This window comes from Pseudophryne corroboree, chromosome 7 (genome assembly GCF_028390025.1).
Source record: "Pseudophryne corroboree isolate aPseCor3 chromosome 7, aPseCor3.hap2, whole genome shotgun sequence".
Lineage (NCBI taxonomy): Eukaryota > Metazoa > Chordata > Amphibia > Anura > Myobatrachidae > Pseudophryne > Pseudophryne corroboree.
In genome coordinates this window covers 342074153-342146241 of record NC_086450.1, presented here as the reverse complement: position 1 = coordinate 342146241, position 72089 = coordinate 342074153, and the positions used below count along the sequence as shown (strand labels likewise).

General features: G+C 45.2%; 1 long non-coding RNA gene across 1 annotated transcript; it reads left to right on the top strand.

The window, feature by feature from the left end:
• The first annotated feature begins 12417 nt into the window (after window positions 1–12417).
• LOC134943654 (uncharacterized) lies at window positions 12418–60271 on the top strand. The gene is made up of 2 exons (XR_010181665.1): window positions 12418–12693; window positions 59768–60271. It is a non-coding gene; the product is annotated as an uncharacterized LOC134943654 (long non-coding RNA).
• The last annotated feature ends 11818 nt before the right edge of the window (window positions 60272–72089 follow it).

The following is a 72089-nucleotide window of genomic DNA, read 5'->3' as shown; positions in this document are numbered from 1 at the left end:
CGCCAACTCTTTCCTAGGCAGGCTACGCTTTGTATCACCGCTTTCCAGAATACGCACACAGCTGAAAACCTCTTACGGCAACTGAGGAAGATCATCGCGGAATGGCTTACCCCAATTGGACTCTCCTGTGGATTTGTGGCATCGGACAACGCCAGCAATATTGTGTGTGCATTAAATATGGGCAAATTCCAGCACGTCCCATGTTTTGCACATACCTTGAATTTGGTGGTGCAGAATTTTTTAAAAAACGACAGGGGCGTGCAAGAGATGCTGTCGGTGGCCAGAAAAATTGCGGGACACTTTCGGCGTACAGGCACCACGTACAGAAGACTGGAGCACCACCAAAAACTACTGAACCTGCCCTGCCATCATCTGAAGCAAGAAGTGGTAACGAGGTGGAATTCAACCCTCTATATGCTTCAGAGGTTGGAGGAGCAGCAAAAGGCCATTCAAGCCTATACAATTGAGCACGATATAGGAGATGGAATGCACCTGTCTCAAGTGCAGTGGAGAATGATTTCAACGTTGTGCAAGGTTCTGATGCCCTTTGAACTTGCCACACGTGAAGTCAGTTCAGACACTGCCAGCCTGAGTCAGGTCATTCCCCTCATCAGGCTTTTGCAGAAGAAGCTGGAGGCATTGAAGAAGGAGCTAAAAGGGAGCGATTCCGCTAGGCATGTGGGACTTGTGGATGCAGCCCTTAATTCGCTTAACAAGGATTCACGGGTGGTCAATCTGTTGAAATCAGAGCACTACATTTTGGCCACCGTGCTCGATCCTAGATTTAAAGCCTACCTTGGATCTCTCTTTCCGGCAGACACAGGTCTGCTGGGGTTGAAAGACCTGCTGGTGACAAAATTGTCAAGTCAAGCGGAACGCGACCTGTCAACATCTCCTCCTTCACATTCTCCCGCAACTGGGGGTGCGAGGAAAAGGCTCAGAATTCCGAGCCCACCCGCTGGCGGTGATGCAGGGCAGTCTGGAGCGACTGCTGATGCTGACATCTGGTCCGGACTGAAGGACCTGACAACGATTACGGACATGTCGTCTACTGTCACTGCATATGATTCTCTCAACATTGATAGAATGGTGGAGGATTATATGAGTGACCGCATCCAAGTAGGCACGTCACACAGTCCGTACTTATACTGGCAGGAAAAAGAGGCAATTTGGAGGCCCTTGCACAAACTGGCTTTATTCTACCTAAGTTGCCCTCCCACAAGTGTGTACTCCGAAAGAGTGTTTAGTGCCGCCGCTCACCTTGTCAGCAATCGGCGTACGAGGTTACATCCAGAAAATGTGGAGAAGATGATGTTCATTAAAATGAATTATAATCAATTCCTCCGCGGAGACATTGACCAGCAGCAATTGCCTCCACAAAGTACACAGGGAGCTGAGATGGTGGATTCCAGTGGGGACGAATTGATAATCTGTGAGGAGGGGGATGTACACGGTGATATATCGGAGGGTGAAGATGAGGTGGACATCTTGCCTCTGTAGAGCCAGTTTGTGCAAGGAGAGATTAATTGCTTCTTTTTTGGGGGGGGTCCAAACCAACCCGTCATATCAGTCACAGTCGTGTGGCAGACCCTGTCACTGAAATGATGGGTTGGTTAAAGTGTGCATGTCCTGTTTTGTTTATACAACATAAGGGTGGGTGGGAGGGCCCAAGGACAATTCCATCTTGCACCTCTTTTTTCTTTTCTTTTTCTTTGCATCATGTGCTGATTGGGGAGGGTTTTTTTGGAAGGGACATCCTGCGTGACACTGCAGTGCCACTCCTAGATGGGCCCGGTGTTTGTGTCGGCCACTAGGGTCGCTAATCTTACTCACACAGTCAGCTACCTCATTGCGCCTCTTTTTTTCTTTGCGTCATGTGCTGTTTGGGGAGGGTTTTTTGGAAGGGACATCCTGCATGACACTGCAGTGCCACTCCTAGATGGGCCCGGTGTTTGTGTCGGCCACTAGGGTCGCTAATCTTACTCACACAGCTACCTCATTGCGCCTCTTTTTTTCTTTGCGTCATGTGCTGTTTGGGGAGGGTTTTTTGGAAGGGACATCCTGCGTGACACTGCAGTGCCACTCCTAGATGGGCCCGGTGTTTGTGTCGGCCACTAGGGTCGCTAATCTTACTCACACAGCTACCTCATTGCGCCTCTTTTTTTCTTTGCGTCATGTGCTGTTTGGGGAGGGTTTTTTGGAAGGGACATCCTGCGTGACACTGCAGTGCCACTCCTAGATGGGCCCGGTGTTTGTGTCGGCCACTAGGGTCGCTAATCTTACTCACACAGCTACCTCATTGCGCCTCTTTTTTTCTTTGCGTCATGTGCTGTTTGGGGAGGGTTTTTTGGAAGGGACATCCTGCGTGACACTGCAGTGCCACTCCTAGATGGGCCCGGTGTTTGTGTCGGCCACTAGGGTCGCTAATCTTACTCACACAGCTACCTCATTGCGCCTCTTTTTTTCTTTGCGTCATGTGCTGTTTGGGGAGGGTTTTTTGGAAGGGCCATCCTGCGTGACACTGCAGTGCCACTCCTAGATGGGCCCGGTGTTTGTGTCGGCCACTAGGGTCGCTAATCTTACTCACACAGCTACCTCATTGCGCCTCTTTTTTTCTTTGCGTCATGTGCTGTTTGGGGAGGGTTTTTTGGAAGGGACATCCTGCGTGACACTGCAGTGCCACTCCTAGATGGGCCCGGTGTTTGTGTCGGCCACTAGGGTCGCTTATCTTACTCACACAGCGACCTCGGTGCAAATTTTAGGACTAAAAATAATATTGTGAGGTGTGAGGTATTCAGAATAGACTGAAAATGAGTGTAAATTATGGTTTTTGAGGTTAATAATACTTTGGGATCAAAATGACCCCCAAATTCTATGATTTAAGCTGTTTTTTAGTGTTTTTTGAAAAAAACACCCGAATCCAAAACACACCCGAATCCGACAAAAAAAATTCGGTGAGGTTTTGCCAAAACGCGTTCGAACCCAAAACACGGCCGCGGAACCGAACCCAAAACCAAAACACAAAACCCGAAAAATTTCAGGCGCTCATCTCTAGTGTCAACTCTTAGTGTAGTGTAGAACACACTGAACCTGAAAAAAGGAACAGCGCTAATCTTTGCTGGATAAAAAGTAAAATTATATTATATTATTGGTTAATAACAAATCATTAAACTATATCCCAAAAAAACCTGCTTACCATATTAAAATATACAATGTATTTTACTTACACATAATTCAATATATAATCACAAATATTAAAAAATAAATCAGCATATAGAGGAACACTGTTATGATAGATAATGTAGGACTAAACATAGCTTATAAAGAAATTAATAAGTTCTTTGGAAAGGCAAGGTTGTTTACATAAATAAAGTTAAGATAAAATATGGCAATGTCAGTTGAAATATGAATATATTGATGTATTATGATAGGTGCACTATTTATTAGAATATGAGCAACCTGTATATGAATATTCTTCCAGCCAAAGTTTAGATATAGATAGTTTAGATAGAAATTATTGCCAGTCCTTGGCAAAGTGGCATCCCATAAGCAAAGAGTTCCTCCATGCTCTCATATTTAATTGAATCCTGTCTGGAAGTGATCCTAATTTAGCTAGTATAATTAATACAGTAGGTAGGTGGTGCAGTTAAAGTCTCGTTTCTACTGTCTTCTTTCTCCCCTAGGGGTCTATTCATGAAGCAGTGAAAAGTGTGGAGAAGTGGGCCAGTGGAGAAGTTGTCCATGGCAGCCAATCAGCATTGAAGTAACATTTATAATTTGCATACTATACAATTGTACAAAGCTTCTGATTGGTTGCCATGGGCAACTTCTCCACAGGCTCCCTTCTCCACTCTTTTCACTGCTTCATGAATAGACCACTTAATGTGTTTCCCTGTAATTCTTCTACCATTTTGTCAGCTGTATTACAGGAATCATGGAATCATGGGAGCTGGTAGGTCTGAGATGGTGACAGGGTGTTTTGAAAATTGCATAGTAGGTAAAGAATTAAGGGTCTATTTACTAAGCCTTGGATGGAGATAAAGTTGCTGGAGATAAAGTCCCAGTCAATCGGCTCCTAAATGTCATTTTTCAAACACAGCCTGTAACATGGTAGTTAGGAGCCGATTGGCTGGTGCTTAATCTCCAGCGACTTTATCTCCATCCAAAGCTTAGTAAATAGACCCCTAAGGAGCTTATAGATGTCAGGTAGGGTTATGCAGAGGGGTAGTGAAAAATGTAGGGGGGAGTATCAAAAAACATGAGTAAGACCCTAGGCAATACAGGGCAAGGTGCTAAGAAGTTTATTAGCATTTAGAGAATAAACAGTAGGAGGATGAAAGGTGGGCTAAAGCTAGGAGGTAATGGTTACATTCAAGGGTTGGTAGGCGGTTGAGGTTGGACAAGGAAATGATAAAAAATGACCATATTTGATTTTCACTTTCAGTGAGTTTTTGTTAGGGATATTCAGTATTAGGAGATTTTCCAAACCTTCTAAAGAGCACAAGTGGAGATGTTGCCCTAGCAACCAATCAGATTTTAGCTATCATTGCCTAGAATAAACTAGAAATGATAGCGATTGATTGATTGATTGATTGATTGATTGATTGGATTGATTGCTACAGACAGCATCTCCACTAATTATGTTTGAAAGTTTTGATAACTCTCTCATTAAATGTACAAAATTGCAAAATTTTAGGAACACTTGTTGTTCTACTGTTAAGAAATAAAGTTATAGGAAAAAGTTTTTGTTTTTTTAAAGTGTGTAGTAGAAGAAGGATATAATGAAGCATTACAAGAGGGAAAGGAAGTCCAACGTCCTCCCTCTGGTTACATTAAATCAGTGATGGGAAACCTGCGGCCCTCCAGCTGTTGTTGAACTACAGATCCCTGCAACAGTTTTATCATGGCCAAATAGCAATACTGTCACAGGGCATGCTGGTATGTGTAGTTAAACAACAGCTGGAGGGCCAAAGGTTCCCCACCCCTGCTTAAAATAGTTATACAATAGCAAGGACAAATACATTAGATATGTATGTCAACAAAGCTTTCCAAAACCAAATTTGCTTTTTAAATTATTTACTATATTTTTTGATATTTTTCCTTAAATTCAACCAATAGATACAGTATGTGCATTACAAAATTTCTTTTGATAGAGATATTATTTTCTACTTTACCCTACATACTATTACAAGCACAAGGCATACTTGTTCCTCTGAACAAAGCCATGAATTAGCATCACTTTTCACAATAATTGTTTGTAAAATAAGTAATATAATAACTACTTAGAACATTGTGTTAAAATTGGTTCAGAACTCATCTAATTTAGGGCAGAAATTCACTAGTTCAAAAGTTCGTCTTCATTGTTGCTTGGGTTCATTAATGTGTTCTGGTTGACTCATTTTCCCCTAATTATTCTCCTTGCGTATGCCAAAATAAAATCTGTCAGTTAACAAATAATTCATACAATAAATATCCAGTCGCATTGTTGCAGATGATTATTGTATTAGATTTACATGAGAATGGGGTCATTATTCTCTCATTGTTCTCCTTACCTTAGTTTAATTATCATTAATGGAGGCTGAGGCAGTCAGGTGTTGCAAGTGACACTGCACCCTGAATGGAGTATTTGAAGGATAACAAGGCAGCTGCCATTAAGTTGGTCTCTTGCTTCTATTCTGCTTCTAAAATAGCCAATGCAAACATATTCCAATGTCATTTGGATCTTTAAAATAAACTGTACATCATTAACGTTAAATTGATGCATGCAAAAGCCATGGGGTCAACATTCGCTAGCAGAGACAGCAATTACAGGTAGAAAACAGCACTGTTTTCTTAAACTGATTGTTTTATATTTCTTAAATGTATATTTTTATTTTTATCTTTAACAAGCTGTTTTACCTGTTCTTTGCATGGGAGTTTCTGATTATGACGGGTTGGTAAATCTATAGATGTAAATTTGAGACGTCTTCATGTCAGTAAATATTAATCCATGGTTCTTGGCGTTACCCGAGGAGTAGATACGGTAAAAAGTGACAGGACCATTTTTTGTAGTTTATAACATTCTACACACTGGAGGTGCAATCTAAATTTTAATCCGATCTTGTCCATTTGGCGTTATCGTTCATGCAACCCAAGCCACGCATCAGTAATGACATCATTATGTCAACCCCTTTTCATCCCTGTAGGGGAAATTTATTCAAATTCTAATTACGCAGTTTTCCTATTTTCCACCTGAAGAATACCAGTGTTACATTTCAGCTTCCTAACATATCGGAAAGTAAGAGAATTAGTGATGAGTCAGTGAGTGAGTGAGTGAGTGAGTGAGTGAGTGAGGGCTTTCACTTCACACACACACACACACACACACACACACACACACACACACACACACACACACATATATATTAGATTGCCCACGTGGAAATCTTAACACAATACGACTATTTTCATTGCGCCCATCTTCAAGTTTAAGTTCACTACCCAACCCCTAAAAGAATTAGCGTGAAGATCCATAGCCTATATGGTAACGGACAGTCTAAGGAAAATATACATTTTCAAAATGCAATCAGCTAAGCCACGCCAAAAATTATAGCTTCAACACTAATGTCGGTCATTTTGGACATTTTATATTTCACACCCCTGCCCCGCCCCCTCCCCATGCTGGTGGGGGCTGAACTTGGACTTATACGGCATCGGGAGTGTCACTATTCATCTCATTGAACACGAACACTATGGATTTTTACATGTCACCCCCTTCCCTAGGGGTGCTAGGGGTGTATTACCCCCACAGTATTTTTTCCAGATTGAAAGTCATATTTTACCAAGTTTGATGTGAATTGCTCCAGGCATTCCAGAGTTATTCTGGAACATACATACACACATACATACACACATAGATCCAGATAGATAGATAGATAGATAGATAGATAGATAGATAGATAGATAGATAGATATGGCACCATGTGGTCTGCAGTGCTGTACAAAAAGAGGGCAAAAAACAAGACCGTACATGGTATAACAGTACAATACAGTACACAAATAATTCTACAACTCTCAATACAGCAACTGATATCCTGGATGGGTAAAGGGGTGTAGGGATAGTGCAGGGATAGTATCCAGTGAAAGCTGAAACCTGTATCCATTAGCATAGGCACATCTGACAGGTTTAGAGCCACTGAAAGAAGTGGGAACAGTACTGTAAGTGTAATCAAGGGGCAGAGAGCCCAAGGAGAAGTTGCAGCCAGTGTAGTTTTTGAGCAATAGTTATAGTTAATGAAAACAGGAGGGGGTAGGGCCCTGCTCATTAGAGCTTACAATCTAAAGGGAAAAAATATAGAAATCTTGCATGAGTTTGATATTGTTTGCAGTGATGACATGAGGCAAAAAAAAGGGATGAGCCAGATGAACGGCAGATTTGAAGATACTAAAACATTAATTTGAATATTACAAGAAGTTTAGAGACAATTAGTATTCAACTAAAAAGTTGAATACTAATTGTAATTTGAGATATGCGCTGACCTCGTGTTTTGGTTTTTGCAAAATCACCACCAATGTTTTGAGCAAGTTCCCGTTCTGAGCAAGTTTCCGAGAACAAGGCAAAACGTCATCATCTCGCTGTCGGATACTTGCGGGTTTTGGATTCCTTATAAACAGCCGTGCATCGCTGCCATCACTCTGGACTTGGAGAGTGAGGGAAACAGATCTCTGTCTCTCTCTGTGTTATGAGCCACGGCTGTGGCTCATTCCTGTTTTGCATTTTGGCTATGTATTTTATGTTATACTTCTGTTTATGTTCCCCGTGGGTGTCATGGGGTGTTCGGAGCTCACCCTTAAAGAGAGGGTACTGTTATGAACCACAGGTAGTGGTTCATTCCTATTTTATGTTTATAGTTGTCTTGCAGGCCAGGATTTCCCATTGCTCTGGTTTAAGAATACTCTTGTTTGCTGCCGGTGGTGAGTCTGTGTAATTGCAGCTTGTTCCCATGTGTTCAGCCTCACCTGTCTGTTGATTGCACCTCTCAGTTGTGCAGCAGGGCAGCTGCACGACATAATTAATTAAGACTCTCTGTTATATTCTGGCTCAGTGCAATTCACAGAGGCTGGTGATATTTCCTGGGTTCCAGAGTTCTTGAGTTCTGAGCTAGTCCCTGCCAGTTCCTGAGCTCCTGTCTAGCAGTGTCTGTCTAGCTGCTTTGAGTGTCGGTTCCTGTGTCGATTCCTGTGTCAGTTCCTGTGTCTGATTCCGTGTCCTGCTGTGAAGCATTCCTGTCCAGAAGTCCTGTGGCTTAGTCTTTGCCTGGTCGAGTATCTAGCTTCTTGGTGTCCACCGGTCTGTCGTTTGGGATTCTGCCTGTCCTCCAGTTCCGAGAGTCTGTGTTGGCTACATTGGGGGTTCCTGTCCATTTGCCAGTATTTGTACCGGTTCCATGAGTAGCGGCTTTGCCGCGTCCGTCGGCCTAGGCCGCAGTATTCTTTTGTTATATTTAGTTCCTGGTGTTTTGCAGAGGGTTCTGCTTATGCTGTCACAGTTGGTACACAAAAGTATTGTGTCGGCGTGTGGACAGCATTTCCTTTGTTGTTCTTTTCCTTTGGCGGCGTGCCGCACATATATTTAGTTTTAGGGTAGTTAGTAGCCCCTAGCTTTCTGTTGTTTTAGTCAGAGGTCCCCTTGTTATTATCCTGTCTCGGTTCACGCCTTGTCTCACGCTAAGACCTGGGGGCATCGGAGTTGGGCAGACATAATCCGCACTTCAAACGCGGCTGCCGTGGGCCCAAGAAACCATAGTCACTCAGGCGTGAACTGACCACACGGGTAAAACAACGGAGGTAGGGTGCTAGGGGCTATTTCCACACCACACCTTGTTTCAGCGTCACGTTCTGGTGCTCAGGACTCACTACGCAACATCTCCCTTGTTCTGAGCACCAGGAATATAACATTCTGTGGGTGGTGGCAGTGTGTTCTCTCTAGGGGTGCTGTCCTGTCACTGTGCTGTTCTGTGCTGTTAGGGATGCTGTCCTGTCACTGTGATGTTAGGGGTGCTGTCCTGGCTGTCACTGGTGTTTCATGTGCTGTTAGCGGTGCTGCAGCTGTACATGGGTGTTGTTGCTGTCCTGGCTGTCACTGTGTTGTACCCCCTGTCCTCCTGTATGCAGTGAAAATACAGGGGTGCTGGCCCTGTCTTGTATGCTGTAAAAATTCAGAGGTGCTGTTGTTAAAATAAATGTACACTGGCCCTGTCTTGTATGCAGCAAAAATTCTGGGGTGTAGTAAAATAAATGTACACTGGCCCTGTCTTGTATGCTGTAATAATTCTAGGGTGAAGTAAAATAAATCTACACTGGCCCTGTCTTGTACGCTGCAAAAATTCTGGGGTGCAGTAAAATAAATGTACACTGGCCCTGTATTGTATTCTGTAATAATTCTAGGGTGCAGTAAAATAAATGCACACTGGCCCTGTCTTGTATGCTGTAATAATTCAGGGGTGCAGTAAAATAAATGTATACTGGCCCTGTCTTGTATGCTGTAATAATTCAGGGGTGCAGTAAAGTAAATGTACACTGGCCCTGTCTTGTATGCTGTAATAATTCAGGGGTGCAGTAAAATAAATGTACACTGGCCCTGTCTTGTATGCTGTAATAATTCAGGGGTGCAGTAAAATAAATGTACACTGGCCCTGTCTTGTATGCTGCAAAAATTCAGGGGTGAAGTAAAATCAATGTATACTGTCCCTGTCTTGTATGATGTAATAAATCAGGGGTGCAGTGAAAATCAATATACACTGGCCATATATGCTGTAAAATACAGGGGTGCAGTGAAAATAAATGTACACTGGCCCTGTCTTGTATGCTGTAATAATTCAGGGGTGCAGTAAAATAAATGTACACTGGCCCTGTCTTGTATGCTGTAATAATTCAGGGGTGCAGTAAAATAAATGTACACTGGCCCTGTCTTGTATGCTGTAATAATTCAGGGGTGCAGTAAAATAAATGTACACTGGCCCTGTCTTGTATGCTGCAAAAATTCAGGGGTGCAGTAAAATCAATGTATACTGGCCCTGTCCACGGTTGCGGTATCTAGGACAATTCCATCTTGCATGTCTTTTATTTGCCATATCATTCCAGGGGTGCTGCCCTATGTGGGGTGCTGGTCCTCTGCCCTTTCAGTCCAGGGGTGCTCACCCACTGCCATTTAAGTCAGGGGTGCTGTTGCCTGTCTGTTGTGCTGTGTAATTCTCCAGGGGTGCTACTTATGCTGTATAAGTCCAGGGGTGCTGCCATATAATTCCAGGGGTGCTGCTGTACTTGATCTTAGGTTTAAACGAAAGCCTGGAGCAGATATGAAACAAGCTTCAACATCACAAAAAGATTTGTGAAAACATAGCTGCAAAGGTGGAATTGACTCAGAGAGAATTAATCATAATCCATCGTAGTTGCCAGAGAGGTAAAAGTGATATTTTTTGCCAGAGCATTAGAGAGTGGTTCTTCTCAATAATTTCAGACTCACTCAAATGAATGGCTCCAATTAAAACATATCACCAAAATGTCCACAGGCGCCGATTGATCTATGTTTTGGAATTGTACTCCTGAGTAGTAGATGGAAACCTTCGATATCTGACTTCCTATATTGCTCCAATACATACAATAAAAGACAAAAATACAAGCATAAATGTTGTATTGTATTTTTTTTCTTTTATTGTGTGTAATGGAGCACAAACAAACACAAGGCAGATTAAAAGAATATAGCACATCAATGAAATATGCTTCATTAATGATTATACGATTAAGAACAGAGAAGTGGTTATAACTTTAGAGAAAATAAAAACAGATACCTGGGCCTGGTAGACATGTAGTGAAAAAGATACCAGGTAAAGCATGCCATTGATGGATTGATTTGATCTATTGATTAATGATAGTTGATTATATGATTAACAACAGAGAAGTTGCTATCACTATTGAGAAAAGAAATACAGAGACATGGGCCTGTCAAACATGTAGTGGAGAAGAAGCCAAGTAGAGATTAATGGAATAATGGATTGATTTGAAAGATTGATGTATTAACTGATTAAGATAATTGATTATACTATTAAGGACATAGAAGCAGTTATAACTATTTAAAAAAGAAAAACAGAGACCTGGGCCTGGCAAGCATGTAGTGTGGATGCCAGGTAAAGTATGCCATTGATGGATTGATTATACAAATAAGAACAGAGAGTTAAAGAATGGGATGAAGTGTCACCCCCAGTAGTACCAGCCCTAGTATGGAAGGATTCTTCTTGGGAATCCTGGATAGGGGAGGAATTGGTTAGTCTTTGCAATACAGGATGCAGCAGGACTACCTCTGCTCACTAATGAGAAGGTTGATGATGAGGATGTTGACAGCAGATATTGCATGTGCTGGTCCAAACTGCTGGTAGCTGATGCTGGACCGCTTGTTATTATGGTTCAGGATTTTTCATATTTTGATAAATAAGTTGCATGAACTCGCTGTAAATGGCGTAACAGGGACAAGGTACCTAGATGGTTAACGTCCCATATTTACTTAGGCTAGGGCCACACATAGCGGCCAAGCGGGTCCTGCTGAATCGGACCCACTAGGCCGGGAAGGGGGTTTTGTGTGCACACGGATCCTGTTCTGCAGGATCTTGCAGAACAGAATCCAGCCAGTGACACAGGATTTCAATAAAACACAGCCGCACTGTGTGAACATATTAATTGAAATGTATGTGTTCACATTGAAATCCCGCCGTCCTGTCATCCAGCTTAACCGTCGGAGGCGGGACTGCCGCATATGTGTGGGCGCCTGCATAGGCACCTATGTGCAGTCTCCTTCCTGCCAAGCAGGTCCCGCTGAAGGGACAGAATGCTCTGCTCCTGGACTTCCCTCTTAATGTATGATTGCCATCACCTGGGCTGAAATTCCTTTCTTATCCATCCACCTGTTCAACACAGGTGTCGGCAATCATACATTAAGAGAAAAGTCCAGAAGCAGAGCATTGTGTCCCTGGAGAGGGTCATGTTGGGCGGTATGCGCTTGGCCGCTATGTGTGGCCCTAGCCTAACTTTTGCCTGACAAAGGTACAGATGCCTCGACAAACGTCAGGATTTGGGTAAAAACTATGTCACACGAAAGAGGTGGATTTTTTTGATCTATGCCCAGGCATGACAATGGTATTATTATTATTATTATTATTGTAAACCCCCCCCCCCCCCCCCCCCTCCGCTGCCTACAGAGATAAATCAGCCGTTTTGGTGTTAAAGTTGAATGTAATATAACAGGATAAGTAATGGTATAGCCTTTGAACTTCATATTGAGGTATTACAACTATTCTATGTTTATACTGTGCATGGGGATGGCCAGGGGAGAAGGGTTGCTATAGCAACCTGCTGGCTTGAGACCAGGTGACCAGAAGAGAGCGCAGAAAAAGGGAAATGCAGGGGCTAGATCATGATGTGAGCAGTAAATGGAGGCAGCACAAAGACTGTGCTTATCTATAGCCCACTGCAGGCAGTTAGGAGGAAAAACAGAGGGGACCGACTAAAGGGAGAGTCGTGGTGGAGAATTACCAAGACAGTGAAGGATGATTTAAGGTATCTGTGAGGAAAAATAAGTGGCAATGTTCCCCCAGAGTACTGTAGTAAAAGAGCAGTGGCCACATTCATATTCTGACCAGGAAATTGAAGAAGAAACAGAAGGTAAATGGAGAGGGGAGATAAGTGAGATGTCATGTTAGCCAGTACAGTGAGTAACAGCTGTCATGTCAGTCAGAGAGGTCAGTCAGTATAAAGTGAGGAAGGAGAGAAAGTGGCAGAAACAGAGGAAAATAATTATAAGAGAGGATATCAGTATTTTCATATTTGCTAAAAAAAATTGAAAAACTTTCAAAACAAATGATATATACATGTATACAGGGTCAGACTGGCCCACAGAAGTACAGGGGAAACACCTAGTGGGCCCCATTGCCCAAAGGCCCACCTCCTCCTATGGGGATTAGGTTCTAGACTGTGCACCTGAATTATACATATGTTACATTATACTGCACAGCACTATAGTGTATTGTCTACAGTGCATTACTGTTATTAATCTGGTCCATTATTATGCATGGACTAGCATGCTTAGGGGTATGGTGGCTGGTGACACCCCTAAGCATGGGCTCCTATCACTGAATTCCCCCGATGGGCTCTTTGTACCACAGTCCGACACTGCATGTATATTAGTGATGTGCACCGGACATTTTTCGGGTTTTGTGTTTTGGTTTTGGATTCGGTTTCGCGGCCGTGTTTTGGATTCGGACGCGTTTTGGCAAAACCTCCCTGAAATTTTTTGGTTGGATTCGGGTGTGTTTTGGATCCGTTTTTTTTTTACAAAAAACCCTCAAAAACAGCTTAAATCATAGAATTTGGGGGTCATTTTGATCCCATAGTATTATTAACCTCAATAACCATAATTTCCACTCATTTTCAGTCTATTCTGAACACCTCACACCTCACAATATTATTTTTAGTCCTAAAATTTGCACCGAGGTCTCTGGATGGCTAAGCTAAGCGACCCAAGTGGCCGACACAAACACCTGGCCCATCTAGGAGTGGCACTGCAGTGTCAGGCAGGATGGCACTTCAAAAAAATTGTCCCCAAACAGCACATGATGCAAAGAAAAAAACAGGCGCACCAAGGTCGCTGTGTGACTAAGCTAAGCGACACAAGTGGCCGACACAACCACCAGGCCCATCTAGGAGTGGCACTGCAGTGTTAGGCAGGATGGCACTTCAAAAAAATTGTCCCCAAACAGCACATGACGCAAAGAAAAATGAAAGAAAAAAGAGGTGCAAGATGGAATTGTCCTTGGGCCCTCCCACCCACCCTTATGTTGTATAAACAGGACATGCACACTTTAACGAACCCATCATTTCAGCGACAGGGTCTGCCACACGACTGTGACTGAAATGACTGGTTGGTTTGGGCCCCCACCAAAAAAAGAAGCAATCAATCTCTCCTTGCACAAACTGGCTCTACAGAGGCAAGATGTCCACCTCATCATCATCCTCCGATTCCTCACCCCTTTCACTGTGTACATCCCCCTCCTCACAGATTATTAATTCGTCCCTACTGGAATCCACCATCTCAGGTCCCTGTGTACTTTCTGGAGGCAATTGCTGCTGGTGAATGTCTCCACGGAGGAATTAATTATAATTCATTTTTATGAACATCATCTTCTCCACATTTTCTGGAAGTAACCTCGTACGCCGATTGCTGACAAGGTGAGCGGCTGCACTAAACACTCTTTCGGAGTACACACTGGAGGGAGGGCAACTTAGGTAGAATAAAGCCAGTTTGTGCAAGGGCCTCCAAATTGCCTCTTTTTCCTGCCAGTATACGTACGGACTGTCTGACGTGCCTACTTGGATGCGGTCACTCATATAATCCTCCACCATTCTTTCAATGGTGAGAGAATCATATGCAGTGACAGTTGACGACATGTCAGTAATCTTGAAAAGGGGTTTGGTAGAATGAAAAAGGCGCTCCTGATAAATGGAAAAGTCCTGCTGCCTCCCCTTTACACCACTGGATTAATCCCAAGAATAATCCAAGGAAAAAAGAACTAAAGAGTGTGTGTGGGTGAAAGGAGTTGGCGCTGGAAAGGGAGTGGGGGAATGGAACTGATGATTCAGTTGGGAGGTTATGGATTGAAATGATGCGGACTGAGAGCATCACGTGAGGTCTGTCGCCCGGGCCGTGCGTGCACGTGCGCGCCTATATGTGCTCCTATTATATCAACAGCAGTAACTGATGTCATTACGGCAGAGCTGTTTTGTACATACCCCAGTTCAGAGGTCAGATGTCCCAAGAAGTCACGGTCACTGTACGTCTGGTTCGATCTTTTCAGCATCGTAACTTCCGCCCGGTTGTTTATCATGACGTCATCCTGGATCAGACTGTGCAGGAATTTTTAGAACATATTAAGAATGGATTTCATCAAAAATCCCACAGGTCTTATGATCCCACCACTTTCTGGAGGAAAAACGTCTCCTCTTTAAGAATCAGGATTTCATTAAAAAATCCCACAGATAAGTATTCATTTTTCCATCATTTCAATCCATAACCTCCCAACTGAATCATCAGTTCCATTCCCCCACTACCTTTCCAGCGCCAACTCCTTTCACCCACAGACATGTCAGTAATCGTTGGCAGGTCCTTCAGTCCGGACCAGATGTCAGCACTCGCTCCAGACTGCCCTGCATCACCGCCAGCGGGTGGGCTCAGAATTCTTAGCCTTTTCCTCGCACCCCCAGTTGCGGGAGAATGTGAAGGAGGAGATGTTGACGGGTCACGTAGCGCTTGACTTGACAATTTTCTCACCAGCAGGTCTTTGAACCTCTGCAGACTTGTGTCTGCCGGAAAGAGAGATACAACGTAGGTTTTAAATCTAGGATCGAGCACGGTGGCCAAAATGTAGTGCTCTGATTTCAACAGATTGACCACCCGTGAATCCTGGTTAAGCGAATTAAGGGCTCCATCCACAAGTCCCACATGCCTAGCGGAATCGCTCTGTTTTAGCTCCTCCTTCAATGTCTCCAGCTTCTTCTGCAAAAGCCTGATGAGGGGAATGACCTGACTCAGGCTGGCAGTGTCTGAACTGACTTCACGTGTGGCAAGTTCAAAGGGTTGCAGAACCTTGCACAACGTTGAAATCATTGTCCACTGCGCTTGAGTCAGGTGCATTCCCCCTCCTTTGCCTATATCGTGGGCAGATGTATAGGCTTGAATGGCCTTTTGCTGCTCCTCCATCCTCTGAAGCATATAGAGGGTTGAATTCCACCTCGTTACCACCTCTTGCTTCAGATGATGGCAGGGCAGGTTCAGGAATGTTTGGTGGTGCTCCAGTCTTCGGCACGCGGTGGCTGAATGCCGAAAGTGGCCCACAATTCTTTGGGCCACCAACAGCATCTCTTGCACGCCCCTGTCGTTTTTTAAATAATACTGCACCACCAAATTCAATGTATGTGCAAAACATGGGACGTGCTGGAATTTGCCCAGATGTAATGCACGCACAATATTGCTGGCGTTGTCCGATGTCACAAATCCCCAGGAGAGTCCAATTGGGGTAAGCCATTCTGCGATGATCTTCCTCAGTTTCCGTAAGAGGTTGTCAGCTGTGTGCCTCTTCTGGAAAGCGGTGATACAAAGCGTAGCCTGCCTAGGAACGAGTTGGCGTTTGCGAGATGCTGCTACTGGTGCCGCCGCTGCTGTTCTTGCTGCGGGAGGCAATACATCTACCCAGTGGGCTGTCACAGTCATATAGTCCTGAGTCTGCCCTGCTCCACTTGTCCACATGTCCGTGGTTAAGTGGACATTGCATACAACTGCATTTTTTAGGACACTGGTGACTCTTTTTCTGAGGTATGTGTACATTTTCAGTATCGCCTGCCTAGAGAAATGGAACCTAGATGTTATTTGGTACCGGGGACACAGTACCTCAATCAAGTCTCTAGTTGCCTCTGAATTAACGGTGGATTCCGGAACCACGTTTCTCACCGCCCAGGCTGCCAAGGCCTGAGTTATCTGCTTTGCAGCAGGATGACTGCTGTGATATTTCATCTTCCTCACAAAGGACTGTTGGACAGTCAATTGCTTACTGGAAGTAGTACAAGTGGTCTTCCGACTTCCCCTCTGGGATGATGATCGACTCCCAGCAGCAACAACAGCAGCGCCAGCAGCAGTAGGCGTTACACGCAAGGATGCATCGGAGGAATCCCAGGCAGGAGAGGACTCGTCAGACTTGACAGTGACATGGCCTGCAGGACTATTGGCTTTCCTGGGTAAGGAGGAAATTGACACTGAGGGAGTTGGTGGTGTGGTTTGCAGGAGCTTGGTTACAAGAGGAAGGGATTTAGTTGTCAGTGGACTCCTTCCGCTGTCACCCAAAGTTTTTGAACTTGTCACTGACTTCTGATGAATGCGGTCCAGGTGACGTATAAGGGAGGATGTTCCTAGGTGGTTAACGTCCTTACCCCTACTTATTACAGCTTGACAAAGGCAACACACGGCTTGACACCTGTTGTCCGCATTTGTGTTGAAATAATTCAACACCGAAGAGCTGATTTTTTTTGTATTTTGACCAGGCATGTCAATGGCCATATTCGTCCCACGGACAACAGGTGTCTCCCCGGGTGCCTGACTTAAACAAACCACCTCACCATCAGAATCCTCCTTGTCAATTTCCTCCCCAGCGCCAGCAACACCCATATCCTCATCCTGGTGTACTTCAACAGTGACATCTTCAATTTCACTATCAGGAACTGGACTGCGGGTGCTCCTTCCAGCACTTGCAGGGGGCGTGCAAATGGTGGAAGGCGCAAGCTCTTCCCGTCCAGTGTTGGGAAGGTCAGGCATCGCAACCGACACAATTGGACTCTCCTTGGGGATTTGTGATTTAGAAGAACGCACAGTTCTTTGCTGTGCTTTTGCCAGCTTAAGTCTTTTCATTTTTCTAGCGAGAGGATGAGTGCTTCCATCCTCATGTGAAGCTGAACCACTAGCCATGAACATAGGCCAGGGCCTCAGCCATTCCTTGCCACTCCGTGTCGTAAATGGCATATTGGCAAGTTTACGCTTCTCATCAGACACTTTCAATTTTGATTTTTGGGCCATTTTACTGAACTTTTGTTTTTTGGATTTTACATGCTCTCTACTATGACATTGGGCATCGGCCTTGGCAGACGACGTTGATGGCATTTCATCGTCTCGGCCATGACTAGTGGCAGCAGCTTCAGCACGTGGTGGAAGTGGATCTTGATCTTTCCCTATTTTAACTTCCACATTTTTGTTCTCCATTTTTTAATGTGTGGAATTATATGCCAGTATCAATAGCAATGGCCTACTACTATATATACTGCGCACAACTGAAATGCACCACAGGTATGGATGGATAGTATACTTGACGACACAGAGGTAGGTAGAGCAGTGGCCTACTGTACCGTACTGCTATATATTATATACTGGTGGTCAGCAAACTGTGCAAAAATGAAATGCACCACAGGTATGGATGGATAGTATACTTGACGACACAGAGGTAGGTACAGCAGTGGCCTACTGTACCGTACTGCTATATATATTATATACTGTTGGTCAGCAAACTGTGCAATACTGAAATGCACCACAGGTATGGATGGATAGTATACTTGACGACACAGAGGTAGGTACAGCAGTGGCCTACTGTACCGTACTGCTATATATATTATATACTGGTGGTCAGCAAACTGTGCAAAACTGAAATGCACCACAGGTATGGATGGATAGTATACTTGACGACACAGAGGTAGGTACAGCAGTGGCCTACTGTACCGTACTGCTATATATATTCTATACTGGTGGTCAGCAAACTGTGCAAAACTGAAATGCACCACAGGTATGGATGGATAGTATACTTGACGACACAGAGGTAGGTACAGCAGTGGCCTACTGTACCGTACTGCTATATATATTCTATACTGGTGGTCAGCAAACTGTGCAAAACTGAAATGCACCACAGGTATGGATGGATAGTATACTTGACGACACAGAGGTAGGTACAGCAGTGGCCTACTGTACCGTACTGCTATATATATTATATATTGGTGGTCAGCAAACTGTGCAAAACTCAAATGCACCACAGGTATGGATGGATAGTATACTTGACGACACAGAGGTAGGTACAGCAGTGGCCTACTGTACCGTACTGCTATATATATTATATACTGGTGGTCAGCAAACTGTGCAAAACTGAAATGCACCACAGGTATGGATGGATAGTATACTTGAAGACACAGAGGTAGGTACAGCAGTGGCCTTTTGTACCGTACTCCTATATATTATATACTGGTGGTCAGCAAAATTATGCACTGTACTCCTACTATATACTACAATGCAGCACAGACATGGAGTGTTTTTCAGGCAGACAACGTATACTGGTGGTCACTGGTCAGCAAAACTCTGCACTGTACTCCTCCTATATAATACAGCTGCTCCCCAGTCCCCACAATTAAGCAGTGTGAGCACAGATATATGCAGCACACTGAGCACAGATAAGGAGCGTTTTTTTCAGGCAGTCAATGTATACTGGTGGTCACTGTCAGCAAAATTCTGCACTGTACTCCTCCTATATAATACAGCTGCTCCCCAGTCCCCACAATTAAGCAGTGTGAGCACAGATATATGCAGCACACTGTGCACAGATAAGGAGCATTTTTTTCAGGCAGAGAACGGATAAAACTGGTGGTCACTGATCAGCAAAACTCTGCACTGTACTCCTCCTATATTATACAGCTGCTCCCCAGTCCTCCCCACAATTAAGCAATAAAGCACAATCAAGTTCAACAATAAACGGAGAGGACGCCAGCCACGTCCTCTCCCTAACATTTCACGAGTGCTGCTTATATAGAATCCGAATCTCGCGAGAATCCGACAGCGGGATGATGACGTTCGGGCGCGCTCGGGTTAACCGAGCCATACGGGAGAATCCGAGTATGCCTCGGACCCGTGTAAAATGGGTGAAGTTCGGGGGGGTTCGGTTTCCGAGGAACCGAACCCGCTCATCACTAATGTTTATGAGTTTTTATTTAATTAAGACAAAGAACAGGTACCTCATTTAACATAAATGTAATTCCCTCAAACTAGTAACAACTTGCTAACATTTGATTAAGCAAAATCTCTGAGAATAGGGGGCTCCATTTATAAATATATTCTTCTTCTCACATGTACTCACCTCAGCAAGACTTTGTCATTATATAATAAATGGTGTCATTATTACGTATCCAGAAAGACTGACTTTTCCATGTTGCTCGCTGCAATATACTTGGAGTTAGTGAGATTTTGATTGTAGTTGCAGTGCAGTGATATAAAACAAAAAACAAAGACACAGAAACAGCGGAGTATATAACTTTATAAGGACTAATCCAAAGAGACTTGTCATCTACAATTTTTAAGGAGATACAAATAAACTAGGTATTTAGGCTCATCAGCAAGAGGTTGAACGTCAAGAACCAGTCTAATGACACCATCAATGCAGGGTCACTACCCAGATGATACCGAGTTCTTCTATGTGCACTAACAAACGTATTTGGCCAGGTTGAACTAACTGACTTACATTTACATAAAAAAAGGTATCAGTTTATAGAAATAAATATTTACTGCTTTGAGTGAGGGATGGAGTTACGTGAATGTGTGTATTGGGTAACTACACTATCACCAATACTTTGTTTAAAGGTACCGTTTAATTGGTGTACCAGTTTCAATATAAAGTGCTATATCTATCCATCTATTCAAGTGGGAATTCAAATGAATTATAATATTTTGGTTGGTGTCTTATACATAAAACCTCTTGACATGCTTGAATAAAATACTCACATTCTGTTGGGTAAGGTCTTTCCAGTCACTATATTATTGATTAGTTGGGGGAGTCGGGACATAGTCTACCACACTATTACATTGAACCATAGGGGTTTCCTGAGTTGACACCTGGTGGATTTCTTTCTTTAATTAACAACTCGGGTGGAGGCATCATCAGAAATAGAGAAGAAGCTGATCTTAAAGATGTAGCCTGTCTACCAAACACCATCTACAGGTGAGCAGGTGTTACATTATCATCACTGGCAAGAGCAGCTCTTGTTTGACAAAAACAACACCCTGCACCAGTTATGGTAGGAGTGTCTAAGTACCCGCTTTGTGACAGTCTCGATGCACCAAACCAAGAAGTTTATTTATGAATAGTCGGGTTGTATAATACCCATCACTTTGGATTGGGTTCGCATTATTTAAAAGGAAATGTTTTTACTAACGATGTCTTGCTAGTAACAACATTGCCCTTAAATTTCAGGCAGAAACACAATCCGAAGCAATTGGTTTTACAACCTGACTCTTCATAAATAAACCCTACACCTTTAATTATGATTAGCAAATTATTATTAACCAGTGATTGTCTTTGTCATTATTTTGTCCTGTTAACAACAAACACATTTTCTGCTCGACGCAGTTTTTTCTATTTCAACGTTTTCTGATGATTAATTAACTTTCACCCATTAGTTAATTACCTTAATGATTTATGGATGAATGCATTGACATCACACAATTTCCAGCCAATAAAAATATAAAAGAATAGTGAAAATATTTAATTTTTGGTCTGAAGATCTTTATCATAATTATTTTTACAAGCCCTGAAGTTCATCATCATTATTTATTTGTAAGGAATCACAAGTTGCCAGTGCATAGGCTTTAGCTGATTAATAAAAAAATCATAATTATTTAGCCAACTATTATACAATGTTATCCACTCCTTACAGAGACTAATGGAATCACTGTGCATCTCCTCCTACATGTGCTGATTATGGTGAAGGTGGAGGCATCAAATAATAGCCCTTACAGATTCACAATAGCTGGGTCGCACTCGGGAATATGTACACGGGTGCTTCCCAGGTGCGAACCGGCTTGAGACCCCTTCAGACTTACAGCCCGACCCGGCATATTGCCGCTGACACTATCGGAGGCGGTGCTTGGAGATAATCATCTCCGAGCACTGCCTCCTATGCAGAGAACGGGTGCCGGGTCGCCTTAACCCGGCTTACCCGTTCACCCTGCATGCATCCCAGGTCAATTCCGGCTTTAACCCAGGTCAAGACCTGGGATGAAATGCCGGGATGCTCGAACCGGGATATTCTTTCAGGACCCTTTCACACTGAGCAAATTCCCGGGTTGATGCGCGTTCATGTGCAATAACCCGGGAAATATTTGTTAGTGTGTATAAGAGGACTCCTGTTTTCACAGGAATATTTACTTCTGTCCCCACCAGCACATGCCTCAGTGGTGTGTCAATAATGATGCAGGGTGTGTGGAGTACTGGTCCAGGGAAGCCCACACCACACGAGGGGTGTGCAATAAGTTTCCGGATTTACAAGTTAGCATTACATTTTTTCAAAGTATTTGCAGAGGAGTCTATGCAAAGTTGCATGTTGCAAGTTGCATGTGCTCAAACCACTTGGTGAAGCAGCTGGACCAGTCTAAAGCAGGTATGTCTTCTACATGCTGGATGAAGGTTTCCACTGCAGCTTCCAGTGATTCAAAACAAATTCCACACATCTTGCTCTTGATTTTTGGGAACATGAAGAAATCGCAGAGGGCCAGGTCTGGTCTGTACGGTGGATGACAGAGCTCCTGGATATGTTCATGGGCCAGAAAATCCATCACTTTCCTGGAGTTGTGTGAAGGTGCATTGTAATGATGGAGAAGGGCACTACGTGTACAATTTCTTGTATGGCATCTGAAAATGGCTTTCTGCACTTTCGGCAGGCATTGTTTGGTGTACCAGTCCCCAGTGACGGTACGCTGCTGCACAAGTGGTACCGTAGCTACTTCACCACTGATGATCTCCCAGACAGAGTTTGGGCGTCGCCATCAAACCTGGCCAGCATGTTGCGCCATCAAGTTGAGCCCCCTTCTCCCAAGTCAGGTGATTGGGCACCTAGCATGCAGAAATCTTGCTCAGGCCAAGTTTTTCATGGTGTATCATGCGGATGGATCCCAATGAGATGCCTGTCTCCTTCTCTAACTGGACCACGGTCACCCTGACGTCACCCTCAATTATGGCCCGCACAGCAGCAATGTTGTCCTCGGTGATGGTGGACAAAGGTCAGCCACAGTGCTTCTCATCTTGCAGAGACCATCTTCCACACTGAAGTTCTGCAAACCTCTCAAACACAGTGCTACGCGATAGTGCTTTTTCCCCAAAAGTAGCTTGCAGTTGGTCAAAACTCTCCTGTTGTCACAGACCACTCTTGCAGTAATAGAAGATCATGGCTCTCCAGTGGCCTCTGTTGAGCTCCATAACGAGTTTGGAAGTGAACAGGCTGACTTCTTTGGTGTGCAGTGCTGCCTATATGTGGTCCTGAGCCTTGACATTTCACAAGACTTTTAGGGGGCAATTCAGACCCGATCGCTAGTCTGCATTTTCTCGTAGCCTGCAATCAGATCTGAACTGCGCATGTGTATGCATCACAATGCGCAGGCACGTTGGACCTCAGCAAAGGGGATCACCAGGCAGCGACTGGGGCTTACGGTCATTTGGTCGACAAGACTTGGGTCGACAGTCATTAGGTCGACCACTGTTGGTTAACATGCATTAGGCTGACATGGTCAAAAGGTCGACATGGTCATTAGGTCGACATGGACAAAGTTGACAAGGAAAAAGGTTGCATGAAGTTTTCACAATTTTTTTTATTCTTTTAACTTTTATATACTTTATGATCCATGTGGACTACGATTGGAAATGGTAACCTGTGCCGAGCGCAGTGGTAGCAGAGCAAGGCACATTGCCTGAAGCATGGCGAGTGAACACTGTGCACTAATTGAGGTTCACCATCACTTTACGAAGAAAACGACACCAAAAAAGTAAAAAAAACTCATGTCGTCCTTTTTCCATGTCGACCTTGTTCATGTTGACCTAATGACCATGTCGACCTAATGCATGTTGACCAATAGTGGTCGACCTAATGATTGTCAACCTAAATCATGTTGACCAAATGACCCATACCCAGCGACGGGATGGTGCGAAAAAAGCGATAACATCGGTGACCGCAAGGCGGCTGACAGGAAGATGGCGTTTGTGGGTGGCAATTGAGCGTTTTCAAGGAGTGTCTGGAAAAACTTAGGCATGTCAAAACATTTGAAGGGCGGATGTCTGATGTCAATTCCGGTCCCGGACAGGCTGAAGTAATCACAGCAGCTGAGTAAGTCCTGGGCTGCGCAGAGACTGAACAAAATCAGTTTGTGCAGCTCAGCTGCACATGCATTCGCACACTTGCACACCTAAAATACACTCCCCATGTTCTACAATAATGACCTCTCCGGAGTCCCGCGTTGGCAATGACAGTGTTGCACAAATCACTGGAAAAATGGTGTGGAAGCCATTTTGTTGGCGCGGTTGCACATGCGGCATTTTCCCAGAGACCTATATGCTGTGTATGCTCTCGCACAGTGCCAGAGTCCACTCACTTGCACTGCTGGATAAAAAGAAGGGGACCCAAATGGAGATTGCACATGAGCTTCCTCCTCTCTAAGGGTCTGAGTCAGAGATGTTCGTAAACCCCAGTGGCGGAACTGTGGGAGGCAATGGAGTCGGCTGCCGCCGGGCTCCTGACCTGCAAGGTGCACTTCTCCATTGCCTCCCACCCAGGAGCGGATTTACCGCTAGACAACCAAAGCAGCTGCCTAGGGCCCGAAAGGTCCAAGGGGCCCAGCCAGTGCTTAATTGTCTAGGAGAAAATTCGCTAATGCTCTCCAGTGTAACGCCCGTCAGCAGTGTCAGCCAGCTCACCCTCCGCCCGCCTCCGCTGATGCTCATACATACCTTCTCCAGCTACGGACATTGTCACCTTTCCCACTTCCCCCTCCTGGACAAAAAAGCTGATCAGAGGCAGAAATGCCAGAGACAATGGGGCTCCTGCTGTGAAGGGGGTACGGGATGCATATCAGTGACCGGCATAGGACTGTAGATATCCCCTATCCTGAAAGGCCAGCCTTTTTGGATGATCCTGTTCGATCCCAAATACTCAGGTGTCCCCTGAAAGGTGAGATTTCCAGCTTCTAGGAACCGTTGTCAGCTTGTTGATAGACCCATGGGCCGCGGAGATATCTGCCTGCAAAACTGTAAACCGCATTTTTTTTCCCAACCGGAGACAGGCTCCAGGGGGACCCTTGTGTCGGTCTCTTCCCATTCCGGCATTTCCAGTCCGATCCTGGCGACCCAGGTGTCCCCTAAAAGAGGAGAGTCCCTGCTTTTTGGAACCATTATCTGATTTTTGATAGGACATGGGGTCGCGGAGATATCTAGCTACAAAGTGGGCGGGACCATGCATTATCTATAGGGAAATTAAATGAGCTCTCTGTTTGTGGAACATTTATTCCTCGTCTTGGCTGGAAATCTACGGTTCTGTAAAACTTAGAATTTGCTTGAGACACTCGAAATTTAAAGGAGACTCTCAGCTTCCAGTTGACCCTGGATCCAAGTTTCTACCCCTAATAGAACCAGAAATATCCTGCCTCAAGCACCGGGTCCTAGTGCCAGCTCCACACTAGAGATAAGTCCGGTTTCCTTGGTCGCATTTGTTTGACCTTTGACCCCTAATATCTCTGGAAACACCGGCCAGATCTACTTGACCCAGGTACCATCCAATAGCTGAGTCTCTCTTATTCAAAAACCAGTGAAATCTAAATTTTAGACCCCCCAGGCTACGGAACTATCCCCCACAGAAGTGACCAACCCCCTCCTGAAAATATGGATTATTAAGCCCACTCCCACTGGTCTCCACCATTGTGTGTTCAAGATCAACCTACCCCCACCTTCCATCCCTGACACCCTCTCGCTCTGCCATCTTTTATTCTCTCACTTTCCCTGATACCATCTTTCTTTCTCGCTCCTCTCTTGGTCTCTCTCTTCCTGACACCCCTCTTTCTCTATCCCTGATACTCCCTCGCTCTGACAGGGGGAGTCAGAGAATGTGGGGGAAGAAGAGAGGGGGAGATAGCGAGACAGTGTCAGGGATAGAGATGGGGTGTCAGGAAGAGAGACAGAGAGAGACACGCAAGAGAGAGGGTGTCAGGGAAAGTGAGGGAATGAGAGAAAAAGAAGGTTCTCTTTCTCTCATTCCCTCACTTTCCCTGACACCCTCTCTCTTGCGTGTCTCTCTGTCTCTCTTCCTGACACCCCATATCTGTCCCTGATACTATCTCGCTATCTCCCCCTCTCTTCTTCCCCCACATTCTCTGACCCCCCCCCCCCGTCTCTTTCTCTGACACCCTCTTTCCCTCTCTTGCTTCTCTCTTTACCTTGATACCTTATCTCTCTTTCATTCTTCCCTTTCTCCTCCTTTCTCTCCCTCAACCCCCTTCCCCCACCCCCCTGCACCCCCCCACCAACACACACACCTTTCTCTTTTTGTCTATTTAGCTATCTATAGGGCGGCACCAACATTTATCTTGCCTCTGGGCGCCTGGGACAAACTTACACCACTGGTAAACCCCATGGTTTACTCACAGGTACAGCTCTGATGTTTGCGGGTCTGTGTATGCACAGGATCTGTTCTGCGCATGTGCAAAACCCATTCTGTGTGATTGCTCGCAGTCCCCCTTAGCCGCAGAATGAATGACATGCAGCAGCATAAACAGTGGGATGTACATGCACAACCCATGCACAAGCAAACAATTGCATTAGATTTAAATTTAAAATAAAATTTAAAAAATTTCCCTGTGCTGCCACCTGCATTTGTTACAAGGGTTATTCAAAAAATGTATACACACAAAGCTCTTCATTAAGAATAAATGCACCTATGTGTTTGCCTCACACATGCATGAGTTACATAATTACAGTTGCAATATGAAGTAAGTCAAAGATTCTACCAATTTGTATTTATGCCAGCAGTGTTGATTTAAGGCAAAACATTAGAGAAGTTTTCCAATTATGCTTCCAGTGGAAATAGGCATATACAGTGGATAAATATCAGGATGATTCACCCCAGAAATGTGTAATAACTATAGCTGGAGATACGATTTTGTGTAGGAAATGTGTCCAGTCCAGATTTAAAAAGATAAGAACAAAAGTTAATAATGAAAATCTTTTTGTACCGTGTTGAATTGGCCCTTTGTTATCTGCACAGTCCTAGGTATGGCAAGAAAATAAGCATACTGCAACCCAGGGGCTACCAAACGCAGTTCTCAAGTCACCCCAACAGTCCAGGTTTTAGGGATATCACTGCTTTTGCACAGATGCATAGTCAAATTGATTGAGGTACTAATTAAATCACCTGTGCCTAAGCATAGATATCATTAAAACCTGGACTGTTGGGGTGCCTTGAGAACCGCGTTTGGGAACCTCTGCTGTAACCTTTGAATTAAACTAATTAGGTCACCTCAAAGGTGCCTTATTCCAAGTACAAAGTCAATCCTTAGATTGTAACTTCCCTGAATACAATTACTTACTGCTTCCTAAAAAGTAAAACTAATCCAATTGGTTTGGCACAGCTGGTCCATCCGGAACTCATTGCTGAGATTTAGTGAAGCATATATAACATACAGTACAAGATAAATTGGAGTACCATTTTTGGATCAATTTTAAAAGTATTGGCATCATATGTGCTTGCTGACAATCACGAGGAAATAACTGTGTTACTGTATAAAGGTCTCGGTATTCGAATGATAGGTCGACCTAAATTAGGTCAATAGTCAATAGGTTGACCACTAATGGTCAACATGCATTAGGTCGAAATGGATATTTGGTCGACATGTAAAAGGTCGACAGTGCTTATGGTCAACAGGTACAAAAGGTCAACATGTGCAAATGGTCAACACACATATGGTCGCATCATCTTTTTTGTTGTTTTTTTCAACTTTTTCATACTTTACCATCCACGTGGACCACGACTGGGAATAGTAACCTGCGAAGCGAGCGATGCTAGGGGACGCGTTACACTAATTGGGGTTTCACATGCTTGACGGCGAAAATGACACCATGTTGATCCTTTTCTAGTGTCAACCTTTTGCCCATGTCACCCTGACAACTGATCATTTGCTCCAAAATGTGGGAAAACTGACAAAAACTGTCATTCAGACAAATTGGTTAAATCAAATAGATCTAACCAATTTGTCTGACTGACCATTTTTGTCAGCTTATTGGCAAATGGTCAATTGTCATTTGCTCCCATACATTACCAGATTTTTGTTCCAACCAACCAGATTGGACAATAAATCTTTAGGTGTATGGCTATCTTAAGATGAACTACAACCAAAGATTACTGTAAGAATGCTAAAAATCTATCCTACTCTGCTGTTTCCTCCATGTTACTGTGGCTCCCTGATTTATATATGGCTACTATCATCCACACACTTGAGCTCAGACAACAGTTTATTGCCATCAGACATGCACGTATTTACTGTACTCAGCTTGCGTCCTTGGCTGAGTAAAAATCTCCAGAAATGTTCTCTTTAGCACGTGTGCAGGTATTGTAGGAGATATTTGCAGAGCTGTGTTAGTTTAGTATCTCTTTTTAAAGAAGGATGTGTCCCATATACTAACTTCCCATCTACTAAATGTAGCTTTCTTCTAAAATTCCCAAGGGCCATGTCATTATAGAAGAAATATTTATTTTTTCCGTCACTCTGTCACATGACATATGGCAGTAAAGCGGTTAAGAAATGTTCAACAAGTACACAGAAACTCTGTTATTTATCTCACTAGTACTGTATGTTAGATTATGTTTGTGCCATATTCTACAGTATTTGTGACAAATGTGTAATATGTTCAGTGTCAGATTGTGATTGTCACTTTACCTATGGTGTGCCTCAGTAGTGAGATACTTTCTTCAAGCAATAAAAACCTACAAAGCTTCAGTAATGAAAGCAACTTAAAATGCATCATTCCTAGTCTCAGGAAGAAATTTACTAAAGGTCGACTTTGGTCAATTTGCAGGTTTTTCTGCAACCCCCCCCCACGATTTTACTAATCACCAATTTACTAAGGACTAATTCACATGAAAGTCACATGTCAAATGTTACTTCACACTCCAAATCGTGGCAAATCACCATCGGTACAAACATTGTCCATAACATTAGTCAGTGGAATTTCCACATATACTAAGAATCATCTTTGCAAAATTGTTGCAGTTCACCCCAAAATCTCTACAAAATTGCACCTCAGTGCACAAAATCAATGCACTGGTTTTTTTGCATGTTGACATGTGTGAACCATTTTTTTGCCTAAGCCCCAACCAAAGCCACCACTAAAATAGCACACAAAATGCACTTCAATGCACAACTTCTAAAAAGCAACAGTTGCAAACCATTATAATTAAGACAAAGCCAATCAGAATGCTAATAAAATCCACCAGGTGACCTGCAGCACTTTCAAACATGGCTGAGGCAGACACTGATTTCATGTGTCCTGCACCAGCTGATTGATTGGGTATTTTATCACATTACAGCGACATGTGGAGGAAGTGTGACTTATGAAGCGACTTCCCATGCAAAAGCTGCAAAATCGACACATATTACACACGCCAAAAAGCAACAACATACACCATCGGAAGACAAAGACACAAGTGAAAACGCTTGTTAATAAATGTGCAACTTTTGTTCCGATGAATAGGGGTGATAAGGGGCAATTAAGGGTGATTTGTAATCTCACCCTAAATCGATTCTTTGTAAATTTTCCCCTCGGAGTTAAAAAAAATACCAACTGGTCCCAGGCTTACAATTAAGTGGAATGAAGGTCATCTACAGTTGGTCTCAGTGATCAAAACAATAAACAAGAATATCTTTAATTATCAAATTAATACATACTTGCCTACTTATTGGCTGCTCCCTCCAAGAGGGGGCATGGAGGAGGTGGTCCGGGGTCGTGGAGAAGGGTGTGGAGATGTGATCGTGTCATCGTAGCCCTGCCCACCGCTTTACAATGCCCACATTGCCGACATTGTAAAGCAGGAGGCAGGGCCACAATTATGTGATTTAACGCAAATCGCATCATCGCCCCGGGGGTGAGCGGGTGAAAGGGGGGGGGGGACCGGGCGGAGAGGAGAGGGATGCAGAAGACTCGCCCACTTCCCTGGGGGGCTGTGGGTGGCACCCGATTTTTTTGAGCCTCCTGGCCATTCCGGGAGAGTAGCCAAGCATGAATTAATATAGAGATGTGGTGGGAATTGAACCCAATACCTCAGTGCTATGAAGCACTGAATATGGGGTCGTCTGACAACATCAAATGGACTGACAGAAAAGCAGCTGAAAGGCTTACATGCAGATGCCACAAATTACAGAATTATTTCAGTGCGGCTCCGAGTTGGAAAGAGTCAGGGCAAATCACATTTTCCATCCTTAGCAACTATTTGTATGTCTTATTGAGCAGTGTAGATCCAGTGGCAATGGCAGATAGAAATTTATTCTAGTACCTTTTGAAAGCTGCATGGTTGTACATGCCATATGCAGAGCCGGATTAAGGGGGGTCCCCCGGGGGTAAGTACCCCTGGGCCCCACGCTGTGAGAGGGCCCCCCGCCACCCACAGCAGATCGGATCTCTATTGCCGATCTGCGGCGCTGCGCTTACCTATGACAGCTATCAAGCAGCCGCCGGCGCTGCAGAGATGTACAGGGCAGCCGAGCCGAACGAAGGCTCAGCTGTCCAATGATAAGTGAAGCTGCAGCCTGCGGCTCCATGACTGGTTGGAGCGCAGGCTGCAGGGAAGGAGGCGGGATCCAGGGCATGCGGCGCGGCAGGGGTGGAGGTGGTTGTACCCTGCAGATGAAAGAAAGGAAAGTGCTCTCCTTAATTCGTTGCAGCCGCCACTTGCTATCAGCACAGTAAGACAGGCTGCATTAACTTTTTGTTTATTAGATGGAAATGTGAAGCTAATGTTCTGGGTTTTATATATATATATATATATATATATATATGTGTGTGTATATATATATATATATATAATATACACACACACACACACACACACACACACACACACACACACACACACACATATCTCCTATATAATAGCCCTGTGATTCTGTGCCTGGGTTTCTAACGCTGGGCGTGGCTAGGAGCTCTCATTGGGTCTCATTGGGCAGGTCTATCACACCCAGTCCACAGCTGATTGGGTGAGAAACGCCCTCCCACACAGGTTACATCCAATGGGAGGCTTTGTCCTTTGGCTGCTGTGTTTTCACAGAGCAGGATTAGCAATGGAACTGATGGAGCTGCAGCTCCAGCCCCACACCCCAAAATAGTCCCACTGCATCTGCAGCATCATACCCTCCAACACTTTACACATAAACATTGATACACATTCGAAAAGGGGGCGTGGCCACGGGTACAGCAGCGTGGTCACGCCCCTTTTCATATACTTTCAATGAAAGCTTGGAGAGCCAGAAATCGGTACAGACCAATAAAAAAAAGGGACTGTACCTGCCAAAAAGGTGCAGCTGGAGGGTATGATATCTCCCAACTGTCCCGATTTTCGCGGGACAGTCCCATTTTTTGGGGTCTGTCCCGCTGTCCCTCCCGCGGGCCGCAGTGTCCCGCGGTGGGGGGAGGGCAGTTGGGAGGCACCTGATCACTCACTGCTCTGCTCAATTGAGAGCAGAGCAGCGGTGAATAGACGCTGTGCGCACGCGCACAGCGTCTATTCCAGTGAGTTAGAGGGAGAGGGGGCATGCCAGCAGCTCACAGAGCGCTGGCCATGCCCCCTCAGTGACGAAAATGGGGGCGTGACTCGCGATCGCGGGCCCTCCCACGAAGCCACACCCCCTTCTACATAGACCACGCCCCCTTTTCGGTCGCGGACGCGCTTCGCACGCCAAGATGTCACTCCTTCTTCTACTTCAATGTTGGGAGGTATGGGGTATGCCACTGCACCTGCAGCAAGTCTCTGCGCTGTAGATAGGAGGGAAAAACATTATTTTAGTGCAGCGTCCTATGGGGGTCATTCCAAGTTGATCGCTAGCTGTGCAGCGATCAGACAAAAACTCGGCACTTCTGCGCATATACGTATGCAGCGCAATGTGCACGTGCGGCGTACTATTACAACGAACGATGTAGTTTTACATAGGGTCTAGCGATGCTTTTCAGTCGCACAGGCAGCCGTAGAGTGATTAACAGGAAGAGGGAGTTTATGGGTGTCAACTGACCGTTTTCAGGGAGTGTTCGGAAAAACCCAGCAGTGGCTGGGCAAACGCAGGGCGTGTTCATGACGTCAAATCAGGAACTGAATGGTCTGAAGTGATCGCAAGCGCTGAGTAGGTCTGAAGCTACTCTGAAACTGCACAAAATATTTTTGTACCCACTCTCCGATCCCATCGTTCGCACTTCTGCTAAGCTAAATACACTTCCAGTGGGCGGCGGCATAGCGTTTGCACGGCTGCTAAAAACTGCTAGCGAGCGATCAACTCGGAATGACCACCAATGTCTTGCTGCCAGTCCACCTGCCCCCTCCGGCATCAACAATCCCCACTCCCTAGCCACGCCGAAGGTGGAACAAAAGCTGCTGCGGCCACCGGCATAGATGTGTATAAAAGCGGCGCAGCGGAAGGCTTTCATAGCCCTCCCTGCGCCGCATACTCTCTGAGCCCCAGAGCCTCCTCTGCGTGTGATGTCACAGAAGTGCCTCCCAGCCACAGCCGCGCCCAGAGGCCCTGACTCCGCAACACAGCACAGCACCTGGCCTGCCGGCCTGGAAGCCCCGAGATGGCTAATGTAGCGGATAGAGAGGGTGATATCACGGAGGGTAATGTATGGACGCTGAATCAATGTAAAAGGTGACAGTGCTGTGCAGTGCAGTGGGTGTGCAGTCAGGGCCGGTGCGAGAGTGTTCGCCGCCCCCCCTGAAAACTATAAATTTGCACCCTTGCATATTTTACAAACGCACAGCGCACATAATGACCCCTGTAGTAGAGACACTTACACATGTAATGCCCCCTGAACCAGTGACGCTTACACATGTCACGCCCCCCCTGTACCAGTGACGCTTACACAAGTAACACCCCCTGTAGCAGTGACGCTTACAAACATAACGCCCTCTGTACCAGTGCCGCTTAGACACGTAACGCCCCCTGTACCAGTGATGCTTACACACGTAACGCCCCCTGTACCAGTGATGCTTACACACGTAACGCCCACCTGTACCAGTGATGCTTACACATGTAATGCCCCCTGCAGCAGTGACGCTTACACACGTAACGCCCTCTGTACCAGTGCCGCTTACACACGTAACGCCCCCTGTACCAGTGACGCTTACACACATAACGCCCCCCTGTACCAGTGACGCTTACACACGTAACAGCCCCTGTACCAGTGACGCTTACACACGTAATGCCCCCTCTACCAGTGACGCTTACACACGTAACGCCCCCTGTACCAGTGCCACTTACACACGTAACGCCCCCTGTACCAGTGTTGCTTACACACATAATGCCCCCTGTACCAGTGACGCTTACACACATTATGCAGCAGTCACACATACACACACACACACACACACACACACACACACAACAGACACATATATATACAAACACACACACACATACATACATTACACACATACACAGTCACACATATATACAGTATACACAGACACTGTATATACACACACACAGACTCACTCTCTTTCCAGACACTTATCTAATGAAGTCTGGCTGGCCGAAGCTGTAGCAGCTCATCCTCCTACTGCAGCATGGTCCCGTGTAGCTCCGCCCCTTACTCCCATCTAGCTCCGCAACTGCTCCTCCCCCACCCGCAGTGGCTCCGGACCACCACCCGTGGCACCTACGCACCCTCCCCCACCTGTGGCACCACCACTCCAGCCCCTCCCCTACCTGCGGCACCACTGCAACCGCCCCTCCCGCGGCACCCCAGAGTCCCATCCGCATCTTCCCCGCACCCGCCACTCCCCCAACCACAGCACCTACTAGGTGATTCACCAGGCCCTGCGTGCGCTGTTCACGCCGTTGCAAGGGGCTTCGACCCCTTAACCATTGCACGCCCTTTGTCCGTGCAATATTTAACCACTGACACAATTATGATTGGATGTAATACCCCATATAATAAAAATATTGCACGCCACAAGGGTGTGCAAGGGTTAAGGGGACGTAGCCCCTTACGACGGTGTGAAGAGCATCCGTAGGGCGCGATGAATCACCTAGTATATATATATATATATATATAAATATATATATGTATATATATATATATATATATATATATAATCTATATGCACCAACATTTCGGGGCTCGCATGCCCCTTCTTCTAGGTGACACGGGCCCTGAAACGTCTTTGAACTTTTACATGTATTCATCATAAACCTGCCTTTCACAAGTCTCCAGAGTGCCGCATTGGGGGATCCGCTATTATATACACCCTGTACTGAGGGTACCGTAGCACCCATGTGATCAAGTGCCAGTCTGAGTGGTCTTTGTTGTTGTATATATATATATATATATATATATAAAATTAATTTAATTTTAGACCTTAGGGCCCCCTTGTTTTAAGTACCCCGGGGCCCCCGGAGCCTTAATCCGGCTCTGGCCAAATGTGCCTACAAAAATGCATCAGTAGGAAGGAGGAACAGCAACACTGTTGAATATTGCATACATGCATTGTCATGGCTGTAGAAAGAATAGGCCACCATCCAAATGCTTTACAGGTGGTCTGAAACCAAGTACTGAAGAAAGAGTGCAATGGAGGCTGAAGCATCAGTGGTGCTAAAGTGTCACATGAGAAGGTGCAACCTGATGTCCTTTGTTATAGATGGGGCATCACACTTCCACATCTATATATATAAAACAATATTTGATTTATAATGGGCTGAGAAACAAATGTATACCAATACGTATAAGTCTTATGTATCGTGTATACTAGGTAAGAACAATGTAGGGTGACAGTGGCACTGTAATGCTGTGGCGTATGATTGCATTTCTAGGATACTGTATATGAGTATTTTTGCCAAGTGTATCCTGTAATCCGCAAATGGGTCTTTCTGCTGCGGGGTACAATGGGCTCCACAAGTCTGGACAATGGGGTGTAGAGTAGGATCTTGATCCGAGGCACCAACAGGCTCAAAGCTTTGACTGTTCCCAGAATGCACAGCGCCGCCTCCTATATCACCCCGCCTCCCAGCACAGGAGCTCAGTTTGTCAGTTGGTGCTGCAGTAAGCAGGCACTTAACAGAGGGGCTGCTCCAAGCAGCCCTAAGAAAAGCTTTTTATGAGGTAAAAAGTGAAGACTTCAAGGGCAGCAGCGGTGGTAAATGTCTTGTGACATTCACTGCTGCAGCTCCAGCTCTCCCCAGCGGCGCTGTACACTCCCGAGCCCTTGTTGCCGGGTACCTACAGCGGAGGCTCCGGTTTTCTTCATGTTAGACACACACGGCTGGGGCTCTCCGGGATCGCGTGGCCGCGCTTCGGGAGGTGGTGAGTGGGTCCCGCTCCCGGGACCTGGTCTTTATCGCTATCTGGCGCGGTCAGTGGGAGGCTGGTGGTGGACACTGTGGATACAGGCGATCCCACTAGATCACCAGGGTAGGGGCGCAGGTCAGGTTTTCTCTTAAAACCGATTTTAATATCGCCCACAGTACCCGGTGGTTTTGCCAGCAAGGGCTTAGACCTGAAGCCCCTCCGCCAGCCCCAGGGCGCCATTTCCAGCAAGTGTTCCCGCCCTGGAGCTGCATCTCTGTCTTTTCCTCACTCCCTGTCAGTGTCTGCGGCGCCATTACTCCTCAGCTCACTGTTCCTTGGACTGCTTGGGCAAATCCTCCTATGTAAAGCCGCCTGGTTGTCAGCGCTGTTCCTTAACATGACACTTAAGTATTCTACCTGCCTTTTTAGTCAGTATTAGTAAGAAAGAGTGCATTTAGTCAGGGGTTTATAGTACAATTAGCCTGTGATATACATCCAGTTTCTTACTGTGTAGTGTTATATCTATTGACTATATAGCTGTGTAAGCTAGTCCAGTGCAGTATTATTGTCTGTAATAACCTCTGCATTGTACAAACTGTGACTATTTGTGTGTGCATTGATAGCTGAGTGGTGTCCATCTCGTGTCTTTCACTCAACTTGCTATTCCTATATTCTATAACCTGAGTGGGCTTGGTGCGTCAGGTGTTATTTAATATAGGATTTTCACAAAGATATACTGTATTACGTATTTTTCTCTGTGATTTAGTCACCATATCTCTCCTTTATCTCTGCTGGTGCTGACTACACTGCGCAGGGGTTTGGGTTTAGGGATATAGTGCTGCTAATAATTGTACTGTGTTACCTCATACTGCAAGTTATATCATGTCTGCTTTTGAGGGTAACGGTTCTGGGGCGGAACACACTGCTGGTGTTGCTGAAGCCACAGGCACATATGGGGAGAATATAGCAGCTGTGGGCTCTGGTTCTGGGGGCTCCTTGCCCCCCAGTGGGACTGTGGCAACGGAGGCACATACTGACCCTCCGTGGGCCACTTTTTCCACGCTTCTGCATACGCTAGTTCATAAACTAACACCCCCTATGCGACCCTCAATGCCGGTACAACCGTATGTGGTCTCTGCAGCTAACCCGCCGTGAGCGGACGATTTATCTGCTCAATGAAAGAAGTTGAACCAGTCCCTGACTACTAAAAAGTCTGACCATCGCTCGCCTAAGTCCAAGAGGTCCTCTAAGCGAGCGCTCGTCTCTTCACAATCCACTGCTGTCACTGACACCTCGTCTGATGAAGACAGCACATACACTGACCCCACAGGTTCTGACTCAGATACGGCTGATGGGGAGGGTAGTTCACATGTGGATGTTCCTGATCTTTTGGGGGCTATTAAGTTAATTCTGCAGATTACGGATGATTCCGAGCCATCCGTTCCTCCTAAGAAACCAGATAGGTTTAAGCATTAGAAGGTGATTAAACAAGTTTTACCTCACTCTGACCACCTAGTGGATATACGTCAGGAACCCTGGCAAAGCCTGGGTACGAAGTTTGTGCCTCAAAAGAAGATGCTGGCTCACTATCCCCTCGCGCCAGAGCTGTCTAAGAATTGGGAAACGCCTCCTCCAGTAGACTCACATGTGGCTAGGATGGTGGTTTCCTCAGCTCTACCTGTCACTACCGTCACGTCTCTAAAAGAGCCTACGGATAAACGTGTCGAGGGTTGTCTAAAAGCGATTTACACCCTCACGGGTGCTGCACAAAGGCCCACTATTGCAGCTACATGGGCGGCAGAGGCTATTGAAGCATGGGCCTTGGAGTTAAAAGCTGAAATCTCCTCTGACCATGCTAGACAATGCTTGTCATATATTGTAACAGCTTCTTGCTATATTAAAGAGGCGGCTTCTGATGCCGGTGTCCTAGCAGCCAAGGCCTCTACTACGTCAGTCCTGGCTCACAGGATATTGTGGCTGAGATCCTGGTCTGTGGATCTGGACTCTAGAAAAACCCTGGAGGTACTCCCTTTCAAGGAGGATATTCTGTTTGGGGAGGGCTTAAATAAAATAGTGGCTGACTTGGCTACTGCCAAAACTGCCTGTCTGCCTATTACAGCTCCTTCTGTGTCGAAGGCCAAAGGCACGTCCTTTCGCCCCTTTCGTCCTTCAGGTAAAGCAAAAGGTCAGGCGTACCATAAGCAGGCCCGCACTTCCAAACCTGGTAAGCCGAAGCCCAAAAGAGCCAGGGCTGCCCATCATCCAGCAGCCAAGACCGATAAGCCTGCCGCATGACGCGGAGGGCCTCCCCCTGGGGGATCCCTGGGTGGGGGTCCGGCTTCTAGGGTATACCCAGGAATGGTTGAAGACCACTTCAGATGCCTGGGTACGGGAAGTCGTCACTCGAGGTTACGCCATAGCCTTCAAAAACCGACCCCCTCATCGATTTTGCCAGACAGATGTCCCGTCGGACCAGACAAAGGCAAACACTCTGCATTCGGTGGTACAGACCCTCCTGGATACAGGAGTCGTAGTACAGGTGCCTCTTGCTCAGAGGGGCCGGGGGTACTATTCTCCGCTGTTTCTAGTCCCGAAACCGAATGGGTCCTCCCGGCCCATTCTCAACCTCAAGGCACTGAACAAGTTTGTGAAGGTTTCCAAGTTCCACATGGAAACCCTTCACTCTATAGTTCTGGCCTTGGAACCTGGGGACTACATGGTCTCCCTGGATATACAGGATGCTTACCTGCATATTCCTATAGCAGTGTCACATCAACAATACCCGAGGTTCGCTATTGGCAACCTCCATTACCAGTTTCGGGCGTTACCTTTTGGTTTAACAACGGCTCCGCGAGTCTTCACCAAAGTTATGGCGGTGATGACGGTGGTACTCCCCCGTCAAGGGGTCAGGATACTACCGTATCTGGACGACTTGTTAATCCTGGCAAATTCCCCAGATCTTCTCCTGCGTCATCTGGATATGATGGTCCGGTTTCTACAAGCCCACGGGTGGCTCATCAACTGGAAGAAATCCGCCCTGATCCCTGCTCAGAGCATGGTGCATCTGGGAGCACTGTTGGACACTCACAACCAGAGGTTGTTCTTGTCTCAGGAGAAAGTCCTGAAACTTCAGGACAGGATTTGTTGCTTCCTTTCTCGTCCGCAAGTGTCGATACATTCGGAAATGCAGGTGCTGGGCCTCATGGTATCAGCATTCGACATGGTGGAGTATGCTCAATTCCATTCTCGCCCCCTCCAGAAGCTGATTCTAGCCAAGTGGGACGGTCTGCCTTACCGGATCATGTCTCAAATGATCTCTTTGACTCTGGAGGTCCGTCTGTCGCTGCTCTGGTGGCTCCAGGACTGACAATTGTGCAGAGGCCGTCCCTTCTGGAAATCCAACTGGGTCCTGTTGACAACAGATGCCAGTCTAAGAGGTTGGGGCGTGGTGCTGGAGCAGCACTCCTTGCAGGGTCGGTGGACCAAGGAGGAATCTCTCCTCTCGATCAACATTCTGGAATTGCGGGCGGTCTTCAATGCGTTGAACCTAGCCCAGCATTTGATTCAGAACCGTCCTGTTCAAGTACAGTCGGACAACGCCACCACAGTGATTTACATAAATCATCAAGGTGGCACTCGAAGCCGTTTGGCAATGAAGGAAGCCTCACGGATTCTACGTTGGGCAGAACGCCATCTACCAGCAATATCGGCAATATTCATTCCGGGAGTCCTGAATTGGGAAGCGGACTTTCTCAGTCGTCAGGACGTGCATGCCGGCGAGTGGGGCCTCCATCCAGAAGTGTTTCAACTCCTCGTGGAAAGGTGGGGTCTTCCAGATGTGGATCTGATGGTGTCTCAACACAATCACAAGGTTCCGGTCTTCGGAGCAAGGACAAGGGATCCTCAAGCAGCATTCGTGGATGCGCTGGCAGTGCCGTGGAGGTTTCGGCTGCCGTACGTGTTCCCTCCGGTGTCGCTCCTGCCCAGGGTAATTCGGAAGTTCAAGCAAGAAAAAGGAAATCTGCTTCTCATAGCTCCGGCGTGGCCCAGACGGCACTGGTTCTGAGACCTGCAAGGCCTATCGTCAGAGCGTCCACTTCTACTTCCACAACGCCAAGACCTCCTCGTTCAGGGCCCCTTGTCTACCAGGACCTAGCCCGGCTGTCTTTGACGGCGTGGCTCTTGAAGCTTCCGTCTTAAGAGCTAAGGGTTTTTCTGAAGAGTTCATTAAAACTATGTTGCGGGCCCGGAAACCGGCCTCTGCTCGGATTTACCATCGGGTCTGGCATTCCTACTTTGTTTGGTGCGCATCTAACCATTATGACGCTTCCAAGTTTAGTACAGCCAAACTTTTGGCTTTTCTACAGCAGGGCCTAGATTTAGGCCTGCGTCTGGCCTCCCTCAAGGTTCATATTTCTGCCTTGTCGGTGTGGTTTCAGAGAAAATTTGCGACTTTACCTGATGTTCATACTTTCACTCAGGGTGTGTTGCGTATCCAACCTCCCTATGTCCCGCCTGTGGCTCCTTGGGACTTGTCGGTGGTTTTGGAGGCGTTGCAGGTGCCTCCATTTGAACCTCTTGGTTCAGCTGACCTTAAGTGGCTTTCCCTTAAGGTGGTGTTCTTGCTGGCTGTTGCCTCTGCTAGAAGAGTGTCGGATTTGGGTGCCTTGTCTTGTAGTTCCCCATATCTGATTTTTCACCGTGACCGGGCGGTTCTAAGGACTCGTCCCGGATATTTACCTAAGGTAGTTTCTTCGTTCCACCTTAATCAGGAGATTGTGGTTCCAGCTTTTGTCTCTCCTGATTTGTCTCCCAAAGAGCTGTCTTTGGATGTGGTACGGGCTCTCCGTATCTATGTGAAGAGAACTGCTTCTATTCGAAAGTCTGATTCTCTCTTTGTTTTGTTTGGATTTCACAAACGTGGCTGGCCTGCTCACAAGCAGACCCTGGCCAGGTGGATTAGAATGGTGATTGCGCATGCTTATGTGAAGGCTGGTCTGTCAGCTCCTGTTCATATTACGGCCCATTCTACTCGGTCTGTTGGACCTTCTTGGGCGGCCCAACGTGGTGCGATCCTTGATCAATTGTGCAAGGTGGCTACGTGGTCCTCCGGGAACATGTTCATAAGGTTCTATGCCTTCGATCCTGCCGCTTCCCAGGATGCTTCCTTTGGACGCCGGGTTCTTGTGCCCGCTACAGTGCGTCCCCTCCCATAAGGAACTGCTTTAGGACATCCCCATTGTCCAGACTTGTGGAGCCCAGTGTACCCCGCAGCAGAAAACGAGTTTTATGGTAAGAACTTACCCTTGTTAAAACTCTTTCTGCAAGGTACACTGGGCTCCACAAGGCGCCCACCCTGACGCACTTAGCTTCTTTGGGTTGATATGGCATTAGCCGCTGACACTTCTCTTGTTGTGAGAGTGTGGTGTATGTGGCTACTAACCGTTGTCGTCTCTTTTCCTGGTACTGCATTGGGCTGGTTAACTAAACTGAGCTCCTGTGCTGGGAGGCTGGGTGATATAGGAGGCGGCGCTGTGCATTCTGGGAACAGTCAAAGCTTTGAGCCTGTTGGTGCCTCAGATCAAGATCCTACTCTACACCCCATTGTCCAGACTTGTGGAGCCCAGTGTACCTCGCAGAAAGAGTTTTAACAAGGGTAAGTTCTTACCATAAAACTCGTTTTTCCCCAGGATGTTCCAAGCAATAAGGTTAGGACAGTCCTTGAATGATTCCAGTATCATGACAGGGAATTAACAGTAATGCGATGGCCTTACCATTCAGCAGCTCTCAGTCTGACATTTGTGGAAAAAGGAAGATCAAAGCCATGGAATCAATGTGGAACTAGAGATGAGCGCCTGAAATTTTTCGGGTTTTGTGTTTTGGTTTTGGGTTCGGTTCCGCGGCCGTGTTTTGGGTTCGAACGCGTTTTGGCAAAACCTCACCGAATTATTTTTGTCGGATTCGGGTGTGTTTTGGATTCGGGTGTTTTTTTCAAAAAACCCTAAAAAACAGCTTAAATCATAGAATTTGGGGGTAATTTTGATCCCAAAGTATTATTAACCTCAAAAAACATAATTTACACTCATTTTCAGCCTATTCTGAACACATCACACCTCACAATATTATTTTTAGTCCTAAAATTTGCACCGAGGTCGCTGTGTGAGTAAGATAAGCGACCCTAGTGGCCGACACAAACACCGGGCCCATCTAGGAGTGGCACTGCAGTGTCACGCAGGATGTCCCTTCCAAAAAACCCTCCCCAAACAGCACATGACGCAAAGAAAAAAAGAGGCGCAATGAGGTAGCTGTGTGAGTAAGATTAGCGACCCTAGTGGCCGACACAAACACCGGGCCCATCTAGGAGTGGCACTGCAGTGTCACGCAGGATGTCCCTTCCAAAAAACCCTCCCCAAACAGCACATGACGCAAAGAAAAAAAGAGGCGCAATGAGGTAGCTGACTGTGTGAGAAAGATAAGCGACCCTAGTGGCCGACACAAACACCGGGCCCATCTAGGAGTGGCACTGCAGTGTCACGCAGGATGGCCCTTCCAAAAAACCCTCCCCAAACAGCACATGACGCAAAGAAAAAAAGAGGCGCAATGAGGTAGCTGACTGTGTGAGTAAGATTAGCGACCCTAGTGGCCGACACAAACACCGGGCACATCTAGGAGTGGCACTGCAGTGTCACGCAGGATGTCCCTTCCAAAAAACCCTCCCCAAACAGCACATGACGCAAAGAAAAAAAGAGGCGCAATGAGGTAGCTGTGTGAGTAAGATTAGCGACCCTAGTGGCCGACACAAACACCGGGCCCATCTAGGAGTGGCACTGCAGTGTCACGCAGGATGTCCCTTCCAAAAAACCCTCCCCAATCAGCACATGATGCAAAGAAAAAGAAAAGAAAAAAGAGGTGCAAGATGGAATTATCCTTGGGCCCTCCCACCCACCCTTATGTTGTATAAACAAAACAGGACATGCACACTTTAACCAACCCATCATTTCAGTGACAGGGTCTGCCACACGACTGTGACTGATATGACGGGTTGGTTTGGACCCCCCCCAAAAAAGAAGCAATTAATCTCTCCTTGCACAAACTGGCTCTACAGAGGCAAGATGTCCACCTCATCTTCACCCTCCGATATATCACCGTGTACATCCCCCTCCTCACAGATTATCAATTCGTCCCCACTGGAATCCACCATCTCAGCTCCCTGTGTACTTTGTGGAGGCAATTGCTGCTGGTCAATGTCTCCGCGGAGGAATTGATTATAATTCATTTTAATGAACATCATCTTCTCCACATTTTCTGGATGTAACCTCGTACGCCGATTGCTGACAAGGTGAGCGGCGGCACTAAACACTCTTTCGGAGTACACACTTGTGGGAGGGCAACTTAGGTAGAATAAAGCCAGTTTGTGCAAGGGCCTCCAAATTGCCTCTTTTTCCTGCCAGTATAAGTACGGACTGTGTGACGTGCCTACTTGGATGCGGTCACTCATATAATCCTCCACCATTCTATCAATGTTGAGAGAATCATATGCAGTGACAGTAGACGACATGTCCGTAATCGTTGTCAGGTCCTTCAGTCCGGACCAGATGTCAGCATCAGCAGTCGCTCCAGACTGCCCTGCATCACCGCCAGCGGGTGGGCTCGGAATTCTGAGCCTTTTCCTCGCACCCCCAGTTGCGGGAGAATGTGAAGGAGGAGATGTTGACAGGTCGCGTTCCGCTTGACTTGACAATTTTGTCACCAGCAGGTCTTTCAACCCCAGCAGACCTGTGTCTGCCGGAAAGAGAGATCCAAGGTAGGCTTTAAATCTAGGATCGAGCACGGTGGCCAAAATGTAGTGCTCTGATTTCAACAGATTGACCACCCGTGAATCCTTGTTAAGCGAATTAAGGGCTGCATCCACAAGTCCCACATGCCTAGCGGAATCGCTCCGTGTTAGCTCCTTCTTCAATGCCTCCAGCTTCTTCTGCAAAAGCCTGATGAGGGGAATGACCTGACTCAGGCTGGCAGTGTCTGAACTGACTTCACGTGTGGCAAGTTCAAAGGGCATCAGAACCTTGCACAACGTTGAAATCATTCTCCACTGCACTTGAGACAGGTGCATTCCACCTACTATATCGTGCTCAATTGTATAGGCTTGAATGGCCTTTTGCTGCTCCTCCAACCTCTGAAGCATATAGAGGGTTGAATTCCACCTCGTTACCACTTCTTGCTTCAGATGATGGCAGGGCAGGTTCAGTAGTTTTTGGTGGTGCTCCAGTTTTCTGTACGTGGTGCCTGTACGCCGAAAGTGTCCCGCAATTCTTCTGGCCACCGACAGCATCTCTTGCACGCCCCTGTCGTTTTTTAAAAAATTCTGCACCACCAAATTCAAGGTATGTGCAAAACATGGGACGTGCTGGAATTGGCCCAGATTTAATGCACACACAATATTGCTGGCGTTGTCCGATGCCACAAATCCACAGGAGAGTCCAATTGGGGTAAGCCATTCCGCGATGATCTTCCTCAGTTGCCGTAAGAGGTTTTCAGCTGTGTGCGTATTCTGGAAAGCGGTGATACAAAGCGTAGCCTGCCTAGGAAAGAGTTGGCGTTTGCGAGATGCTGCTACTGGTGCCGCCGCTGCTGTTCTTGCGGCGGGAGTCCATACATCTACCCAGTGGGCTGTCACAGTCATATAGTCCTGACCCTGCCCTGCTCCACTTGTCCACATGTCCGTGGTTAAGTGGACATTGGGTACAGCTGCATTTTTTAGGACACTGGTGACTCTTTTTCTGAGGTCTGTGTACATTTTCGGTATCGCCTGCCTAGAGAAATGGAACCTAGATGGTATTTGGTACCGGGGACACAGTACCTCCAACAAGTCTCTAGTTGGCTCTGCAGTAATGATGGATACCGGAACCACGTTTCTCACCACCCAGGATGCCAAGGCCTCAGTTATCCGCTTTGCAGTAGGATGACTGCTGTGATATTTCATCTTCCTCGCAAAGGACTGTTGAACAGTCAATTGCTTACTGGAAGTAGTACAAGTGGGCTTACGACTTCCCCTCTGGGATGACCATCGACTCCCAGCGGCAACAACAGCAGCGCCAGCAGCAGTAGGCGTTACACGCAAGGATGCATCGGAGGAATCCCAGGCAGGAGAGGACTCGTCAGACTTGCCAGTGACATGGCCTGCAGGACTATTGGCATTCCTGGGGAAGGAGGAAATTGACACTGAGGGAGTTGGTGGGGTGGTTTGCGTGAGCTTGGTTACAAGAGGAAGGGATTTACTGGTCAGTGGACTGCTTCCGCTGTCACCCAAAGTTTTTGAACTTGTCACTGACTTATTATGAATGCGCTGCAGGTGACGTATAAGGGAGGATGTTCCGAGGTGGTTAACGTCCTTACCCCTACTTATTACAGCTTGACAAAGGGAACACACGGCTTGACACCTGTTGTCCGCATTTCTGGTGAAATACCTCCACACCGAAGAGCTGATTTTTTTGGTATTTTCACCTGGCATGTCAACGGCCATATTCCTCCCACGGACAACAGGTGTCTCCCCGGGTGCCTGACTTAAACAAACCACCTCACCATCAGAATCCTCCTGGTCAATTTCCTCCCCAGCGCCAGCAACACCCATATCCTCCTCATCCTGGTGTACTTCAACACTGACATCTTCAATCTGACTATCAGGAACTGGACTGCGGGTGCTCCTTCCAGCACTTGCAGGGGGCGTGCAAATGGTGGAAGGCGCATGCTCTTCACCTCCAGTGTTGGGAAGGTCAGGCATCGCAACCGACACAATTGGACTCTCCTTGTGGATTTGGGATTTCGAAGAACGCACAGTTCTTTGCGGTGCTTTTGCCAGCTTGAGTCTTTTCAGTTTTCTAGCGAGAGGCTGAGTGCTTCCATCCTCATGTGAAGCTGAACCACTAGCCATGAACATAGGCCAGGGCCTCAGCCGTTCCTTGCCACTCCGTGTGGTAAATGGCATATTGGCAAGTTTACGCTTCTCCTCCGACAATTTTATTTTAGGTTTTGGAGTCCTTTTTTTTCTGATATTTGGTGTTTTGGATTTGACATGCTCTGTACTATGACATTGGGCATCGGCCTTGGCAGACGACGTTGCTGGCATTTCATCGTCTCGGCCATGACTAGTGGCAGCAGCTTCAGCACGAGGTGGAAGTGGATCTTGATCTTTCCCTAATTTTGGAACCTCAACTTTTTTGTTCTCCATATTTTATAGGCAGAACTAAAAGGCACCTCAGGTAAACAATGGAGATGGATGGATTGGATACTAGTATTGGATACCTGCCGACTGCCGACACAGAGGTAGCCACAGCCGTGAACTACCGCACTGTACACTGGTTGATAAAGAGATAGTAGTATACTCGTAACAACTAGTATGACACTATGACGACGGTATAAAGAATGAAAAAAAAACCACGGTTAGGTGGTATATATTATAATAATAATACAATTATGGATGGACGGACTGCCTGCCGACTGCCGACACAGAGGTAGCCACAGCCGTGAACTACCGCACTGTACACTGGTTGATAAAGAGATAGTAGTATACTCGTAACAACTAGTATGACACTATGACGACGGTATAAAGAATGAAAAAAAAACCACGGTTAGGTGGTATATATTATAATAATAATACAATTATGGATGGACGGACTGCCTGCCGACTGCCGACACAGAGGTAGCCACAGCCGTGAACTACCGCACTGTACACTGGTTGATAAAGAGATAGTAGTATACTCGTAACAACTAGTATGACACTATGACGGTATAAAGAATGAAAAAAAAACCACGGTTAGGTGGTATATATTATAATAATAATACAATTATGGATGGACGGACTGCCTGCCGACTGCCGACACAGAGGTAGCCACAGCCGTGAACTACCGCACTGTACACTGGTTGATAAAGAGATAGTAGTATACTCGTAACAACTAGTATGACACTATGACGGTATAAAGAATGAAAAAAAAACCACGGTTAGGTGGTATATATTATAATAATAATACAATTATGGATGGACGGACTGCCTGCCGACTGCCGACACAGAGGTAGCCACAGCCGTGAACTACCGCACTGTACACTGGTTGATAAAGAGATAGTAGTATACTCGTAACAACTAGTATGACACTATGACGACGGTATAAAGAAAGAAAAAAAAATACCACAGTTAGGTGGTATATATTATAATAATAATACAATTATGGATGGACGGACTGCCTGCCGACTGCCGACACAGAGGTAGCCACAGCCGTGAACTACCGCACTGTACACTGGTTGATAAAGAGATAGTAGTATACTCGTAACAACTAGTATGACACTATGACGACGGTATAAAGAAAGAAAAAAAAATACCACAGTTAGGTGGTATATATTATAATAATAATACAATTATGGATGGACGGACTGCCTGCCGACTGCCGACACAGAGGTAGCCACAGCCGTGAACTACCGCACTGTACACTGGTTGATAAAGAGATAGTAGTATACTCGTAACAACTAGTATGACACTATGACGACGGTATAAAGAATGAAAAAAAAACCACGGTTAGGTGGTATATATTATAATAATAATACAATTATGGATGGACGGACTGCCTGCCGACTGCCGACACAGAGGTAGCCACAGCCGTGAACTACCGCACTGTACACTGGTTGATAAAGAGATAGTAGTATACTCGTAACAACTAGTATGACACTATGACGACGGTATAAAGAATGAAAAAAAAACCACGGTTAGGTGGTATATATTATAATAATAATACAATTATGGATGGACGGACTGCCTGCCGACTGCCGACACAGAGGTAGCCACAGCCGTGAACTACCGCACTGTACACTGGTTGATAAAGAGATAGTAGTATACTCGTAACAACTAGTATGACACTATGACGACGGTATAAAGAAAGAAAGAAAAATACCACGGTTAGGTGGTATATATTGTAATACAATTATGGATGGACGGACTGCCTGCCGAGTTCCGACTGCCGACACAGAGGTAGCCACAGCCGTGAACTACCGCACTGTACTGTGTCTGCTGCTAATATAGACTGGTTGATAAAGAGATAGTATACAATACATACAACAATATACTACTATACTGGTGGTCAGGCACTGGTCACCACTAGTCACACTGGCAGTGGCACTCCTGCAGCAAAAGTGTGCACTGTTTAATTTTAAATTAATATAATATTATGTACTCCTGGGGGCTCCTGCTATAACAACCTGCAGTGCTCCCCAGTCTCCCCCACAATTATTATAAGCTTTGCCTTTTATACATTGATGTGCAGCACACTGGGCTGAGCTGAGTGCACACAGACTGAGTCACACTGTGTGACTGGCTGCTGCTGTGTATCGTTTTTTTTCAGGCAGAGAACGGATATAGCAGAGAACGGATATATTAAAATAAATAAAAGTTAACTAACAACAACTGCACTGGTCACTGTGGTAAACTCTGTCTGACTCTGCACAATCTCTCTCTCTCTTCTAATCTAATTTCTAATGGAGAGGACGCCAGCCACGTCCTCTCCCTATCAATCTCAATGCACGTGTGAAAATGGCGGCGACGCGCGGCTCCTTATATAGAATCCGAGTCTCGCGAGAATCCGACAGCGTCATGATGACGTTCGGGCGCGCTCGGGTTAACCGAGCAAGGCGGGAGGATCCGAGTCTGCTCGGACCCGTGAAAAAAACATGAAGTTCGTGCGGGTTCGGTTTCAGAGAAACCGAACCCGCTCATCTCTATGTGGAACAGCTAGCTATTAGGTGGAAGCACCTCATAAATGTTATCACAGTGACCAAGCATTATATTGGTCAGGGATTCTCAACTGCAGTGCTCTAGAACCACCAACAGGCCATGTTTTATGGATTTCTTTAATAATTCAAAGGTGAGTTCATCTAACTTGCTGTTTCATTAATTATCTGATCTACTTCACCAGCAGAAATCCTCAAAGCATGACCAACAGTGCTGGGGATACCTGAAGGTTGAGGTTGAGAATCACTGGTATAGAATATTATGATTTTTACGCTTTGGGGATGATTAGAGTTGAATGTGTGCTTGAAAAATGCTGCTGATCTCCGCCAATATTCAATCATATTTTTGTGGCTGCACCTATTCATCTTTTGTGAGTGCACCTGACATGTCGATTTTCTCAGCTGTCATCATGTTCGCAATGTTGACATCTGAAATGTTGACATTTGACATCCTTTCATTCTCAAAATGTTGACATTATGTTTAGGTTACAGGCGGGATGGTTAGGGTTAGGCTCTAGGCAGAGGTTATGGTTAGGTGCTAGGCAGAGGTTAGGGGTAGGCACTAGGTAGAGGTTAGGGTTAGACACTTGGCAGAGGTTAGGGGTAGGCACCAGGCAGAGGTTATGGTTAGGCACTAGGCAGAGGTTATGGTTAGGCACTAGGCAGAGGTTAAGGTTAGGCTCTAGGCAGAGGTTAGGGTTAGGCACTGGGGTAGGGTTAACGGTAGGGCTTAGGGTTAGGAGAATACTCACCGGTACTGCTCCTCATTTGCCTGCAGGGACATGGAAGACACTGCTAAAGATGCCATTGCTGTCGCGACATGGTAAGTCACTGTTATACCACCATGGATGGTTTGCTGACATTCTTTTATGTCGACACTACAGAAGTGTCCACATTATAGCAAAATAGGAAGGACTCCACGCCATTTCATCCTATTTTTCAATGCCAGCCTATGCTAAGATGCCTCTGTCTGGTTATCAATTTTGAGGTTTCATTATTTTATTAAAAATTTTAACATCATTATAGTGGATTCTCATCAGTTTGTTGGCAGTTTTGTGGCACGACAGGGGCTTTTTCAACGATAGGCATTTCTGACAGATTTTAAATGACAGTCAAATCCAATGGTTAGTAAATAATGTTAAGACATTATCCCGCTGTCTATGCCAGGCAGTTTTGAATTGACAGCAATACCAATGCTTAGTAGATTTACCACACAGTATATAATCTGACAGTTTCATTAACTCTGTAGTACAGAATTGCCTTTTAACTGTATAGCAAAATGAATATTTATCAAAACCCTATTTCTGGTATGGAATACTTTCAGAACAAACTCTGTACAAAAAAGATACAATGATACAGACATAAAAATGAAAGTATACAAATAGATACACGTCTTTTATCTCCCAATGTATTATTGAACTGTATTTCTATTTTGTACGTAACATTACTGCACAGTGGGGGTAATTCCAAGTTGATCGCAGCAGGAAATTTTTTAGCAGTAGGGCAAAACCATGGCCCTCATTCCGAGTTGTTCGCTCGTTATTTTCCTTCGCATCGGTGCGATTTTCCGCTAACTGCGCATGCGCAATGTTCGCACTGCGGCTGCGTCAAGTAAATTTGCTAAGAAGTTTGGTATTTTACTCACGGCATTACGAGGTTTTTTCTTCGTTCTGGTGATCGGAGTGTGATTGACAGGAAGTGGGTGTTTCTGGGCGGAAACTGACCGTTTTATGGGTGTGTGTGAAAAAACGCTGCCGTTTCTGGGAAAAACGCGGGAGTGGCTGGAGAAATGGGGGAGTGTCTGGGCGAACGCTTGGTGTGTTTGTGACGTCAAACCAGGAACGAAACTGACTGAACTGATCGCAGTGGCAGAGTAAGTGTCGAGCTACTCAGAAACTGCTAAGAAATTTCTATTCGCAATTTTGAGAATCTTTCGTTCGCAATTCTGCTAAGCTAAGATTCACTCCCAGTAGGCGGCGGCTTAGCGTGTGCAATGCTACTAAAAGCAGCTTGCGAGCGAACAACTCGGAATGAGGGCCCATGTGCACTGCAGGAGAGGCAGATATAACATGTGCAGAGAGAGTTAGATTTGGGTGCGGTGTGTTCAATTTGCAATCTAATTTGCAGTGTAAAATAAAGCAGCCAGTATTTACCCTGCACAGAAACAATATAACTCACCCAAATCTAACTCTCTCTGCACATGTTATATCTGCCTCCCCTGCAGTGCACATGGTTTTGCCCAACTACTAAAAAATTTCCTGCTGCGATCAACTTGGAGTTACCCCCAGTGAGCAGTGCTTTGTTTTCTAACCATTCATTCTATCATAAACCTTTAATGACTTTTAGCTTGCTTTCTAAAGCAAATCTAAAAGTGTGTTTGTGCTGATTATTGACATACAGTTGTGTGTTAATTCTGCTTTGTTGTAATATGTTCCTCAGTAAGCAATTGTTAACTACTGATTCAACCACTTGCAAGGTATGCCAAGGTCCTTCATGCAATTCAGAGTACTATATTTATTTTAATAGTAATAGTGTTTCATTGTACTTCTGGTTATAGAAATCCCAAGGTTGTACAGGGTAGAGCTGATGGAGAGAATGCTATGTATCATTGCTATGAATCATCCATTTTTGCTCATGATTAAGATGTGACATATAACCACTAAGAGGCTAAATTTATTTCGTAATTTTTCTGGTCAACCTTGTAATGCTGTAGCTTCCTGTGAGTGTTGTTCAAGTGATTGTTATTTCTTAATAAATTTAGTACCTGACAGGGAGAATTATGGATTCTGTATCAGGTGCCCTTGAAAGAATATTAATATAAACTATATTATATGGTTCCTTCCCTGTGGCAGACAGATGTTTTTTATTCGTAGTTATACTCCCAGGTTGTTATAGGTTTGTCCCTATAAATGTCCTTATTTATCATTATTAACAAACTGAACAATAACTTATGTATTTATTAGCAGTTATATAGCGCATGCATATTCCACAGGACTTTACAGAGAATTTTTAGTCATTCACATTAATGATTAATATGTAGTACGGATAGTGTAATGGTTAGCATTACTGCCTCACATCACTGAGGTCATTGGTTCAATTCCCACCATGGCTCTAACTGTGGGGAGTTTGTATATTCTCCCCGTACTTGCGTGTGTTTCCTCCGGGTACTCCGGTTTCCTCCCACAATCCAAAAATATACTGGTAGGTTAATTGGCTCCCAATAAAAAAAAAATGTAACCCTAGTGTGAATGTGTATGTGTATATGTAGTAGGGAATATAGATTGTAAGCTCCACTGGGGCAGGGACTGATGTGAATGGCCAAATATTCTCTGTACAGCGCTACGGAATATGTGTGCGCTATATAAATAACTGGTAATAAATAAATAATTATTAATAATCCCTGTCCCAGTGGAGGATACAATCTATGGAGGTCATTCAGGTGCAGTTGCACCTTAGACCATCAGCGCAAAGTACTAATTTTCAGTACTTTGTGTATGCGTAGGACCTGTTCTGCATGTGTGTGAACAGGTCCTGCATTATAGGACGCAAACAGCCATCAGACTATCATTAATTGACAGTATGATACTGTTTCAGGGGCAGTGACGGGCTCCGTTTCATTAGGCGATAGGAACAGGCCAGGGATTTCTGTCATATGACAGAGACTTCCTGGCCTCTGCAATGGGTGGGTTGTGCGGCACCATGAGTGCCACAAGCTGCCTAAAGGTGGGTGCTTTGATCCAGCTTGGATCACTAATGCAGCAGGAGGCGTCTGCATGTCATAGACGCCTCCTGCTGCATTTACATACAGCACCTCAGCTCCTGCCTCCTCCAAGTCCCAGGATCAGAGAAACTTAGAGTGACAGTGACGGTGACGGAGGCTGCTCATAACACTATACTACAGAAAGCCCTGGGGCCGGATGTAATGAAGTCCGAGTTGGCCGGATGGTGCAGGTTCCCGTCCGAACTTGGACGTTGTCTTAAAGTGCCAATCATTTACAAGGCATGGGTTAACCTTGTACATGATTGCCACTTTAAGAAATTGGTGATGGTGATTGTACGTACCTGGCTCTGTGAAGCTATAAGTTTATCTACCCGGCCTCAACACTCAGAGACCATTATTATCATAGCCCACTGAACCTGATAAATCCACGTCTCTTTGCAAAATGTCAAATAATAATAATAATAATAATAATAATATTATTTAACATTTTGCTAATAATCCTGGATCTGATAAGTGATATTCTGTGTAATTGCTGAGGGACCAAATGGCACAGATAATCTCTGTGTTTATGACCATACATACACCTCCCTTAGATCCCTTACAACAGTGTGTGTGTGTGTGTGTGTGTGTGTGTGTGTGTGTGTGTGTGTGTGTGTGTGTGTGTGTGTGTGCCAGATGTAAGCCTTGAAAAGTGATAAATTTTGCGGTGATAAAGTACCAGCCAACCAGCTCCTAACTGCCATTTTACATACCGAGCCTGTGACATGGCAGTTAGGAGCTGATTAGCTGGTGCTTTATCACTGTGAAATGTATCACTTTTCAAGGCTAAGTACATCTTCTCCTGTGTGTGTGTGTGTGGGGGGGGGGGTACCCTTTATTGCACCAAAGAGCAAGTCACAGTGTAAGACACCAGATTGTAAAGAAAAGGGGCAGTATCATGTGGCCACACCCCTAGTGTCATATGACCATGCCCCTAGTAACATGTGGCAACACACATTTTTTTTTAACTCACTACTACTTGCATTTCTACTTACACCACTGTGTGCAAGGAAATTTGAGCTCTTGGAGGAAACCCACGTAAACATGAGAAAAACATACAAACTCATGCAGATAGTGTCTTGATCAGGAATTGAGGGGCAGATTAATCCCCAGGCACAGTCCAATTCACAGCGAGCATGTCTCTCTATGGTGCTGTGGCTCCAGCCTCATTGGCCTGTTAGCTGCAGCATGATTGACAGGCTGCAGGCATCTTTGGGAAATATTGGGGAGCATTCCAGGAAATGAGGGAGGGGTGTGGCAGCCCCACGTCTGGAAGTGCTGAAGCCAGTGTAGATAATACCAGCACCGGGCTCCACTAGTCAGAGAGATAATGCCATAGCTGGGGGACACTTTTATATTGGTCCATGCGGCCCTGGCATTAAATCCCCAACTAGTCACCCCTGGCCGGGGTACCCTAGAGGAGTGGGGACCCTTTAAATCAAGGGGTCCCCCCCCCTCCAGCCACCCAAGGACCAGGGGTGCAGCCCAAGGCTGTCCCTCCCATCCATGGGCGGTGGATGGGAGGCTGATAGCCTTTTGTGTAAAAAAAGAATATTGTTTTTTTTGTAGCAGAACTACAAGTCCCAGCAAGCCCCCTGCAAGCTGGTACTTGGAGAACTACAAGTACCAGCATGCGGGGGGAAAGGGGCCCGCTGGTACCTGTAGTTCTACTACAAAAAAAATACCCCCTGCTGCCCCACCCCCGTTTTGCCCTCGCTACCCCCGCAAGGTTCCGTCCCCGCCCCACAAACGCCTCTGCCTGTCAAGCAGGCAGAGGCGTTGACAGCCAATGTGATCAGATCGCATTGACTGCTAGCGCATGTGAAGGATTGATAAAAGTGTCCCTCGGCTGTGGCATTATCTCTCTGACTAGTGGAGCCCGGTGCTGGTGTTAAAAATATGGGGGACCCCTACGTTTTTTGTCCCCTGTATTTTTTGCACCAGGTCCAAGCGCAGAGCCCGGTGCTGGTTGTTTAAATATGGGGGGAACCCAGTCAATTTTTCTCCCGTATTTTAACAACCAGAACCGGCACAAAGACCCCGAGTCTGGTTATGCTTAGGAGGGGGGACAATTTTTTTTTCTGATTTTTAACTCTTTCACACCCCTTTCCAATGATACACATGCACGGATATCACTGATCCGTGCCTGCCTATCAGAATACGGTAAAAAAAAGCAGGTCTATTTGAAAACGGATTTTATTACAATTTGTACTTTTTCACGGCAGTGTTTGGCTATTGCCGGCAGTGATTGTGAATACAAATTTTTAGTAAATTATGAGTTGTATAAAATAACAGGCGTGTTTGATCGATGGTGTATTCATTGGTATTTTTTTTCTTTGCCTTCAAAAAAAAATACGAATGCCCTCATCACTGCTGAGATTTTAGTTTAGTAAATTCGAGAGATGACACTTTGAAGAAAAAACACAAAATCGGTCAAAATCGGGAGCTTAGTAAATATACCCCAAGGTAGTTATACTGCATCAGCAAGGACTCTCTCGTGCAAAGATTTCAAAACAGACTTAGTGCATCAGATGAATGCCTACTTTACTTTGAAATCGGAAGATGTCCAGCAGTGCCATCAGCTCAGAACTGGCAGAAACCAGTGGGACCCAGGTATGCTAACCTACTGTTCAGAGAAGTCTGTCCAGAAGAATTGCGGCCAAAAAGCCTTCTACATGGAAACAAGACCAAGTGACTCAACTGTGAACGAAAACTTAGAACTGGGCTTTACAAAAATGGCAACAGATGGTCTGGACTGATGAGTCAAAATTTGAAATATTTTGCAGTAACAGGAGGATGTTGTTCCCAGAAGGTCTGGAGAGCGGTACAATAATGAATGTCTGCAGACAACAGTGAAGCACGGTGGAGGGTCCTTGCAAGTTTGGGAGTTGGGGATTTAGGGGTTTATTCAGTAAGGATTGCAGATTCTGCTAAAAAGCAGAATCTGCAATCCTTTCTATCGCATTCTGGGGGCCTCATATCGCAGGGCAAGGCTGCCCAGCATGCTGAATAGCCTGCCCAGCGCCTGCGAACGCAATTTAATTGCGGTCCCTGCAACTATGGATGACCCCCTACAGCTACAGCTACAGATGGAGCCGCACTTATCTAAGGCAGCTCCATCGCAAACGTTCACACATGGCTAGGCACCGGATCACTACGGAAGTGCATAGACATGTATTGCAGTGAAAGGGGCGCATTTGCATCTCACACGCAAGCGCGTCCAGAATGCTGCAACAGGCGCACCTCAGAGGGTGCACTGCGGCGCAGACGGAGCAATGATTAGCATGGCTCTATCTGTATGCTGCGTATGCAGGCTGTCCACCGCCATTTTCTTGATCGGAACGGCTGCATATAATGTCAAGCCGCCATCCTGAAAATGCTGCTGCCCCACCCCCGTTTTGCCCTCGCTTCCCCCGCAAGGCTCCGCCCCCGCCCCACAAACGCCTCTGCCTGTCAAGCAGGCAGAGGCGTTGACAGCCAATGTGATCAGATCGCATTGACTGCTAGCGCATGCGAAGGATGGGACCCGCGTGTGCACATTGGTGCCCAAAATGGGGTAATTGCGGTCGCATCACTTAGCGATGCAACCTGGATAACCCCCTTAGTAAGGTTTAATGGTGTCCTCCATACTGAGAAATACAGGCAGGTACTTATCCATCATGTAATACTAACAGGAAGGTGTCTGATTGGCTCCTAATGTATTCTGCAGCAGGACAATGACCCCAAACATACAGCCAATGTCATTAAAAGCTATCTTCAGCATAAAGAAGAACAAGGAGTCCTGGAAATGATGATATGGCCCCAACAGAGCCAGGATCTCAACGTCATCGAGTCTATCTGGGCACGACTAAGATGCATGCTCACGCTGGGCGTGCACTTGGTTTTCCATACCTGCCTAAAACTTTTGCACAGTACTGGAAATATACAGTATATATAGTACTGTGTGTATATATATATATATATATATATATATATATATATATATAGTGATTCAAAAGTCGCAGTACACCCTTTTGTTTCAAAAACTGTGCAGGAACTGGGAAAACTGAATACTCTAGTAAGGTATGGGTGAGGTTAGCTATCTTTTAGGGTATGTACCGAACATGGGCGCCATCTTGACATTGGCCATCTTGAATCTAAGTCAGTTTTTCAAATGGAAAGGGGGTCATGTAACGTCAAACAACATGAAAAGTTTATTGCTGCAAACAGATTTGAAATAGCAGTTATAGTTCAAAAGTTACAACACTTAATGTTGGCCTTAGAGCAACATCAACAGGATCCCTCTTTTGCACAAGGCATCTTGTTCAGTTATGAGGCAAACTTTTATGTCAGTGGTGAAGTTAACCATCACAACCACAGGTACTGGAGTGACCAGAATCCACACTGGATGGAACCTTCCAAGGTTGTTGGTAATGTAAAGTTTATGATGTGGTGTGGGATATGGGGTACCCGTGTAATTGGACCCATTTTCATTGACCAGAACCTAAATGTACAATGCTACCTCAAAATGCTGCAAGAAGTGGTGTTCCCCTCAGTTCTGAATGAAGGTGGCAGCTTTCCCTGTTACTTTCAACAGGTTCGGGCTCCACCACACTACGGAGCAGTTGTTTGTCAGTGGTTAGATGGTCAATATACTGTTCATTTTCCTAGCAGCTTTTTCAAAGTCTATAGACAGCGAAATGCGTCAGGTGTTTCCCTCCCCCCTGTGGTCAGTGGGCAACAAGAGTGCTTCAGTTGTTCATTTGGACAATATATCAAGTGGAAATCTCATTGTGCACGGTAGAAACACTGATGGTTAAAGGAACTCCCCAATTGCGCTGAACTCTGCTCCCATCTATTTGGATCAACGCTAACTGGAACTCACCCTGGAAAATACCTCAGGACCAGTAACTATATCCACGTTCTTGGACACTTGGCATTGGTAATTTGACTAAATTACTTATCTGGGCCTATTGAGCCCATACAAATAGACCACAGAAGGGGGTATAAGCAGAGCCGGCCCTAACCAATATGATGCCCTAGGCAAGATTTTGGCTGGTGCCCCCTAGCACCACCGCTGGTTCTGCCTCTGACCTTGCACCTCTTTCCCAGCTTCATCACCCCTCACCCATAGCAGTCCTTGTACCCCCTATATTTTAAATAGGAACAGTTCGCACATTTGACGCACAGCCCAAAAAGGGACATCTTCTTGCTGGGAAGGGGCATGGCCACCCAATAGTAACCCCAATTCCAATTACGCCACACAGTACTGCAACTTTATTCACATTTTATCTTGCAATAGTGTCCATAATTCATATTACATCCCACAGTAGTATCACTTTACCTTATAAACGTTACTCCTCACAGTAGAGCCTCTTATTCACATTACATCACACTGAATTGCTCCTTATTCACATTACACCACACCTTATTGCTCTTTATTCACATTAAACGACACAGTAGTGCCCTTTCTATTTGCAATGCCACATAGTAGAGCACCTTATACACATAATGCCACACATTAGTAATGCATTTATACACAATTCCACACAGTAATGCCCCTTACACAAATGAGACACATTAATGTCCTTATAAACATAATGCACATTACACATTATGACAACCTTTATTAATGCCCTTTTACGCATAATGACCCTTACACATATGCCGCACATTATTAATGCCCTTATACACATAATGACACACATAGTGCCCCCTACACATTTGCTGCACATTATTAGTGCCCCTATACACATAATGACACACATACAGTAGTACCCTGGTACACATATGCCGCACATTATTAATGCCCTTATACACATAATGACACACATAGTGCCCCCTACACATTTGCTGCACATTATTAGTGCCCCTATACACATAATGACACACATACAGTAGTACCCTGTTACACATATGTTGCACATTATTAATGCATTTTTACATGACACACATAATGCTCCTTACACATATTCTGAACACTACTGCACAACCAACCCACTCACATGCACACAGCACTCACACTTCCACTAACACTGTGACCTCTGCCTCTGCTTGGATACAGATGTGTCCTCACAAATCTTGCATCAATGCTAACGTCGGGCACTTTTTTTTTTATGAAATGCATCTTATTGGCATTGCTATGTAGCTAGGATGCACAAGCAGCTTCTGCTGATTAAACTGATATGCAGCATGCCAATATACTGTGTGAGACTGTGGCTGTATCTGCATATGAAATACTACACACAGAATATAGGTATGCCGCATATCATTTTAATCCGCAGAAGCTGCTGATGCCTCTAGGCATATCAAATGCCCTAGGCAATTGCCTAGTTTACCTATGCCTATGGCCGGCTCTGGGTATAAGGACATATTTATTGCACCACCTATAATGGTTACATTTTTTACTTACCTGTAATTGATATGCTGGTAATTTTGTGATTTTAATATCTGTGCATTTAGTATTAAAAATTTTATTTTAATTTTAGCACACTGCGTGGCTTTCATTTGTATTTCAATGTATGTTAAATAGAACGGAGCGCTGTTTTTTTCCAGTTATTCTTTCTTATTTGTGGAGTGTGACTAACCTCCTATTCACAGCTGCTTAGAAAACCAGCTCAAGTAGCGTCTGTTATTTGATATCTCTTTGCAGATTTATCAATCCACACAATTTATACATACATACTGTAGATATACAAACGGATATAAAACCACAGCATTTGCCACCCCAGAAGCAGGTTACATGAATGCACTTACCACTCATAGGGTGGGGTGCATGTACCCATGACCACATACTTAAATATATACAAACAGAAAATTCAGCACTCACCAATTTTCTGTTTGTGTTTATTTAAGTATGTGGTCATGGGCTATATGAACCCCACCCTATGAGTGGTAAGTGCAGTCATGTAACCCGCTTCTGGGGTGGCAAGTGCTGTGGTTTTATATCTGTTTGAATATTGCAGGGTTAATCTTTGGTTAACTCTTATTAACTGTGGCCATAAGCTTTTTCATGCACCCCTATGTAAACTCAATTATCCCTAACCTGTGTCAGCTGTTCCTTAGTAATTTATCAGCCAGTGTCAGGTGACTAGTGTACCTTTAAAAGCCATACAGTATTTAACAGGTGCACATTAAACCAAGTATGTTATGTGTGAAACAGTTGCTAGGTTTAAAGACTCTGTGATAGTGTAGGACAGGCATTCCCAACCACGGTCCTCAAGGCACACCAACAGTGCAGGTTTTAGTGATATCCAGGCTTCAGCACATGTGACTTAATTAGTAGCTCAGTTATTTTGATTTAACCATCTGTGCTGCAGCCTGGATATCACTAAAACCTGCACTGTTGGTGTGCCTTGAGGACCGTGGTTGGGAATGCCTGGTGTAGGACCTGCAAGAAGGTGGGGTACCTTGGCGATCGGTTTGCAGGCTTCTGTGCATTGGCCAATTCACTAACTAAACCCCCATCATTTATTTATTGATGTGGTGAGGATAAGTGAGCTTGCTATGGTGAGTGCTGAATTTTCTGTTTGTACATACTGTACATGCTAATACAACATCATACGCTGCCTGCTAAAAGCAGCTCGTATAAACCTGGCATTTTACACTTTCATATTTTATGAGCCCAACCACCAATGTGCCCTTCAAAACCAGCTGTTTTTTTTAAATAGGATACTGTGCTGCTATTGATTTCCAATTTTAAGGTATTTTTAATCTTGGCCTTTATGTAATAGAACAATGAAATATGCCTGCAAATAGTTCACTTAAGCTCACTTCAAGCCGGGTCCCATTGTCCAGTTTCCTATGGGAACCACTCTCACAGATAAATCCCTACAGTGCTTGTACTTATCAGCACTCCTACCATATGTTCTCACCGGAACCACCCACAATATCTGACACAGCGCAGCGTTCCTTCCTTCAATATATTGTGTCAGTGAAAATGGTAGTTGTGTTTGCAAAAGAAATAATATGAAAATGTAAATATCAAATGATGCTGATGAATACAATATTTTATGTAGCTTATCATGAGCTTGTGGAGTTTTGTGTTTTTTCTTCCTTTGTGACAATATCATACAGTATCATTATATAAAAGATATAGCAAAAGCTGTTTTTTATTGAAACCAGCAAAATATTTGCAGTTTATGTTTTTATGTGCAGTTAATAGTGCGAATAGCATGAGAGTTCTTTTATTAAGCACAATTTCTTATCAAAGTCATAGATGTGTTTACTACATAGTAATGTGGTTAATGTGGTGTTTACCTATCACTATAATAATAATACTATGTAAATTTCCATTGGGCTTTAGGGGACTTCAGACAAGTGACATCCAGTATACTCAATTTCCTTCCCTTGGAATCGCCGCTGCAGGTTAAGCAGAGTCGAGAACCTGTATTTGTGAATGTTTGTAACACACGGATCTGCAGTCTGCCAGTCGGACACCATATTGATGAGATTAGCTGGTAATTAAAAATGCAGCCAAGCCAGGCAGAGGACAATGACTTAATTAGTAGAATGTCACTGGATATAATTTATTTTGCTTATCATAGATTTATTCACTAACGAATTAGAAAGGAAGAACAAGACACCTTCATTGGGAGATCCAGAGGCTTAAAGGCTTAAATTCCTTTACATCATATCCCTGCCCAATTGTTAAATTGGATTGTCATACATTAGAATTATACTGTGAATAAAGTAGTATCAGGGAACCAATAAATATTTTTCACTTGCTAATACAGAGAGCTAATGACTTTGATGTTGAGTTAACCTTGTTAATATATTGCTGTTATTTAATAAAAAATTTTAAGCCATAGCACCCCATCTGATGTTTGCATTTCACCATCTTTTCAGCCATAGTAAAAACAGGACATATACATGTAAAATGTGATTGGTTGCTACAAGTAACAGCAATGAATTACATTTTCACATTTTAATAAATAAGCCTCTATGTGACTGATTCAGAGTGCAATGCACTCCAGTGTGCATAGTGTGAATATGCACTGCGGATATGCAGACATGTACATACGGCTAAGGATGGGGCTGACCGGGAAGGTCCCCCAAGTCACTGGAGGGTGGGGGCACCAGCCAATGGACCTGGTCCTGTTGGTGAACTGATTGATTAGTGGTAGCTGGTTCCTACTCTCGAACCAACTTTCCTCTTCTCTATAGCCTATCTCTGTATTCCTGTATTCTAGAGCTCCACAGTGACCAGACATATCCTCCTTCTGGAAAGGTAAATGCCAGTGGCGGTGAAGGGTTGCTTTAATGTTATCTAGTGGGATGGTGTACTTATACTGTGGGGAGGTGTGTATTTATTTTGTCTGGGGGTGGTGATAGTGTATGTATTAATATTTTCTGTGGATGTGAGTGGTGTATTAATGTTGTTTGCATGTGTGTGTGTGTGTGTGTGTGTGTGTGTGTGTGTGTGTGTGTGGTGTATTACTATTATGTGTATTATATGTGGGTCACTTATGATCACTGTGTTATGTGTGGGTCACTGATGGTCTCTGTATTATATGTGGGACACTGATGGTCTCTGTGTTATATGGCGGTCAGTGATGCTCCCTGTATTATATGGTGGGCACTATGATATTCTCAGCATTATACAGTGATCACTGTGATGTTCTTTGTGTCATATGATGGTCACTGTGATGCTTTCTGTACTGTATGGCTGTAACTGTGCTGTTCTCTGCTTTATATGGTAGTCATTGTGGAGCTATCTGTATTACATGGCAGTCCATGATGCTCTCTGTTTTATATGGAGGTCACCATAATGTTCTCTGCATTATATGGTGGCCACCATAATATTCTCTGCAATATATGGTGTTCATTGATTCTCCCTGCCGGATATGACAATCACTACGATGCTCTCTTTATTGTATGGCTGTCACTGCAATGCTCTGGGGTGGGTGAGGTTAGGTAGTATACTGTAGTACAGACAACAATACTTAGCCATTGAGTCTTGAAACATTGGGGCTTGCACGCTCCATTCAAAAGTGAAGATAACCCAGAGTATGATAAGGGGGGTGGGGGCAGAGACAAGTCTTTGCCTGGGTCACTTGCAATACTGAGATAGAGTACATGCATATTCCACAGCGCTTAACATTTGGCCACTCCCAGTGGTGCTTAGAATCAATATTCCCTGCCCTATGTATACACACACACCTACATACACACACTAGGGTGACTTTTTGTCCGGAGCCAATTATCCTAACAGTATATTTTCTCTGACGTCCTAAGTGGATGCTGGGGACTCCGTCAGGACCATGGGGATTAGCGGCTCCGCAGGAGACAGGGCACAAAACTAAAGCTTTAGGATCAGGTGGTGTGTACTGGCTCCTCCCCCTATGACCCTCCTCCAAGCCTCAGTTAGGTTTTTGTGCCCGTCCGAGCAGGGTGCAATCTAGGTGGCTCTCTTAAGGAGCTGCTTAGAAAAAGTTTTTAGGTTTCTTATTTTCAGTGAGTCCTGCTGGCAACAGGCTCACTGCATCGAGGTCCGGATCGCATCTTCAGATGCATCAGCGGATAACCCTGTCTCCAAGGACAAGGGTGTCTCTTCTGTGGTGGCTGCAGAGTGCTCATCTACTAAAGTGCCACAGTTATGCATTCAGGACTGGGTCCTGGTGACCACGGATTCCAGCTTGAAAGGCTGGGGAGCAGTCACACAGGGAAAAAATTTCCAGGGAGTGTGATCAAGTCTGGGGACTTCTCTCCGCATAAATATACTGGAGCTAAGAGCAATTTACAATGCTCTAAGCTTAGCAAGACCTCTGCTTCAAGGTCAGCCGGTATTGAACCAGTGGGACAACATCACGGCAGTCGCCCACGTAAACAGACAGGGCGGCACAAGAAGCAGGAGGACAATGGCAGAAACTGCAAGGATTCTTCGCTGGGCGGAAAATCATGTGATAGCACTGTCAGCAGTTTTCATTCCGGGAGTGGACAACTGGGAAGCAGACTTCCTCAGCACGACCTCCACCCGGGAGAGTGGGGACTTCATCGAGAAGTTGTTTCCACATGATTGTGCACCGTTGGGAAAGACCAAAGGTGGACATGATGGCGTCCCGCCTGAACAAAAAACTGGACAGGTATTGCGCCAGGTCAAGAGACCCTCAGGAAATAGCTGTGGACGTTCTGGTAACACCATGGGTGTACCAGTCGGTGTATGTGTTCCCTCCTCTGCTTCTCATACCAAAGGTACTGAGAATTATAAGACGTAGAGGAGTAAGAACTATACTCGTGGCTCCGGATGGGCCAAGAAGGACTTGGTACCCGGAACTTCATGAGATGCTCACAGAGGACTCAGGGCCTCTGCCGATAAGAAGGGACTTGCTTCAGCAAGTACCATGTCTGTTCCAAGACTTACCGCGGGTGCGTTTGACGGCATGGCGGTTGAACGCCGGATCCTAAGGGAAAAAAGGCATTCCGGAAGAGGTCATTCCTACCCTGGTCAAAGCCAGGAAGGAGGTGACCGCACAACATTATCACCACATGTGGCGAAAATATGTTGCGTGGTGTGAGGCCAGGAAGGCCCCACAAAGAAATTTCAACTCGGTCGATTCCTGCATTTCCTGCAAACAGGAGTGTCTATGGGCCTCAAATTGGGGTCCATTAAGGTTCAAATTTCGGCCCTGTCTATTTTCTTCCAGAAAAAATTGGCTTCAGTTCCTGAAGTCCAGAAATTTGACAAGGGAGTACTGCATATACAACCCCTTTTTGTGCCTCCAGTGGCACTGTGGGATCTCAACGTAGTCCTGGGATTCCTCAAATCACGTTGGTTTAAACCGCTCAAATCTGTGGATTTGAAATATCTCACATGGAAAGTGACCATGATGTTGGCCCTGGCCTCGGCCAGGCGAGTGTCAGAATTGGCGGCTTTGTCTCACAAAAGCCCATATCTGATTGTCCATTCGGACAGGGCAGAGCTGCGGACTCGTCCCCAGTTTCTCCCTAAGGTGGTGTCAGCGTTTCATCTGAACCAGCTTATTGTGGTACCTGCGGCTACTAGAGACTTGGAGGACTCCAAGTTGCTAGATGTTGTCAGGGCCCTGAAAATATAGATTTCCAGGACGGCTGGAGTCAGGAAAACTGACTTGCTGTTATCCTGTATGCACCCAAAAAACTGGGTGCTCTTGCTTCTAAGCAGACGATTGTTAGTTGAATGTGTAGTACAATTCAGCTTGCACATTCTGTGGCAGGACTGCCACAGCCAAAATATATAAATGCCCATTCCACAAGAAAGGTGGGCTCATCTTGGGCGACTGCCCGAGGGGTCTCGGCTTTACAACTTTGCCGAGCTGCTACTTGGTCAGGGGCACACGCTGGCTGAGGAGGACCTGGAGTTCTCTCACTCGGTGCTGCAGAGTCATCCGCACTCTCCCGCCCGTTTGGGAGCTTTGGTATAATCCCCATGGTCCTGACGGAGTCCCCAGCATCCACTTAGGACGTCAGAGAAAATAAGATTTTACTTACCGATAAATCTATTTCTCGTAGTCCGTAGTGAATGCTGGGCGCCCATCCCAAGTGCGGATTGTCTGCAATACTTGTACATAGTTATTGTTACAAAAAAATCGGGTTGTTATTGTTGTGAGCCATCTTTTCAGAGGCTCCTACGTTTGTCATACTGTTAACTGGGTTTAGATCACAAGTTATACGGTGTGATTGGTGTGGCTGGTATGAGTCTTACCCGGGATTCAATATCCTTCCTTATTGTGTACGCTCGTCCGGGCACAGTATCCTAACTGAGGCTTGGAGGAGGGTCATAGGGGGAGGAGCCAGTACACACCACCTGATCCTAAAGCTTTAGTTTTGTGCCCTGTCTCCTGCGGAGCCGCTAATCCCCATGGTCCTGACGGAGTCCCCAGCATCCACTACGGACTACGAGAAATAGATTTATCGGTAAGTAAAATCTTATTTTTGGAGTGGGGGAGGAAAACGGAGTACCCAGGGGAAACCCACCCAAGCACAGGGAAGAATATAAAAACCCCACTCAGAGCAGTTCTTTGAACTGAACTCTAACCTCCCTGCTGTGAGGCAGTAACGCTAACCATTACACCATCCATGCTCGCACATCATTGTTATTCTATTATACTATACTATTGTTTCAGTGGCTCAGTTCAGTTAATAGGGAATAGTGAGGAAAACAAAATCTCTATTACTATTTTTTAGAGTTTAACAGTAGTACACAAACGTTCACTGCTGAAAAAGTGTGAAATGCCCAGAGCTATGCCTATCAGATATCATCCAAGACCAAAGGTGTCTCAAACCTACAACAAGGGACAGTTAGTATTTATACTTTTTCCTAAAAAAAAAAATGCATGCAAAAGATGTGAACAAAACAATGTGGTAGTATTACCCAAGAGGGTAAATGTTAAAAACAGTTTGTGAAAAGCTTTAACATGAGGTTTCACATCTGTAAAAACTGTATTTATTCTGATAATGAGGTGTTTTGTTTTGTGTGTGCCTCAGGCTTCATTTATAAAGAGAATATTATGGTTCTCGCTGGTTTAAAAACAGGTTAAGAATAACTTGGCATTGTGCATAATGCGTTATCAGACTTGAGGCAAAAACAACTTTATATTCAAGGTCTATAGTAGGAGAAGCTTGAAAGTGACTTACATCAGGCTCATAATATTTTATAGATATAGAATTAAATATGATATTACTCCTGCTAAATGCTGGCAATGGCTCAGTAGGCAGAGATATTTAGAAAAATGAATAGCTTAGCTAACATGTGTTTAACCTGCAAATGCAAGTCAGCATATGTCTCTGGGACTGCTTAATATGATTCGCAGGGGAAGGAGTATATCTGAGATTAACAGAGTTGTGTGTAAGCAATTACACTAACAGACAACCTGAAGACTATTGTTTCATTCCAATGTCAGGTTAATGTGACCTTGCGTAACATGCACAAATAGTTACATTATGTGATTGATGGAAGTACTACATGTACTAGGGCTTATTCTGAGTCAGATGCTGCTGCAACCAGGTTAGCATCTTTTGCTGTATTCATGTCTGCGGCTTTATGCAAATACTAGAATAAGCCGTTCCCCTGGTGTACAGCTGCGCAAGGACTGGGACAGCCACTTTGAGCATCTTCAGTTTTACAACCATTGGAGTTTGCAGCAGCTCCATGCTAGGTGCAGAATCTCTGTCCAAGTGTAACTTAAGCCCCTGAGTCCAAAACTACTCCTAGGACACTCTTATAATGGGTTGGTATTGATATCCGGGCACACGGAATCCCGGTGGTCAGAATGCCGGCATCAATATTCCAACATTTAAAATCCTAATAGATTTTGGTATTTTATTACTAACCCTAATCTTAACCCTAACACACCCCTCCTGAAGCCTAATCTTAGTGCATCTGTGAGTCTTTCTCCTAATTGTGCTTTCCACCTATGGAGCTTCACCAGTGCGTACCTCCTCCATGACCCATTTCAGGAGGGACAAAATTCTCTGTTCCTGAACTTCCATTTTAATTCTTGATTGCCATCATCTGTGTTGAAACACCTTTCTTATTAACCCCCCCCCCCCCCCCCCAAAAAAAAAAAACAACACAACTAGTTCAACAAGAGTAGAGTGTCACGTCCTGGGTCCCTGTGTACTCAGCTGATGGTTTCTGGGAAGCGTATACAGAATCAGACTGCCACACTAGACTAGGAGAACAAATATAAGACTTCCTCATGTGTTTGCTATAACCGAGTTTGGCGACACCTGCCCAGAGGCACGGAGTCTAACCCACCGGAAGGTTTTCACCAGTGACTCCCTCCAATGGGGATTTTGGTTTCACTGCTTCCGATAGGCAGGAAACCCCCTGGACAGGTGCTCGGAAATAGCTGAGGAATCTTAAAAGAAATAACTAGTGGAAGACTGAATAATGAGAGAGTCTCTGAAGAGATTGAAGCATACCACACTTGGAAACTGGAGTACTAGAAAATACACTAGAGAAAACAATGATGTCCAACCGAGGACACTCTGTGCTTGGGAACTGGTGAACTTGAAATATTTGAAGAAATAAATAACACTTGACTATTGACACACTTGAGAATAGGTGGACTTGAGACACTTGAAGAAATTAATGATACTTCACTGATGGCACACTGTACTTGTGAATAGGTGAACTTGAGATACTTGAAGAAATTAATGAAGCTTGACCGATGGCATATGGTACTTGCGAACAGGTGAACTTGAGATACTTGAAGAAATGAACGATATTTGAACGATAGCACACAGTACTTGCAAACAGGTGAACTTGAGACAATTCGAGATGTCCGATGGTAATCAGCACTGTACAACACGTAGAGAATTCCGATGGTAATCGGCACCGGAGAACACATAGAGAAGACCGATGGTAATCGGCATGGGAGAACACGTAGAAAAGTCAGATGGTAGTCAGCACTGGAGAACGCGTAGAGAAGTCCGATGGTAACCGGCACTGGAGAACACGTAGAGAAGTCCGAGGGTAGTCGGCACTGGAGAACACGTAGAGAAGCACTAAGTGATAAACACGTAAGAATGCTCTGGGAAACATATGGAAACACAGTGAAGCCTGGAACCTAGAGCAGCAGCATGCACTGCAGGAAGATGACGTTGAACAGCCCCTTTCTGTTCTTGGAGACCAGATTTATACCATTAGGTACTGTAAGCTGCCACTGGAGGAAGGAGTCAGCTGAGGATACTAGCACTCCTATTGGTAAAACAGTCCGGTCAGCTGATCAGGTAACATGGCTGCTGAAAACAATGCACAGAGAAACCTAAATGCTGTACATAGGCTCTTACACACACACAGAGGAATTTTCACAGGTGGTTTAATTAGAAGTGAGCAACACAAGACACGACACATGCTGCAGCTGAAAGCTGAGAACTGCATGGCACTTTGCTGGACTGAGAGAAATCCCTGCAGATCAGGAGGTACCTGTACTGTACACTAGCACAAGCGTGAAATAGTCCTGGATCCTGACACAGAGCATTTTGTCCCTCCTGGAATGGGTCAGGATGGGAAGTTTGCCAGTGTGCTCCTGCCTTCTGTTCTTGAGTCCTGCAAGCATGTTATTCCTCTGCAGTGTGCACATATTGGGGGTAATTCCAAGTTGATCGCAGCAGGATTTTTGATAGCAATTGGGCAAAACCATGTGCACTGCAGGGGAGGCAGATATAACATGTGTAGAGAGAGTAAGATTTGGGTGGGTTATTTTGTTTCTGTGCAGGGTAAATACTGGCTGCTTTATTTTTACACTGCAAATTAGATTGCAGATTGAACACACCCCACCCAGATCTAACGCTCTCTGCACATGTTATATCTGCCTCCCCAGCAGTGCACATGGTTTTGCCCAATTGCTAACAAAAATCCTGCTGCGATCAACTTGGAATTACCCCCATTATACTGAGTTCATTTCCACAGTATCCTACTACAGTGTAAGCACTACATACACAGATGAAGTCTTCAAGTTGTAGAAACTCTACTACTGTGTCCAGCAATATCCTGTTTCGGTCTGGGTAATACAGCTTCCAGTTCAGACCTGCTCTGCAGCACTACTGATACAAGCAATACCAGTCCCAATCTGGTTAATACAGCTAACAGCTCTGACCTGCTCTGTGGTACTACTGATTCCAGAAATCCTGTTTTCTCTCATACTGGGGATCATTCCGAGTTGATTGCTAGCTGCTTTTGGTCGCAGCGCGGCGATTAGGTGAAAAAGCGGCATTTCTGCGCATGCCTATGGTGCGCAGTGCGCACGCACACCGTACTTTCACACAAAACTATGCAGTTTCACACAAGGTCTAGCGACGCTTTTCAATCGCACTGCTGATCGGTGAGTGATTGACAGGAAGTGGATGTTTCTGGGCGGAAACTGAGCGTTTTCGGGGAGTGTGTGTAAAAACGCAGGGGTGCCCAAGAAAAACGCAGGAGTGGCTGTGGAAACGGGGGAGTGGCTAGCCGAACGCAGGGCGTGTTTGTGACGTCAAAACAGGAACTGAACAGTCTGAAGCAGTTCTGCGAACCTTTCATTCGCACTTCTGCTAAGCTAAGATACACTCCCAGAGGGCGGCGGCCTAGCGTTTGCACTGCTGCTAAAAGCAGCTAGTGAGCGATCAACTCGGAATGAGGGACACTGTTCCCAGCTGGTCAGAGGCATTACTGATCTCAAATCGGTCTCCAGCAGTGCCGTAACTACGTGTGTGCCAGGTGTGCCTGGCACACAGCGCAGTCGCACTGAGGGCGCAACGGCCAGTGGCTTGTAATGAGTCAATTTGACTCATTACAAGCCACCTGTGCCGGAGGAGAGGGAGCAGCGGAGGAGGAGGAGGGAGGGGGAGGAGGGAGCCGCAGCAGCACTATGTAATTGGTAGCGGCGCCGCTGCAGCAGTCCCTCTCCTTCCGCATTGGCTGGCCCGGCACTGCTGTGAATGCTGGGATGCACTTCCCTCATCCCAGCATTCACAGCGGCGGTGGCCAGCCAATGCTGAAGGAGAGGTACAGCTGCATGCGGCGCCGCTGGTAATTACAGTGCGCTGCTGCGGCTATCTCCTCCCCCTCCCTCCTCCTCCTTCTCCCCTGCCACCCAGAGCTGCCAGCACGAGGAGCCTGACTGCCTGAGAGATGGTAAGTATCATCTATTCTATTCTATCTATCTATCGGTCTGTCTACCTAATGTATAAAAGGGGGACTCTGTCTGCTGTAATGTGTAAAAAAGGGGACGCAGTCTGCCGTAATGTGTAAAAAGGAGGACGCTGTTTCCGTAATGTGTAAAAAAGGGGACACTGTCTGCCGTAATGTGTTAAAAAGGGGCGCTGTCTGCCTTAATGTGTAAAAATGGGACACTGTCTGCCGTAATGTGTAAAAAAGGGGGCGCTGTCTGCCTTAACGTGTAAAAAGGGGACGCTGTCTGCCGTAATGTGTAAAAAGGGGACGCTGTCTTCCGTAATGTGTAAAAAGGGGACGCTGTCTGCCGTAATGTGTAAAAAAGGGACACTGTCTGCCGTAATGTGTTAAAAGGTGGACGCTGTCTTCCGTAATGTGCAAAAAGGGGACGCTGTCTGCCGTAATGTGCAACAAGGGGGACTGGCTGCCGTAATGTGTAAAAAAGGGATGCTGTCTGCCGTAATGCGTAAAAAGGGGGACTATCTGCCGTAATGTGTAAAAAGGGGGCGCAGTCTGCCGTAATGTGTAAAAAGGGGACACTGTCTGCCGTAATGTGTAAAAAGGGGACGCTGTCTGCCGTAATGTGTAAAAAGGGGAACGCAGTCTGCTATAATGTGTAAAAAGGGGGACGGTCTGCCGTAATGTGTCAAAAGGGGACGCTGTCTGCCGTAATGTGTAACAAGCGGGACTGGCTGCTGTAATGTATAAAAAGGGGACGCTGTCTGCCGTAATGTGTAAAAAGGGGGACTATCTGCCGTAATGTGTAAAAAGGGGACGCTGTCTGCCGTAATGTGTAAAAAGGGGGACGCAGTCTGCTGTAATGTGTAAAAAGGGGAACGCTGTATGCCGTAATGTGTAAAAAGGGGAAGCTGTCTGCCATAATGTGTAAAAAGGGGACGCAGTCTGCCGTAGTGTGTAAAAAAGGGACACTGTCTGCCGTAATGTGTAAAAAGGGGACGCTGTCTGCTGTAATGTGTAAAAAGGGGAAGTTGTCTGCCGTAATGTGTAAAAGGGGTCTGTCTGCCGTAATGTTTAAAAAGGGAACCCTGTCTGCCGTAATGTGTAAAAAGGGAAACCTGTCTGCCGTAATGTGCAAGAGGGGCTGTACCTGGTGTAGTGGTGCTACTGTGCGGCGTAATTTGAATAATGGAGACTACTATAATATATAATGTGAATTGGTATTATTTTGTTGCCACACTCCTTCCCCATGAAGCCACGCCCCTATATTTTTTGCACGCGCCAACGGCGTGCACTGCCCCATTTTTACATAGAGGGGGGTGCCGATGCCCTATCTTGCACACAGCGCTAAAATGTCTAGTTACGGCACTGGTCTCCAGTGTCACTAACCTTCCTCTTCCTGGTATCTTTCAGCCCTGCCTCTTCATCCCAGATTCCTCTCCAGAGAGTAACATCACAATAATCCATATCAGCTTTCATTAATACAAGGCAGTGCTCCCAGTCCCTGTGCCCGTCAGATCCTGACATTATTTAATTGAATGAAATGAGCTTGATCTATATTTTTATACAGCTTGGCTATACCGAATTGTTCCCAATACATGGGCTTGGCGGCATGAGGGCATGAGGGCCAAATCCTAGGAGGTGTGCCCACATCACCTCAAAAAAAAGCGAGTGCAGCGCTGCACATGGGTCACCAGTAACTGCACGGTGGAGGGGGGTGAGGGGGTGGAGGGGCACAGGGTCTGCACAGGGAGACATTCATCCTTCTCAGAGCAAGGCCCCTGCTGTTCTCCTCCAACATGCCCTGGCCCAAGTATTTAGCGGCTGCTTTTCTCCCCTTCTCGGCACCTCTGTACAAGGGAAGCCAATCATTTTAATTTTAGATAAGCTTGTATTTTTTGTTTTGATGTACACAGTTTTAATAACTTTTCTCTACACTCTTGTTGGTATAAAGACCTCCTGGAGCCAAAAGACTGTTAACAGATAACTTTATTTATACATTATTTTTAATAAAAAATAACCATTTACTAAAATGACTGCACCATGAGGCATCTCCTTTTCTTCTTTATTATACAGACTGCTTTACCATCATGACCAACTGGTTTTTGGGAAGGCTAGCGCACGCTCGATTTTACCCATATTGTACATTGTACCAGCTGCGTGGCAGTGTTAATGCCATATATGTATACAAAACAGAAACGCCTTTGCTGTCGGCACTAACAATAACATACTGCAATTCTGTGTGGATTTTAGTATCCCATCTGTTTGATGAACATTAGCAGTTTATATATTTTTTTTATTGAACACTGGTATTGATGAGCGCTGAGTTTTCACCATATCTTGACACAATAAACTTTATAAAGCAACAATACAGTATGTCCAAATAACTAACAATAACTACCATATATTTATATAAGAAGATTGCACTTCCACTACTGGTTTTTAGTATTGGAAGATTTTTTGTGCCATGATAATCAACTTTGAAAAAAACAACCTACCAGAATAACCACCCACCTAATTGTTTAAATACATAAATAAATTGCCTGTGCTTGAAGAGTAAAATATTGAGACTTGATATTGTATCAAGTTGGTCATATCTGTGACACAAAAGTTGTGACTAAACAGTCCCTACAAAGCAAAAAAGGGAAATTAATAAGTAAGATGGAACTATTCAAAAGGTTATCACAATGAATAATAATCAAAACCTTTAATTCACTATTCAGAATGTGAGTTGCACAGGAATGAACAAAAATGTATAAATAATATAAGATTTTTTTATTTACCAATAGTATAATAAAATACTATATCAAAATACTGTCATGGACAAACAAATGTAAAAATATCTATAATCATTTTCACCAGTATAAGCAATAATTGATAAATATATATATCAATTTAAAATCACAGTATCACATGATAAAAAAAAATTAGGCATAAAAACTAATAAAGTATAAAATAAAAGATAAAAGGTGCCACTGAATAGTAGCAATAGATTTCATGGCGCTTTTTCGCTTCCTCAGGCACTGAAGAG